This window comes from Physcomitrium patens, chromosome 1 (genome assembly GCF_059467195.1).
Source record: "Physcomitrium patens ecotype Gransden chromosome 1, ASM5946719v1, whole genome shotgun sequence".
In the NCBI taxonomy this organism is placed as follows: Eukaryota; Viridiplantae; Streptophyta; class Bryopsida; order Funariales; family Funariaceae; genus Physcomitrium; species Physcomitrium patens.
In genome coordinates, this window is record NC_143410.1 from 7,039,176 (window position 1) to 7,111,264 (window position 72,089).

Sequence of the window (72,089 nt, forward strand, 5' to 3'; positions counted from 1 at the left end):
CTTTAAGCTAGACATTTTTTGTACCATATTGGGCAATGGCTGTCGTGCAAAGAATCGGCAGCAGGGGTCTCGTACGTTGTGGGTGCATTGGGTGATCAGAGAAGAAGAGCTCCATAATTGGTTTTTCCTTATTGTAAAGCTCGAGTGATTCCAGCCTGGTTAGCGGTCCATTCCCTATCAACGAGGCATGAAGTGGATTCAATTAAAGGTTGAATGAGCGCATAGCATTGGCAGCGGTAGTATTGGCATTAAGGCAGTGTGGTGGCATGTGATGATTGCAGCACCATCATCGATTCGGTGGCTCTGGTGTGGTGTTTGGCGGTATCAAGCTGCATTGATTGTAGTGGTCGAGGCAGAGTTGATGATGATGGAAGACAGCTCAAGGTGGAGGCTTCCCGAATTCACCCTCAATTCCAGAAATTCAATGGAATCAAGTTAAGAGGTAGGAATCAATTAGGTTAAGATGCAATTAAATTAATATTTGGGCTGAATTATTTTGGATGATTTGTTAACTTGGATGAACTTAGATAGATATGGATGATAATTTATAAATGAATGTTGCTTAAAATTAGATGAATTCTTATTTATGGATGAGAAGTTATTTACGGATGAAAACTCATTCATAGATGGAAAATTCTCTAGAATGAATTTTGAGTTTTTTGGATGATAATTCATACAAGATTTTTTAAAAATAAAAAATAAAAAAATAAATCTATGGACTTAAATTAAATCATAGAAAAAATAGTCTTTCAATTGTGAATTTTTGTGAATGAATTGAGTGCATTATATTGGTATTGTTGTGAATTGTTTAAGTTGTGATATTGGTGTTTATGGTTGGTTGAGTGTGAATTTAATTGGCTAAATAGTTGAATTTGTTATAAAAAATTAGGAGGGAATTCTTTACAACCAACTCATATCTTAATTAAAAGTGGTAAGTTAGAATAAGTCATCACTAAGAGAGATTTATCTTAGTTCATGCTTAGAGGACTTCTTGGATACTTAATCAAAAGTAATGAGGAATTATTAAAAACTTAAAATACTTAAAATTATTGTGAACTATGATAGACTTCCAATAAGTAGGAGTTAATTTTACTTCCATATAGATGTGATATAGAGTTAATTTTACTTCCAAAATAGATGTGATATAAAGCAATCATATATGGGATCTATTTGATTTATCAATTGACTATAATCTAATCTCAATAAATTAGGTTTATATAAATAAAAAGAAACTTGATGATAGTATATTATGCAAGAAAGTTAGGTTGGTAGTACAAGAATTTGAACAAATAAAAGAAATTAATTTTGAAGAGACTTTTGCTTCAACACCACAATGAAAAATGATCTAAGAATTGATAATGATTGCAACATACAATGTATAAAAACTTAATTATATAGATGTATGGTTTGTTTTTTTAAAATAAAATAAAAAGAAAAATAAAAATTTATATACTAAAACTAAGAAGATAAGTTTAAATTAGTCAAGAATAAAAAGTGTGTTGTCTAAAGAAGGCCAAGTATGGCTTCAAGCAAGTTTTGCAACAATGGTATAAAAAAATTGATATATATCTTTTAAGTCAAGGTTTTTTTTTAAAAAAAAAAGCTAATAATAATCTATATCTATTGATTTATGATGAAAAAATTTTGATTTTTTTTATATTGATATTCTATTATTTTTAAGCAATTGTAAAGAGAAAGACTCTAGATCAAGACTCAATTAAAACAAAAATTTAAAATGAGTGATATGAAAGAACAAGGAATAATTATGTATCCCGAAGCCAAATTAATTTACTTACTAAGGGGTAGAATCTTTCTTATGCAAAGAAAATACATCTTTAAAATATTGTGGCAGTTTGGCCTATTAGAAGTTGTGTTTAGTACTACTTCAATAATTAAAGGACTTTGACTTCATAAAGACATCTCAAATGTGGCTCCTAGAACAATATTGAATTATAGATCTATTTTTGGTAAATTAAAGCATATCAATCAAATATAATATAATATAGAATATTTTATAAGAATCTTCAATCAATTTTTATTTGCCCTATAAAGATTATATTAGAAAGTAGCTAGAAGAATTTTATAATATTTTAAATATATATATTATTATTATATTTTATATAAAAAAAATATTCTTAATAGAACATATCAATATTAATCATACATCATATTTGGATGGAAAAAAAATTAGTTAAGAGATATATTTGTCTATCATGCTTAAATACTATTATGTAGAAATCAAAAAAATATAGATATATGGCTATACCACAAATATATATATTTATTTCAATAATTTCCTATATAATTAAATAGAAGTAAATAAAAATAGATTAATTTCATAATATCTTCTAAAAAAGCTTCTTAAAAGCTTTATATACATTGTTTTGACTTTACATGTATTTGTAGTTAATTAATAGGCTAAAAACTTAATCAACAAGTTAGAAACATGATACATGTATTAATAGCTTGTGGAATAAGTTAACTATGTGGCATACATATAGATAACTTATCTTATAAGTTAAGTCATATGTCTAAAAAAGTCAATATATATTGGAGGTCCTATAGAATATTGCCACATAGCTCTTAGTTAGAAAGTGTATATGGATGCAAGAGTGAAGCCTTCTTTACTTTTTTTAATACCTTTCTAGTCCTTAGTCTTGTTTCAAGCCTTTTTAGTCTCTTTATCTTTCGTAATAGCCATTCTAATTCAATATATTACCACCTTTGACTGATTTTTCAGTCTTTTTGAGTCACACAAGAGTATATTGAGATTTTTTTCTTTGAGATTCATATCGTTGAGAGTTTGACAAGAGTACTAATTAACTGTTCTTTTTTATTTTAGAAGTGAATGAATTACCTTACTACTATTGTTGTGTTTTGAAGATTATCGATTACCTACTTTTAAATAAATTGTGTAGTTTTTTAACATTGATTTTTTTCTTAAAGAGAGAAAATTATCATTCTTTGTAGAAATTTTCATTTGATATTAGAGGTTGTAGATTATCCTCTCCTAATTTGACTTATGGATTTGTGAAGTTGTTTGAAATAGAAAGAAAAATCATGGATGTTATACTTGATAGAAATAAAAATAGATTTATAACTATTGTAAATCTTCACAAACTTAATAACACTTTTAGAATGGAAATTTCACATATCACAAGCATCAACCATAGAAACACAAATCCTACACCTATGGAAGAAGTTTAGTATTTATGTCAAAAAATTATATAGTTGAAAGAAGCAAGTAGATCAACTTGACAACCAAATCTATAAAATTTTATTTCTACATGTATGATAGGGATAAAGATTAGTATACCTAAGAAGTTTTATGGAATAAGATCAAAATTTTGAATATGACTCTTTTATGATTTATATTCATTTTTAGAGGTATTTACAACTACATTTGTAGAAAGTAATCAAGAAAGAGTAGTAGCAATTAAGCTCTTATCTTTATGACAAAGATCATGATCAGCTACTGTATATGCTACTGAATTCTAAAATCTTGCTTATAATTTGGACTAAAATGAAAAAGCTCTTATTAATCAATTTTGATATGAATTGAAGGATAATGTCAAAGATTTGTTATTAACAATGCCAAAAGCAAAATCTTTGACAATTTATTGCTGAAGTGTAAATTATCAAATCGACTCACTAATTATTTTAGGATAAAAAGATAAATTTAAAGTACTTTGAACCACAATATATGGTGAATAGTATAAAAATCTTTAGACAAATAAAAAACTAGTATGTTTGTTGTAGAATTATAGTCTTAGTAAGTCTTAGAGGCAATTATTTTAGTTGATTTAATATTTTTTATTTATTATTGGGTATTAAGAGATATTTATTAAAATCAATATTTATATTAGACTTCTATTTATACATATTATTTATAAAAAAAATATAAATATTAATTAATAGGTAAAAGAAGTATGAGAAAGAACCTCATGTCTTTTTAGTTATTTATATAAAAAATATAATTTATAGTGGATTTAAATTAATTTTATTAGTATAAAGAATTATAAAGGAAAGAAATTATAACTTCAAGTTTATTCTAATATTATGAAAATATTATAAGATTTTTTGAAATTTATTTAGAATTAATTTAGAATTTTTTAGGAATTTTTAAAGAAATTTCGAAGATTTTAGTGAAAATGAATTTTTACCACTTTGGAAGCTATTATGAAGAAATGGAGTAAGATTTGAAGGCTACACAAGGTTTTTATGCTAATTGAGTATTTTTAAATACCATAGAATAGTCAAAAATATAATATTATTGATTTTATTAGTAGAAAATAAGAAGACCAGTAGCTAATATAGTCCTTGTAAAAAAAGAGAAGCACAAGTTCTACGTAGGTCGTAGCACCTTGAAGGTAGTTAGGAGGATAAGATTAAGGCCTTTTGGCCTTTTTTAGACACCTATATACACTACTTGTAAGCCTTAGTGAGGCTCAAACTCTTGATTTCTTAAGCAAGTTATCTTTGAGATAAAAATTATTTACTTAAGTTCTCATTTATTTACTTATTATTTACAAACCTTCATAACTTATTCACTGTAACTCAAATTTACATGTTTCTTATACCATTAAAAAGTTTTTAAAAAAATAAAATTAAAAAATAGTTTTTAATTTTAATTTTAATTTTTTATTATATAAAAACTTAATAAATAGACTATGATTAGTTTGTAGTGCACAATTGCTTGATTATATTTAATTCTCTTATTTTATATTTTGCCTTTTTAATCCTTATTCTTATTACTTTTACTTTATACCACCAATTATAAGCAACTCTTAAATAAGGCCATCTTGTAATTGAATTGAGGAGTAAATTTTACACTCACACAGAAGCTATTGCATACAATAATTGATTATTTGAAAGGCATTAAGAATAAAGTCTTAACTAGAGAGAAATAAGTCAAGTAATGATAACAACTTCCAAGTTTTCAAAAACTTATTCATCAAGGTTGGAACCATTGTAAATTAATCTTGTACATTTTAAATTTTTTACAAGGTAAAAAAAGAATCAATGTCATCAAAGAGGATTTTTGCTTATATTGTGGAAAAATTAAACATACTACTCAATATTATTTAAAGAAGAAATGTAAATACAAAATGAAGAGCATAATTGGCAAAGAAAATAATATGTTGAGAAACAAGTTTCTTCAGCTACAATAGGGACTGTGCAATTAGAATCATGTACAATACCTAATAAAGGTCCTATTTTCTTCCAAATTTCCACCTTCTTTTATAATAGATGTGTATTTAGGACCTAAAAATCACAAAGTCTTTGCATTATTAGAATCAATAGTCTCAATCTATCTTATAAACAAAACATTTGTCAAAAAATAAGAAATATGTTAGGTCAAGAAAATTAAATTCGTACATATAGAAGTCAAAGATGGTTGTTTGTTGTTTTTTGGAGATATTACTTATAAGGTTGTTCTTTTAGATGTAGCAATTAAAGATCATCACAGCATAATAATATTTAATATAATAAGATCTCCATCTAATTTGGTTATTTTAAAATTATTGTGATTAAAAATATATAATCTTCAAATAGATTAGATTTCTTTCAACCTTAATTACTTTAGTAGTTTAATTCAAAATATTCTTAATTATATAAAAATATATAAGTTTAATATGTCCAAATCCTTACTAGTAGATGCAAAAAAATTATGCATGCCACAAAAGAAAGGCCATCTTTTGCTATATATGCTATGCCTATTTTTTATCATAGAAAGATATTAAGTGGTATTCTTAGCCAATATTAAGATTTCTATGATAGTTTTAGAAAAAAAATATAAATATTCTTTTAAAGCATTGATCTTATGATTATTCAATTGATTTGTAAGAGAGAGCTCAACTACTATTCAAATCGATCTATAGCTTATTATAGAATGAATTGGTTGTACTAAAAGAATACATTAATCAAAACTTTGCTAAAAACTTCATATGCTAGAACTTTGCTAAAAACTAGAAGTAAGAAAAGAATTGACAAGAAAGAAGAAGGCTTCATTCTTCCCTCTATATATACTATCTAACTATGAGCTTCATGGCAATGTTCTATTGGACCTCTAATATATGTTGATTTTGTAAGACACATGCTTTAGCTTACAAGGCAAGTTTTCTATGTGAGGGCCACATAATTAGCTTGTTCTTCAAGCTACAAACATGAGTGGTACATGGCCAACTTCTTGACCACGTTTCTAACCTAAAAAGTCAATCAAAGATACCTATAAAGTCAAAGCAACGTCTATAAAGCTTCTAAAAAGCTTCTATAGAAAATATTATGGAATTACTTTACTTTTACATACTATTATCTAAATCATATAAATAATTATTGGTTTACATGTGTATGTATGTAACATTAATCTCCTTTCTAGAAACGAGTTCCACAAGGAGCAAGTAGTCTTGATATTACTTATCATAAGGATGAATAGTTTTGATATTACAGTAAAAAAACCATACCTTATTACTTACATTGAATTGTGGTTGTTCCTTTTGATAAGCATCTACGTTGATCTTTTATTGTTCTTGAGCTTCTTTTAATTGTACCTTCATTGTTGCATGTAGCTCTGACAAATGATTTGTCAAACCTTGTACCATAGGATTATCAACTTTTAAAAAGTCAAAAGTAACAAGTCGTAGATGGTAACCATAAATGGCAAAAAAAGGTGTTTATTATATAAAAGAATGCATCATATCATTATAAGTAAATTCTACCAATGGCAAGAGAGTTCTTTAATCATCTTATTGATAATTGATGGTACATCTTAATTATTGCTCTAAAACTTTGTTTACATGCTCAATTTATCCATCAATTTAAAGATAAAAGGCCAAAAAAAGTTTTATATCTACCTTTAAAATCTTAAAAAGAGTTCTTCAAAATCTTGATACAAATTGAGTTCCCTTATCCGATATAATATTTTTTGGCAATTTGTGATATTGATAGATATTGTCAAGGAAAAGCTTGGAAGTTTCTTCATGTATGATAGATTTTGTACATGATACAAATTGTGCCATTTTGATAAAATGATCTACTATCACAAATATAGAATCACATGATCCTAAGACTAGAAGTTCCATAATAAAATCCATAGAAATAGAAGACCATGGTTGTTTTAGAATAGATAATAGTTGAAGAAGTCCATAAGGTCGATGCCAAGGAGTTTTTGACCTTGAATAAATATCACACGATTGAACAAAGTCTTTTACAGCCTTTCACATATGCGGCCACCAAAAATCTCTAGATATTAGCTCCAAAGTCTTATTTTATACAAAATGTCTTCTTGTTGAAAAGTCATGACATGCTTGAAGAACATGTAAATGTGCTTCTCCTTCTTGCACACATAAGCGTCTTTTGAAATAAAGTAGGTTGTTTTTGAATTCAAACTTAGAAGTATCATGAGAATTAAAAGAAGTATTCTTGATATCATGAACAAGAAAATCTTGAATTTGTTTCAGAAAAATTAAATCAACAATCAATGTTGATTTCATTGCTCGAAGATGAAATTATTTTAGCTTCAATAAAATTATCCTTAGATGATTAAAAGCTGTATTTTCTTCTTTAGGTACAAGATAAGAATGTCTCAAAAGGGCATCGCACAAATATTATTGTTTTTTTAGCCAATAAGTGATATTGAACTCAAATCTTGACAAAGACATGCTCCAACGAGTTTGGCAACAATTCAAAATACAAGCTGACATAAAATATTCAAGATTCTTGTAATCCATATACATGATGACTAGACTTGAAGTACTTTTTACATAATAATACCATTTTTAGAAAGAATCTATAATTACAAGAAGTTCTTTGTTATGGATCTCATAATTAATTTTAATTGCTAAAAATTTCTTGGAATGAAAAGCTACTAAATGAAGTTTATTATCTATTCCCATTTGTAATAATAAAGTACCTAAAGCAAAGTTCGATGCATCTATTTCCATAAAAAAATACCTTAGAGAAGTCAACGTGATAGAAGATTGGTACAAAAATAAAAGTTGTTTTTAATGCTTCAAAGGCTGCTTCCGCTTCTTTTTCTATTGAAGTTTATCCTTACAAGTCAAACATGTAAGTGGAATTGTAATTTGAGATAAGTCTTTAATAAAGATTGAATAATAATTAATAAATTCTAAAAAATAATAGACATCTTGGATTGTTTTTGAAATCTTTCAATCCATAATGGTTTGAACTTTCTTAGGATCTATCATAAGTCCATCATTTGAAATGATATAACCTAAGAAGTCATCTTGAGTAGTATAGAATACACACTTTTCTATCTTGGCATAGAATCTTGCATCTCTTAATTTTTGTAAGACATGACAAACAAAAAGTTCATATACTTTTGTATTCTTAAAATAGATTAATATATCATCTAGATAACAAACAATAAAATCGTCCAAAAACTCTCTAAAAAAATCATTCAAAAGATGTTGAAAAGCTACTGGTACATTTGTAAGTCCAAAATATATGACATTATATTCAAAATATCCATATCTGGTTTAAAATGCAGTCTTCCATTCATTTCTTTTTTTATTGCGTACCAATTTGTATGCTCCTCATAGATCTATTTTATATAGATCTTAGCTTGATTCAACTAATTAAGAAGTCTAGATATTAAAGGTAGTGGATACTTATTCTTGATAGTAATCTTGTTGAGTCCTCAATAATCAATATACATCCACAATGATCCATATTTTTTCTTCACAAATTTAATTGGAACTCTTGCTAGAAATTTGGAATAATGTATGAAGTTCTTGACTAGATTCAATTCAATATATTTCTTGAGTTTGGCCAACTCATTTTGTAATAAATTATAGATTGATCCAAATGGCGATTGTATTCTTTCTTGAAGGTCAATTGAACAGTCATAGGAATGATATTCTGGAAGAGTACCTACATTTTTTTTTTCAAATATATCTTAAAAATCCTAATATTGGCTTGGAATACTACTTGAAGTCTTTGCACCATTAGAAACGGGTGTGGCATAAATGACATAAGGTGATCCTTCTTTTACAACATGCAAGAAAACTCTTGCACCTACAAATATAAGTTTAATTATAATAGACTTATAATTTTTTACTTGATTAACTATATACTTAGTTATACTTTTTAAAAAGTCAAGAGTACAAGAAATCCAATCTACTCAAAGATTATATTTTTCTAACTATGATAAACCTAAAATAATTAGATTAAAGAGAGATCTAATAATATTAAATACTACAAAGCTATTATGACCATAAATTGTTACTTCTATGGGAAGGATTTTGTGAATAATATCTCTAGAAGATAATAATCAACCATCTATGACTTCTACGTGAATAGATTTAATTTTCATTACTAAAGATATGTTAAGTCTTTTAGTTAATTCTTCATCTAAGAAACATGTTCAGGCTCTTGAATCTAACAAGGCAAAGGCTTTGTAATGTATAGGTCCTAAAATAATGTTTAATATAAAATAAGGAGAGGATTTTGAGGAGAAAATATGACCTTCATTAGGTATTGTATAAGGTTCCAATCGCATGGTCTCTATTGTACCAAGACAAACTTATTTTCTGATATATTATCTTCTTTAATATTTATACTCTTCATTTTATAATTACGTCGCTTCTTTGGCCAATGTTGAGCAGTGTGTTTAGAATTGTTGTTGTCTTTGCAAATTCCAACAATTAGCGGTTAAGTGCTTGCCTCCACAAAATGTACATTTACCCAACACTTGTGAAGGTGACGGGCATTCCGTTACCAAATGACCGTGGCCCTGACAATTACTGCACCATACATTGGTCCTAGTATTGGTTGGCTTTTGCCTCTTCTCCTTATCTTTGGCCATATTAACGGCCATTTCCTCCATTTTCTTCGTCAAGTTCAATAACAAGGCTTCATTGGAATCTTTTGAAGCTGATATTATTTGTTTTTCCGCCAAAGTTGACTCGTGTGTTTGATATGGAAAATATGGGGCATACGCTGTTGTTACTTGCGGTGGTAAAGCTTGCAATGGGGTAACATTAACTGGCCCCTGAGTATTGGCACTTGTCTGGGCAACTGTTTCGATCATCTGTGGATAACTACCCACTGATCCGTTCAAAGCCGGATATTGATAATTGCTTTGAACTGGTATCATCGTGGCACACGCAGTTAAAAACTGATCATAATGGCATTCCTCCCAAACCTTGGCTCTATCAAGGGATGCAGATATCGTAACTGGTTGAGCTTCTTTTACAAACATTTTTAGCTCTGGTGGGTGCAAACCATTTATTAATATAGATAATATAAATGCCTCCGGCATTTGGTGGTTCGGCCACTTACTAAGTATATCAGCCACTCGGCCATAGAACGATTCCACCGCCTCTCCTAGGATCATTTTGCTGTTCATTAACCTTCCTCGAAGACGGTCTTCAAAACCAATTGGTCAAAAACGGGTCAAAAATGCATTCTTCAATGCTTCCCAGTTCGAAAATTGACCAACTGGTTGATGGTTATACCATTCAAACGCCGTATCCTTTAAGGTTGCTGGCAACCATCGTAACCAAATATCCTCGGTTCTCCCATTATTGGCGACACATGCTGTCAAAAACTGCGACAAATGTTGATCTGGATCCGCACCCGGAAAACCCCTAAAGGTAGGTAATGGAGCCACGCTAGTTGTGCGATCACTCACAGTACCCATTTGTACTGCTATGGGAACCGCTGGACCTCCCGTCGTCATTGAATTTGACAATGTGACACTTAATCGTTTGTTAATATAGTCTGCGTCTCTCCTAAATATATTTTCCGAACTTTCCACCCTGCTCAATTTGCTATTATTATCCTTGAACAAGTTTATTGGTTGAATAGGAGGTGAGAATGACGGATTTTGAAACACACTGAATTGGCCCTTATTGACCAATAATTTATGCCACTCTATGGAACCAGTTTTGACGGAATCGGCAGTTTCCGCTATTGGAAACGTACCCAATGGAGTACCCAACTCTTCTGTGATTCCCCCACTCTCAGTTAACGGTCTCAGAAGAAACCCTGGCCTATTGATCAAATTTTCAGCAAGTGCTCTTGGCAATTTCTCTAACGGTATATACTTCTGAAATATTAGATGTCGATTAGCTTCTGGGTATGCTCGGATATGACGACAGGCATGCAACCATGGCTTAATCCAGCTTTGTCTATGATTCCTTTTTAACTTTCTTTGTTGCTCGTTTCGCAACAAATTTCTTGCTTGCGATCTCTCTATTCTTTCTCTTGACTGCCGTATTTTCTTTACTGTTAAGTTCTCATTCTTAATAACCATACTCTTTCATTATATTCTTCTGCGACTGCTACCTATTTCCCATCTACTTCAACCGGCAGTTAAAACCTAACACTCCATGCTATTATCAATTTCTCCGGCAGCGGCGCCAAAATGTGATTGTCGTTTTACTTACTCTAACTTATCTAATCAGAGTAAACCTGTATAGGGGAATTCGAACACAGGGAAAGAATATCGCATGAGCTTACACGTTAGGGTCACACAATTAACTGTATTCCGCACTACTTAAAACATCCAGGAAACACTACAATGCTTTCCACTTCCTAATAATACTCCACCATCACTGATAACAAACAACATGTAATCCCGCACTATCCTAAATGACAGGACATAATCATACTATAATCCAAATTCTGGAGTTCTTCACCATTAACTGCCTTCACATTATAGTGTTTCACACAAACACAGACTCATTCTCTCTGCTGAACTACATTCAGATTTCAGCATTCAATCTCTCTTCTTCTCATTCAATAACATATAATTCCATTCACACTTTCATTCCATGATTCACTTCACAATATTCAGAAACTCTCAATACTCTTATTTCAAAGAACATAACAACAAAAGAAAAGAGGTAGCACCAAGCTTACCCCGGCTCACACTATCACAGTAATGGCCCCTACTTCCTCTCTCCCATCCTCCTTATGCTACCACGAGATACCAACTGCTACATCTCTAATGAAAACTGCTTTTCCTAACTATTCATCCATTTTACCTACTGAACTACCTTTTCAACAGTCATCTATCCCTGTTTACACTATAAACTAAGTATCTACAATTCAACAAATAACTACTTATTCTACATAGCCCCACTCCCATCTGTGCAGCGTCCTCGCAAACATAGAACCGATACATAACTAAAAAAAAAAAAACTTCTCCAAAATTTCTATTTATTTGATATGTCCAATTGATCAATTACTACATTATCCATTATTGGTTCCATCGATTCTGGCTGTAGTGGTACGTCTTCATCCTCTTCCAATATTTCAAGCGACTCCTTTCTCAACTGGGCTGAAAGATCTTCATTGTATTCTCCCAATTCACGGATCTGAGCTTCCAGTTTCAGGATCTGGGCATCGCGAAGTTCCAACTGATGTTGCTGCGGACTCATCCCTTCTGGGACATCTTTAATCGACACTTGAGATTGGCTCCTCACAGTTAACTCTTCCGTCAGTTTTGACACCTCATTTTATAAAACTTCAATTTCAGACCTCATTTTCCCCGTTTCACATCTCAATTGGTCACACAATAACGCTTTCTCTGTCGCCAATAACTCTGTCTTGTCCACTTCCGCTTGCAACTGGCATTTGAACTTCTCCCGTTCCAAATCCCATGACTTCCTATTCTGAATCAATTCGTCCCGTTGTCCTTCCACAATCCGTGAAATCTGTTCTTTTTCCTTTGTCCAAGCCTCATATTGGAGAACCAATTTCCGCTCCAGGACCAACTTGACTTCTTCAATTTCTTGAATCCTCAGTTCTTGCTCCCTGATTTTTTTATTTTGATCCGATATCCTTTTTTTACTGTCCTCCCAATCCCGTTTACTTCTGTCTTCGACATCCAATGCTCGTACCATACAATGTATTTGTGAAATGTGCTTCAATACGGCATTTTTAAGAGATACTCCTTCAGGGAATCGACCCTCTGGAAACGCCAACTGGTTGATATCTATCAATAATGGGACTTGATTCTCCTCTTCCACCGCAAGACCACTTGGAACCCGTCTCGCTTCGATAACCGGAGCTACCCCTTGAACCACTGTACGACTTGATTCTCCAATTTCGTGTATTACATCCGCTACATTGTGATTCTGTGCCAACAAATTTCGTTCTCTCTGCAAAGGTGCTGACACTGGTATAGGGTTTTCCTCTTCTGACGGTGGTTGACGCAATGTGTGCGCGATGACAACATACACATAATTTGAACAAAGCAAGGATGTGAACTTCCCCAATTTGAACTTGGCTCCTATCTCCGCATGAATACGAGTAGCTACGTAAGCCGCCCAGTTGAACACCATCCCCTCAAACGCCCCTACTGCTGCATACAATAATCGTTTTGACACATATGTGGGGTGTCGGTACAATCCTAACCGCCTCAGCACGAACCGCAACCATTCCACATATTCTGGTGTAATCGCCTCCTGAGTCCGCCATCCTTGGCTCCTTTCAAAGGATGACATTCCTCCCTTGAAATATCTACCTGGGCTGAAATCGCCTGACTCATCAGTCCCAACTGCCATCTCTCCAATGGGAAGAAACAACACCTTTTCCAGGATTGTTTCATCAATCCCAATAATTCGCCCTTGAACGACACTCGATCCATCCTCGGGGTCGTAATTCTCAATGTATTCCTCCACTAATGACACATTGATTGATGGTAAACGCTCTGAATGGTGCAAAAACTGGAACAGCTTCGCAGTCCGAAAATCCCTTATTTTTCTCTGCGTCCAACAGATTTCTAACTTCATCGGCTCCATATTGGTAACGATTATCACAGCCGGTGGTTTTGCTGTGCGTTTAGCTCTCACATTCCGGCCACTTTCATCTCTGTCTACAGCTCTCTTGGTACTTTCAATCGCCATGACTCAAACGCTTACAGGTCCTAACCGTCAATGCCACTCTCCAGTCTGCCCGAAACACTAAAATGAGACACAAGTAAGCAACAACATAATATAACACCACAGAATAACCCTTAGTAGGAGCCCCACTCCTATTCTATTACCTAGTGATGAGAGCGACAACATGGTACCCATACTGTCCATTTCTCACTTCCTTCGCATCTGACACAATAGTGATTACTACATATCCTTGCAGCCGCCTCTACGTCTTATACCATAGTTAGGTCCCTCCTGAGTCCATTCGAAGTCCCCTCCCCTCAAATGAAATAAAACCCGTCCCGGGTTTTAGGTATTATATAACCGTAAACGATTTCCATTAATGCGGGTACTGAAACGATGGCCCGTGAAATCCTCCAATTGAACAGACCCATTGGAAAATCCTTCAATTACGCGATATGGCCCATGCCAGCGAACTTGAAATTTTCCCGGAAAATGGTTGAATCGGCTGTCATACAGCAATACCAAATCATTGGGCATAAAACACTTCGGCCGCAGTTTACTATCATAGTAACTCTTCCTCCGTTTTTGAGTGGCTTCCATGTGGAATAGAGCGACAGCCCGTATTTCATCCAATTCCTCCAATTTTATCAACCGAGAGTGTAATGACTCAGTGTCACTGAGGCGTTCGTCTAAGGCAATTCGTAAACTGGGAACCTCCAATTCGATAGGTAAAATTGCCTCTTGACCGTAAACTAATTGGAACGGAGTAGAGTGGGTAGTTACCTTATAGGCGGTACGATAAGCCCACAAAGCTGCAAAGAGTTTGGTCTCCCAATCAGTACCGGCCCCTGAAATTGTCTTAGTCAAGACTTTGCACAAAATGCCGTTGGTCTTTTCCGTTTGCCCATTGGCACGAGGATGGTAGGGAGTGGTCTTACGATGCTTGATCTCATATGTGGTCGTCAAGGCGGCGATGGTAGCATTGATGAAATGGGTGCCTCGATCGCTGACCAATTCCTTGGGACACCCAAAGCGAGTGATAATATTCTCATACAGAAAAGTTGCCACCGTACTGGCATTATCGGTGCGGGTAGCAATCGCCTCTGCCCATTTGGTGACATAATCGGTGGCGACTAAGATATACCGCTTTTGACCAGGTTTTGACGCTGGTGCAATGGGACCAACAAAATCAATACCCCATTTTTCAAACGGAACCTGGGCCAAGATTGAGACTAACGGCATGGCGGAAGTACCCGTAGGTCGACCAATTCGTTGACAAGGATCACAACGGCGAACGAACTGGTGGGCATCAGAAAACATTGTGGGCCACCAATATCCGGCCATTAAAGCCTTGCGGGCAGTGCTGTCTCCCGCGAAATGACCACCACAACTATCCAAATGACAACCTGTAAGTATCGACTGTACTTCACTGGGAAAGATACAGCGCCGTAAAAGACCATCGCGTCCTTGTTTATACAAAGCATCACGAATCATCGTGTATGGGGCACTCTTCAGAATAAGGCGCTTCTTAAGCTTGTCCGTGAAAGTCGGCGGAAAAGTATGGAAGGTCAGAAACTGAATAATTTCGCTATACTCGGGGGATATCACATCCACCACAAATAATGCGGCGTCGAGAAGATCATCGGGAACAGGCTCGTTGCCGAGAATATTAGACAACCGGGATAAATGATCTGCGTTCGCATGTTGCTTCCCAGGTCTGACAACCACCGTAAAATTGAACTCCTGGAGGAGTAAGACCCAGCGAGCAATGCGCCCACTCAATTGAGGCTTATTAATCAGATATTTGAGGGCATCATGATCCACATAAAATACAAACGGATACCCAAGCAAATAGTGCCGAAATTTTTTAACCGAGTATATCATACCCAACGCCTCTCGTTCAGTAGTAGTATAGTTGCGTTCGGCAGCCACCAATTGTCGACTGGCATAATATATTGGATGATCGAATCCCTTATCATCCTTCTGGCTTAACACCGAGCCAATAGCAGCATTGGATGCATCAACATACACATGAAATGGCTTTGTCCAACAAGGAGCCACCAATATTGGTGCAGAGACCAATTTTGACTTTAAGACCTCGAAGGCTACGGTACACTCCTTGGTCCAGAGGGGACTAGTACCATCGGACGGAGGTTTCTTCAGTAAGTTCGTTAAAGGTTGACAAATAACCGCAAACGAACTTATAAATCGTCGATAATAACTGACATGACCAACGAACCCTCGAACACCGGAGACTGTCTCCGGTCTGGGCAAGTTCATGATATGCTGCACTTTGTCAGGATCTGTAGCAATACCACGACTGGAAACAATATGGCCCAATAATTTTCCGGACGGAACACCAAATTGGCACTTCTCCGAATTCAACGATATTCCAAATTTGGCACACTGAGCCAAACATTTGGCTAAACAATGAAGATGATCTTGTTTGGTACTGAATGTACAAAAGTCATCTAAAAAGATCTCCATAAACAGTCGGAGATAATCTTGAAAAGCCTGAGTCATCACGCGTTGGAACGTGGCTGGGGCGTTACATAACCCGAAAGGCATCACGCGATAAGCAAATGTGCCCCAATCCGTAGTAAAGGTTGTCTTGAGCTGGTCTTCTTTTGCAATTTAAACTTGATTATAACCGGAGAAACCATCGAGAAACGAATAGCATTCGTGACCGGCGACGGCGTCCAATATACTATCCGTGAATGGTAACGGAAAGTAATCTTTCTTGGTGGCTGCATTAAGTTTTCGGAAATCTTGACAAATTCGGATTTTTCCGTTCTTTTTCGGCACCATCACAATTGGAGAAACCCACTCACTATTCGGTACCGGGTAAATGAAACCCACCGCAAGAAGCTTTTCCAATTCTTCCTTCACCATAAGGGAATATTTAGGATTAAGGCGATGTTGCCTCTGGCGTACCGGTTTAGCGTTTTCTTCCAATATGATACGATGTTCACAGACATCAGCGAGGATACCTTGTAGATCATTATAAGTCCAAGCAAAAGCGGATTTATGATGTAAGAAAAAGTCTGTCCAACAGGTCAACTCTTGTTCCTTAATACCTTCGTAGACCTTAATTAGCCGAGGTTCGGCCGTGGTCGCTAAGTTAATAGTTTGACATACAGGGTCAGCAACAATACTCTGTTTCAATTCCTGCAGTGATTTAAAGTTACTCGGTATGTCCGACATATGCGAAGTAACGAATCCCGTCTCAAGGGCACTAACATGGTGCACATCGTACCCAGGTTTCCAGTCAATACTTACATAAGCAGAGTTTTCCGAATCCTTCGGGTATATCAAGTACTCCCCCGGACCTCCACATTGGTACACCACCTCAGGGTGCTGTGCTGCCTCCACATTGGCCTCCGTACTCGGTACTTCTGTGTCATCATCGGAGCTAAGCCCTTCGTCCGACGTCAATTCAGATACTGGCAACTGAGACTCCCCGTGATAGCGTACTGGGTACATTTGTAACACCATTTTATCTACGCCCTTACCAATTGTCAAAGTACCTCGACCCCAATCGTTCTTGGCCTTCGCTTGATACAGCCAGGGTCGTCCCAATAAAATAGGGTACGATAAAGTCGAACGTTGTAAGCGAAAGACAATGTAGTCAATTTCATAGGCAATACCTGCAATTATAGTTTGAACACTCCGTACAATACCCATTGGCTTAACTCGGCTATGATCTGCCATCCGTAATACCAATGTCGTGGGGACTAATTGTTCCAGACCTAAAGCATCCATTGTATCAGCGTTCATTAAATTGACGCTGGAACCTCCATCTACCTGGACGCCAGAGATCCGAACACCATCAATCGAAACATCAATGGTTGGTGCACCTGGATCAGGGTTCAAACTAACTTCACAAACTTCCATATTACGATGCCGATGTCTTGTTAGGGATGAATTCAAGGTGGAACGACACTCTGGTGCGACTGCTAGAAGTTGCTTCATAGAGATTGAAGGCCGAATAGCGTCCAAATCCTTTAAAATGTCATAGGGTTCCATATTTAGGGTAATTCCCAATGCCCTCTTCCGTTTCATGGGTTTGAGCTTAACTCCGTGAGGTAATTTATTCTGCCGCCCTGGACTTGGAATTGGAACAGCAGATTGAGCTTCCTTGGGACTTCCTTTCCCAAGGGGATCTTTCAACGGGTATGATGCTTCTTGGAACTGCGGTGGAAACAGACCGGTTCGAGACGGAACTGAAGACTCCGTAATTGGGACCTCATTGGGCTTCGCAACCAAATCAGGGCTCAAGACTTTCCCAGTTTCCGGGCCTGAATGGGATTTGTCCGTAATTGGGTGTGATTGGCCCTTCGCTTTAGGATCTTCCAAATGTTTAATTGGGCCTTTCCCTTTTTGCTGGCTCCTAGTAAGAACGGTATGGACACATTCCACCCGATTTACTGGAGAGTCTTGAGGTCCTCGATTTATTCCCTCCATTTTTCCTGGACTCTGGATCTGCTGATCCCGATTATTGAAATTGAATGGAGCATTACATTGCTGATACGTATGCCCTGACTGCTTGCAATTCCCACAAACTGGGGCATAATCGTTACTGGCTCTTGGATTGGGACATTCATTGGCATAATGACCAATCTGTCTACAACGGAAACAACGCAATGGCCTTTTTGCACCCCCATCAGGCATATTGGGTGTCTCCACCGGTATATACCTACTAGGTTTGTTCCATGTAGGTTGAGAAAACGATCCTGGTTGTCCCGGTTGTACTTGGTTCAATGGCATCGATGGAGCATATGGCTGATACCCATGCTGCTCCTTACCATAGTTCCGAGGATTTGATACAAACCCCTCACTATAAGTGGAATTCTGAAAATGATTGACTGCTCGATTTTGTCGGTTAGATCGATTTCCATGCCATCCAAACGTATTTCCTGTTTGAACTTGATTGACATCCCATTGAGTTGGTGGAATCATGGTCGGATTACTGAATTGTTGTTGTCTTTGCAAATTCCAACAATTAGCGGTTAAGTGCTTGCCTCCACAAAATGTACATTTACCCAACACTTGTGAAGGTGACGGGCATTCCGTTACCAAATGACCGTGGCCCTGACAATTACTGCACCATACATTGGTCCTAGTATTGGTTGGCTTTTGCCTCTTCTCCTTATCTTTGGCCATATTAACGGCCATTTCCTCCATTTTCTTCGTCAAGTTCAATAACAAGGCTTCATTGGAATCTTTTGAAGCTGATATTATTTGTTTTTCCGCCAAAGTTGACTCGTGTGTTTGATATGGAAAATATGGGGCATACGCTGTTGTTACTTGCGGTGGTAAAGCTTGCAATGGGGTAACATTAACTGGCCCCTGAGTATTGGCACTTGTCTGGGCAACTGTTTCGATCATCTGTGGATAACTACCCACTGATCCGTTCAAAGCCGGATATTGATAATTGCTTTGAACTGGTATCATCGTGGCACACGCAGTTAAAAACTGATCATAATGGCATTCCTCCCAAACCTTGGCTCTATCAAGGGATGCAGATATCGTAACTGGTTGAGCTTCTTTTACAAACATTTTTAGCTCTGGTGGGTGCAAACCATTTATTAATATAGATAATATAAATGCCTCCGGCATTTGGTGGTTCGGCCACTTACTAAGTATATCAGCCACTCGGCCATAGAACGATTCCACCGCCTCTCCTAGGATCATTTTGCTGTTCATTAACCTTCCTCGAAGACGGTCTTCAAAACCAATTGGTCAAAAACGGGTCAAAAATGCATTCTTCAATGCTTCCCAGTTCGAAAATTGACCAACTGGTTGACGGTTATACCATTCAAACGCCGTATCCTTTAAGGTTGCTGGCAACCATCGTAACCAAATATCCTCGGTTCTCCCATTATTGGCGACACATGCTGTCAAAAACTGCGACAAATGTTGATCTGGATCCGCACCCGGAAAACCCCTAAAGGTAGGTAATGGAGCCACGCTAGTTGTGCGATCACTCACAGTACCCATTTGTACTGCTATGGGAACCGCTGGACCTCCCGTCGTCATTGAATTTGACAATGTGACACTTAATCGTTTGTTAATATAGTCTGCGTCTCTCCTAAATATATTTTCCGAACTTTCCACCCTGCTCAATTTGCTATTATTATCCTTGAACAAGTTTATTGGTTGAATAGGAGGTGAGAATGACGGATTTTGAAACACACTGAATTGGCCCTTATTGACCAATAATTTATGCCACTCTATGGAACCAGTTTTGACGGAATCGGCAGTTTCCGCTATTGGAAACGTACCCAATGGAGTACCCAACTCTTCTGTGATTCCCCCACTCTCAGTTAACGGTCTCAGAAGAAACCCTGGCCTATTGATCAAATTTTCAGCAAGTGCTCTTGGCAATTTCTCTAACGGTATATACTTCTGAAATATTAGATGTCGATTAGCTTCTGGGTATGCTCGGATATGACGACAGGCATGCAACCATGGCTTAATCCAGCTTTGTCTATGATTCCTTTTTAACTTTCTTTGTTGCTCGTTTCGCAACAAATTTCTTGCTTGCGATCTCTCTATTCTTTCTCTTGACTGCCGTATTTTCTTTACTGTTAAGTTCTCATTCTTAATAACCATACTCTTTCATTATATTCTTCTGCGACTGCTACCTATTTCCCATCTACTTCAACCGGCAGTTAAAACCTAACACTCCATGCTATTATCAATTTCTCCGGCAGCGGCGCCAAAATGTGATTGTCGTTTTACTTACTCTAACTTATCTAATCAGAGTAAACCTGTATAGGGGAATTCGAACACAGGGAAAGAATATCGCATGAGCTTACACGTTAGGGTCACACAATTAACTGTATTCCGCACTACTTAAAACATCCAGGAAACACTACAATGCTTTCCACTTCCTAATAATACTCCACCATCACTGATAACAAACAACATGTAATCCCGCACTATCCTAAATGACAGGACATAATCATACTATAATCCAAATTCTGGAGTTCTTCACCATTAACTGCCTTCACATTATAGTGTTTCACACAAACACAGACTCATTCTCTCTGCTGAACTACATTCAGATTTCAGCATTCAATCTCTCTTCTTCTCATTCAATAACATATAATTCCATTCACACTTTCATTCCATGATTCACTTCACAATATTCAGAAACTCTCAATACTCTTATTTCAAAGAACATAACAACAAAAGAAAAGAGGTAGCACCAAGCTTACCCCGGCTCACACTATCACAGTAATGGCCCCTACTTCCTCTCTCCCATCCTCCTTATGCTACCACGAGATACCAACTGCTACATCTCTAATGAAAACTGCTTTTCCTAACTATTCATCCATTTTACCTACTGAACTACCTTTTCAACAGTCATCTATCCCTGTTTACACTATAAACTAAGTATCTACAATTCAACAAATAACTACTTATTCTACAATTGTCTACAATATAAGTACAATCCTTCTTGATAGCAATGAATCTTTTCTTGCTTAGTAAGAAGTTTGAAATGTACCATATGAATTTGTATATCTTCTACTTTTGAATATATTGAGGAGGCGTTGGTATTACCATTGAATTATAATAATATTGAAGCCTACTTGTATGACTCTCAAATCAAAATTTGAAAAGTCGATTGTCACACTTTACAACAAAGTCAATTGTTTGACTCAATGTTTGAGGATCAGGTAAGTTGAGCATCAATTTTTCTACCTCATATTATAATCCATAAAAAAATTGGCTAATCAATGCACCATCATTCTACTTAATATCAATTGCAAGTTATCAAAATTATGAAGCATATAATGTTACAGATTGAATACCTTATTATAAAATATGGATTTTGTTGGTTGCAACACAAGTTGCATCATGTTTTCTATACATGGATTGAAACTCCATTAAAAAAGCCTCCAAATTATCCAACATTGGATTTTGTTCTTCAAGAAAAGATGAAAACCATGATAATACTAAATTTAAAAGAAGTGTGTCAATGAATCTATCTTATGATCTTCGAGTTGGATAACTTTAGAGTTGAATTTCAATTACAAGTTATACTTAATTGATAAATCCTCAAAACTTGGATCTTATGCCATCAAAATTTTTAAGTAAGGCAACTCTTAGTTCTCTAATACCTGAAAGATGTTCCATTGTAGGAAAAGAGACATGATTGGGTACACATATTGAAGCAGATCCAATCATATCTATGTCTTCACTTCTTGCCATTCTTTGTGGTGGTAAACTCAGTTGATGTATCGCAAGCGTTAACTCCCTCAATTGCTCTTGCATTTGTGTCATTGCACTCTTTTTTTTTAAGAAATTCTGCCATGATAATACTTAAAAAATAAATATCTAATATTGCTCAAAATAAGTAGAAGAGGGGACTTGAGAAGAAAAAAGATATTAAAAATAATATTAGTTTAGAAGAGGGTAATTTGTAACTTCTAATACGCTTATATCTTATCAAGAAAAAAGAGATAATCTACTTTTAATTAAGAAAAGACAAAGCTCTAATATTGTAAGTATATTCTTGTCAATCTGTCAAGGACATGAACTAAAAGAAGATACATAAATTTGAAAAATCGATGTCAAAAGAAAAGTGGCAAAATAAAAATAAAGTAATTTATATATTAAAAAGAAATTGGAATGGCTATTGCAAAATGACATGAAAATTAAAGATTCTTAAATCTAAACTAGAAGCAAGAAAGGAATTGATAAGAGTGAAGAAAGCTTTATTCTTGCTTCTATATATACTATCTAACTAAGAGTTATGTGGCGATGTTCTATAGGACCTCTTATATGTGTTGACTTTGCAAAATACATACCTTAGCTTATAAGGCAAGTTTTCTATGTGTGGGCCATATAGTTAGCTTGTTCTTCAAGCTACAAATATAAGTGATACATGGCCAACTTATTGATTACATTTCTAATCTAAAATGTCAATTAAAGACACTTATAAAATCAAAGTAGCGTCTATTAAGCTTCTAGAAAGCTTGTACAGAAGATATTATAGAATTGACCTACTTTTACCTACTATTATCTAAATAATATAAGTAATTATTAGTTTACATATGTATGTCTGTGACTAGATTTCTATAGATGTACGTAGACTATCTAGAATTTAACAAGATCATCATCAAAAATAGATATTTCCTATCTTTGATTTCAAAACTTATTGACCAACTCAATCAAGAAAAGTTTTTTAGAAAAATAGATCTACGAGGAGCATACAATCTTATTCACATCAAAGAAAGAGATGAATAGAAGACTGCTTTTTGAACTAGATATGGACATTTTGAATATAATACCATATCTTTTGGCGTCACAAATGTATCAATTGCTTTTAAACATCACATGAATGATGTCTATTGTGAATTTCTAGATGATTTTGTTGTCTGTTATTTAGATGAAATTTTAATCTATTCTAAGAACATTGAAGAATATAAACTTTATATCCATTGAATATTACAAAAACTTAAAGATATAAGATTATAAACTAAGATAGAAAAGTATACATTCTATATTACTTAAATTGACTTCCTAAGATATATCATTTCCAAAAAAGGTTAAATGATGGATCTAAAGAAAGTCCAAACTATCATATACAAAAAAATTCCAAAAAAAATAAGAAATGTGCAATATTTTTTGAGATTTTCTAATTATTACAAGATCTTCATCAAAAAAAATTCTCAAGATATAGTTCTTTTTACACATCTAATATGTAAAGATAAACTTGAGTAGAATTAAGAAATTGAAGCAACTTTTGAAGCCTTAAAAATAATATTTATTTTTATATTAATTTTATATTACATAAATTTTTTCAAAGTATTTTTCATAGAAACAAGGATATCAAACTTTTTAATAAGTGCCTTCATGAAAATAGACACATTAGACTTTGCTTTAAGTGTCTTTATGAAAACAAACACATCAAACTTTGCTACAGGTGTCATTTTATTGCAAATAAAAGCAGATTAGAAGCTTTAATTGGTAGCTTTTACATTCCAAGAAATTTTCAAGAGTTAAGATTAACTATGACATTCATAACAAAGAACTTCTTATAATTATAGATTTAATTCAAAAATGGCATCATTATCTAGAATATGATTTTATTTTAGTCACTATTATCATAATGTAATATAACTAATGAATGAAAAAAATAAAATAAAATAAAATATAATTATATTATAGAAGATCTTATTTTGAAATATTATAACAAATTATTTTAGAAATATAGATAATAATCAAAAGGATAGTGGAACTAAAAAGTGCTAATATTATTTTTTTACAAAATATGCTTCTACTTACTTTTTGAGACCATAAATAATGCAAAAAAAATAGATTGAAAAATTAAATAATATAGATATGTCTAGAAAGAAGGTAAGAGTAGATTTTAATTAAATTTACATCAAGAAGCAAAGAATTGATACTTAAAGAGGATTAATTATCAATTAGAATCAAAATTAGACCTTAAGGCACAAAACCACATATCTATAGTGATTCCAAAGTTTTTTGATAGATCAAAGAATAGAATTTGAAAGAAAACTTAAAAATAAAATTTTAGACATTATTTTTATATCATTTGGATTAATATTGAGATTTTGGAGGATTTTTAAAGTTAATGATGTTCTTAATAGAATTAGGATTTGAGAAATAAAAATATATTTATAAATTTAAGGATTTCTCAAATATTATAGTATACATATAAGTAAAATTTGGGCAATGTCTTGTTATACTAGTTGTAAAAAAATATGCAAATTTTGATGTCAATTGAACAATTAAATTGATGTATATAAAGGTTTTTATGGATTGAAGTCTCAAAAATTGGAGTTCAAGGATTAGTGAATTTTTTTAAGATTTTGAGTAATTTTTCATTTGAATTGAAGTGATTTTTTTTTTTTTTTTTTTTTTGTATAGATATTAGATTTGATTTTCAAAGTTAATATGAAATTTGAAGGAAATTCAATGATTCGAAAAGAAAATATTGGCACTAAAAGTTTAGAATTTAGGTTGGAGTAGAAGACCGTTCAATACTTGATTGGATTATCTTGTATTTCTCTCAATTGATAAGTGCAGCTGATTTTATCTTTAATGTGCTTATTTCTAATTGAAACATTAAGAAGTGTGTAAATTTTGAGTGGATATAAATAATTTTATCATTAGTTGTTGAGAATTCATTTTGCTATAGGATTTTTTAAGAGATTGTTTAAGATCTAAAGTTTGATTAGAAGTTGATTTAGAACTTGTTTAGGATTTGTTACAATGTTGTTTAAGATCTCGAGTTTAATTAAAAGTTGATTTAGAACTTATCTAGGATTTATTTAGGATTTAACATTTCATTAAGGTTTTATTAAAATTTGATCTAAGATTCAATTAAGATTCAATTAAGATTTTAATTAGAGTTATATTAAAATTTTATTTTTAGTATTTTTTTAGGATATTTTATATTTCTTTTGTGACTTCTTTTAAATTTATTTTAATAAGTTAAAGTTTGATTTGATTATTAGAAATTACTTGAAGTTTATTTAAGGCTCTATTAGACTTCAAAGAATATTTGTTGCATTATTACTTACCTTCCTTAACTAAGTGCCTAGTGCATTTCTAAGCAAGAATATATATAATATGATACTTTATATATAGATCACAATAACCTCAAGTACTTCATGTTGACACGTGTTTTAAATTGTTGCCAAGATTATTGGAGCATGTCTTTATCAAGATTTGATTTCAACATTATTTATTAACTCAAAAAACAACAAGGTTTATTTGATGCCCTTTTTAGACATTTAATCTTGTACCAAAAGAAAAAAACGTAGCTTTTGATCAATAAAAAATGATTCTCTTGAAGCCAAAGCATTTTCATCTTCAAGCAATAAAACCAACATTGATTGTTTATTCAACTTTTGACAAGTAAATTCAATCAAATATGACCTCTAATCCTCTTGTTCATGATATCAAGAATAATTCTTCTAACTCTCATGATGCTTCTAAGTTTGAATTCAAAAATAATCTATTCTATTTTGAGGGATAATTATATATTTTTGAAGAGAAAGTATGATTATGTGTTCTTTGAACTTGTCATGACTTTTTAACAAGCAGACATTTTGGATTCAATAAGACTTTAGAGCTAATATCAAAAGATTTTTGGTAGCCTCAAATGTAAAAGATAATTAAAAACTTTGTACAATCATATGATATTTGTTCAAGATCAAAAATTCTTCATCATCAACCTTATAGATTTCTTCAGCCATTTTTTATTCCAAAATAATTATGATTTTTAATTTGTATAGATTTTATTACAAATCTTTCAATCTCACGTTTCTATGATTCTATGTTTATGATAGTAGATTATCTTATTAAGATGGCATATTTTATATTATATATAAAATCTATCACAAGTGAAGAAATGGTTGAGCTTTTTTTTGATAATATCTATTACTATTATGAATTATTCAAAGATATTTTATTAAATAGGAAATTCAATTTGAATCAAGATTTTGAAAAATCCTTTTTAAGATTTTAAAGGTAGATATAAAGCTCTTTTAGCTTTTCATCCTCAAATTGATGGAAAAATAAAATAGATGAATTAAGTTTTAGAGAGTTATTTGAGGTGTATCATCAACTACTATCGAGATGATTGGACAACTCTTTTTTTATTGGTAGAGTTTGTATACAATAATTCAATATATTCTATTACTCAACAAATATTTTTTTTGTCAATTATAGTTATTACATATGACTTAATACTTTTGACTTTTCAAAAATTAATAACCTTGCAACAAAAGATTTATAAAATTATTTGTCAAAGCTATATGCAAAAATGAAAGTATAATTAAAAGAAACTCAAAAATAACAAGAATTCAATAAAGATGCCTATCGCAAAGAAAAACCACATTTCAATGTAGGTGACAAGATATGGTTACTTCATCATAATATCAAGACTACTTGTTCTTATAACAAATTGGACTACTATAAGCTTGGATCTTTTCTTATTTGTAAATAAATCAATTATATTGCTTATTGATTATATCTACTAGAGTCTATGAAGATCCATCTTGTATTTCACATATATCTTCTAGAGCCATATAAGATAGTGAATATCTTGAGAAAAAGACAAATGCTACCTCTTCTTCCTATAGAAGTAGATAATAATGAAGAGTTTGAAGTGTAAGAAGTCTTAAATTGAAGGAAGTGCTAAAAAAGATTAAAATATCTTGTTTATTGGGGTGGATATGATATTAGTGAATATGCATGGAAGTAAGCAAAGAATCTTATAAATACAGCAAAGAAGGTTGGGGCTTTTTATTGACAACATCCATCAAAATCAAAATGAAGAATAGCAATTTTTTATTATAATAGAAATAAAATACAAAAAAAATAGCATTTTATCTTCTAACCTTGTTTCTAGCTTTTGTGTAATAGTGGCACTAAGAAAATGGAGAACCAATAATTAGCAGATTCAACTCAAGAGCTATTATTTGTTGAATTACCAAATAAGACATTGTAATTCTCACAATCTTCAAGACTGCATAATTGACATGAAGTTCTTCAAAAATGACATGTCATTTTTTGAATAGATAGCAAGATATAATGTATTTGGTATCACGACCTTATGAGAGACTCTCAATGATTGGTGATTTTATTAGAGGTAGAAATGACTCCTAATAATATTCCAAATATTTTATTTGAAGAGAGTTATAAAGCTCCCAATAACAATCTAATAACACGGTGGTCTTCTTGCCTTGGTATGAAACACTATGGATGGTTGAAAGAACTTATCAACCATCTTCAAAGACAACAAAGATCAAGGTAAGTGGCAAATACAATATATTATATTTTAGATTTTTTTAACAAATGATAATCTCTATTTGTAGAACTTATCTTTAAAAAAAAGATGATGTCATAAATATACATATTTATTCCAATAATTACACTAATTACTTTGACATAATTTTTTTATGGTTGTATAACTTTTTTAAGTTCAATTTTAACATTACTGAACCATTTTGTTGTAGTATGGATATATGGTAAATTTGTAGAGAAAACAGTTCTCAACTTTTGGTCTCCACTTACTCATCCAGTGAGTCATTCTCCAAGCTAAGTGCTTGCTAAACATGAGGAATGAAGAAGGTTCAATTAGTTTCTTCTTCTTCTTCTTCTTCTTCTTCATCAACCCAATATAGCAACAAAAACCCACTTTCCCAAAATGATATTTTTTGCTAATAAGATAGAAATAAGACTAGTTGAAGAGGAGGTAGTAGTGTGTATTAATTAGAATGACTTGACCTGATAATTCCCCCCTTTGATAATTCTCACCGATTACTCCACATCACATTTTGGACATAAAACTGTCTTCAATTGCCTTACTACATATTCAAGAAATCCTTGCCTGTTGTTTCTTGCATTGGAGGTGGCAACTAAACAACAAACAAATTTTAAAAGGCTTCACTTGGTCTGAAAAAAGACAAAAAGGCCTTCACCTCTTTAATAAAAGCACAAACAAAACAAAGTGAACTTATGTGTTTATGATCACACTGCAAATAGTCTAGGAAGTAGAAGAGCCTTTTAGTGTTTCAGCACATCCAGTAATTCAAGCTGGCGTAATTCTTACAACGTAGAGGCCACCTTTCATGATCTAATAATAGGAGGAAAAAAGGAAGAGAAAATTCCATCTGAACCTCATTGGTTTCAAGGAGATATCCCTATCGATTCTTTGGTGGACAACAACAAACTCATACTTTCATTCCTTCCCCATAAGCCGTGGCTTCCCAGGTTGTTATTGTTTGGAATTTACTCTCATAATATTCCTTGGGTCCATGAAAATAAACAAGCCCCCAAAAATACAACCAGCTTCATCATAATAACATTAACAACAATGTATCTAAATGGGGTAATTAAATCACCATGTGTTTAATCAAGGTGGTAGTTATTAATGATATTATCCGGGATGACTTGATTCCGTTTTAAAACTTTATTCATGAACACTTCAATTATTTGGGAATGAACAAAATCTCATGCCAACTATTTTCAGCATGAGACAAAAACCCACATAGGGGAAGGTTTTCTGCAAAAGAAAAAACTGAAAAAAACTGAATTTTTAAATCGGTTCGTTCATGCACATGGGGGATATTGTGTCTTCTATAAGCTTTGGCTAGACTCCAAACCTCACTAAATATGTGAAAAGTACTAAACATGAATCGACACAAACTTAGCACATAACTGTGAAGATGAAGATGCTTTGCAAAAGACTGCCACAAGAATAACCAAAGAGACTCGATAAAAAAACCACTGAATAGTCAAGACACTAGGAATATAAAAAAGTGAGGAAACGGAGAATCTCTAGAGCCAGATTCTCTCCCTTTCCCGAAGACGTTCTCACTTCCTGGAAATAGAATCAACAGTATTAGAGTCCACCCTTATAACCAATAATAGAATCACGACAAGGAATGGAAGCCTGCTAAATCGGCTCCGAGGTGGGATAATGAAAAAACCCTACGGAATTAGAGCCTTCATTCAGGGGCACATTTATGCCGGCCCTGGGGCTGATCCTCAAGAAAGCTTCGACGATGAACAGACGCACCGAAACCTCGAAAGTGGCAGCCGTGGATGCTTAATTTTCTCTCTTTCTCACACTCGCATGAAGAACTATGTTTGTTGTTGTTGTTTGTTTCCTTCTAATTCTTCTACTTCATTTTCTCGGTGGGCCCTTAAAATTGTAAGGCTGGAGTTGGGGATGCTAATTCCAGTTCAACCTGATTCCTTTATAAAGAGGTGGAGAGGAGTAGGGAGGAGGCTTTGTCTATTCTATACTCCAGGGTTCGATGCTATCTTCTTTGCTTTTTGATGCCTTCCCTACTCTGACCTACTCCTACTTCGCCGTCTAGGATTAGGAGGGCAGTTGGGGGCCTGAGAGTTGAGATGCCCAATCTGACACTATACTGTGCAACACTATATCCACTATTAAATCGCACTATTTTGTATAGCATTGTGTAATATTGTAACATATTATACAGTTGTATTATGTGCCATAGGAATGCATGTGGGTGATGACCTAGTGAATTTGACAGTAACTCAAACAGGCCTAAGGGGCTAATTCTGAAGCCAGGTGATGCATAGCCAGGGAGGAGAACATTAGTGTTTTATTTATTTTGTGTTTTTCTCTCCCAATATGTTGCATGTTTGTTTGTCATTCAAAAGCAAGAGCTTTTCTGGGTGCTTCTGGAGCTGCCTTCAACCATTTTTATTTTTATTTTTATTCTTTTTGTCAATTGCAGCTGCTGGCAAAAGAGAACAGCATCTGCTGCTGCTGAAATTTCAGAGTATTTTGTAGAGATAGTAATGTGTTTGAGAACTCTAGTATGCAGTATGTATATTTCAAAATCATTTTTGAATTTAAAAGCATAGGATTTTTTTCAAAATTTTGGAGATTTATTCCCAAATTCTTGGTTTGCATGTAGAGTACTGGTCAGCTTATTGTTGTCTAAGGCATGTGAAAAAAACATATGAATATATATATATATATATATATATACATACACACACAAATGAATATTATTCAAACTGAATTTGCAGTCAGGGTTCTTAATCCATGGGGATCCTTTCCTGCTGTTTGATGAGGAGTGTTGGAATCACATATACAAAACTGGGAAGGATTAGAATCCAGTCCCAGATCCTTGAGCCCAAAGGAACTTGGTTTTTAACAGGTCCTTTTGGAGGTAGGAACATGGATGGTCTGCCACCCAAGTTTCAATGCATTCCATGGTTGTGGGAAAGAATAAATTGGGGCCCTGTACCTCAAATCAGCCACCAAGCACAGTGATGAGTCCTAATAAATAAATAAAAAAAAACACATAAATAAACTTGAACATATAAAATTTTGAATAAATGGATTTGCTGAGTCTGCTGTGGTCCCATGGGGTTTAAATGTAACTAAATTCCATTGCTACTGCTCCCCCAGACAGGTGGGAGAGCTAGTGTCCTTTAGTGTCTGGCAGAGTGTACTATCAATAAAATACACACTAGAAAAGCAGCCCTCCCATCCACTGAATGATCTGAACATATGCATCAATTTTATTGGTTTGAAAGCTGAGGTTAGAGGATATCCTGTGTGGACAATCGAATTGAATTCTTCTTCTCCTCCTCCTTCTGCTACTACTTTAAGAAACCTACAAAGGGAACAGTAATTTTGCATAGTTCCAAGTGTAAATGCACACAACCAGATTGCCATTCTCACCCCTAGTCAAGAGCTGCTCCCTGTTGCTGCTGCCTCCATGTCACTAAAGACTATATATAGTTCAACAAAGGGGGAAAAGCATCCTGCAACTGGGAGGCAGCATCTGGATGTTTCACATTGAGGCTGCAATACAGCAGTATGTTGACATCCTCAATTTATTTTTTACTTCATTTTTATCACTCTGATGGCTGCTGGAATTTTTGTAAAAACCCATGTCTGTGCAGTGAAACATCTCTTATGAATTCTTCATCTCCCTCAATGCTGAATTGTTCACTGTAGAGGAAGCTGGTTGTTCTTAACCTGGGCATGTCCCATGTACTGGCTTCCTGAGCTCCACCATCACTGTCACTAAAGTTGAATCTCCAAAACACTCAAAGCAATTATGGCTTGAAAACCCACATGTCAAAGTTTGCAGACGAAGAGTTATCCAACAGTGTCTGTACATGGACAAATCAAGGATGGTTCACTGTGTTGTGTCATCAACTGCATCAAATCTAGAGGTAAGATCCAATTTATGGATGTATGGTACATACTTATTTTATAATATTTGGGTGCAATGGCTTCCTTGCTGGTATCAAATTAATTGATTCTGTGACCTGGCTATTTTGGACATGATAGTGTTAGCTCAGGCTTATGCTGGTAAGTGGCACATTGTGGAACAAGGACTGCAATATAAAGACCCACCCAGGACATAAATGCTTCCTTTGGTACAGTATTTCTTTGCAACATTGTCAATTGTACGAGTACCTCAAAGACAATGAGCCAATGCTTTCTCATATATTCATTTGAGTACAAAACATTACATTGTTCTGTGTAACCAAAATACTTCCAAAAACATGATAAATGAACTTGCTGCGTTTACTCAGTGTTGAATGTTTGATTTTCAAAGAGAAAGAGAGTAAGAGATGTGTTCCTTCACTCGTTCTTATAATGCCTAAAAAGTTTCCTAATCACCGATTCTATCCTAGATTCACAGCAATGGTATGACTGATTGCATATTTATCTTAACTTCTTAATGTACCATCCTTCCCTATTGCGGCATTTGCCGAAGATTGTTAACATCCAAGGCATTGATGGATAGCAAAAAAACTTTGAACATATTATGGAAGATAAAAAACATATCACAGTAAGAACAAAATATACATATGTGTATGTGTAAATAAACAAATAAAGGGGGCTTGCTTATGTCACAAACTCTCTCACTAGTGTCCCAAAATTACTTTGAAATCAATCCACAAGACAAAAAAATGTTTATACTATTTTATCCATCTTCATTGTTTTTGCAATTATCTTTTGCAACTATGTGAATTCAGCATCCATCTTTGCATTTCATGGCTCCAAGCCATGATATGCATCTCTCCACATGACACTTTGATGACTCCTAATAAAAAATAAATGCTGATTGCAACATTTGTGTGAATATGGATATTTCATGTACTTTTTGTCACGATGTGAAACGCGATATTCCAGCGTCAGATGGGGGGAAGACCGACATCAGACGGAATTCATCCACCGAGGATGAACAATGGCAGTGGTTCCATTCCAGCAATTCCGAAAGAATTGTGAACGGATGGATGCAGGGGTGCACGGGTAGGGAGGCACTACCTGATGGATGGTTGGCTCGGGAACCAGGGCCAGCCAGGTCTGGGGGCGGGCTCGTGCAGGGCGGACCCCGACAAGGCTATTTTATTTATTTATTTTATTTGTTTATTCTGGCGCATCCCCAATAAGTTAAACAACGAGACTCCGTGTCCTTCCTTCCTTCCTTGCTCAACTACAATCCGTCGGTCGTCACCCGGCATCCTAATCTTGGATAGCCGTCTGGTAGGCCGCGCAGTTCCACCTAAATCAGTCGTCCCCATTCACCAACTTAACATTTCGATATTTTGCGGAAAATCGCGGTCAGGGCTTGTTTCGGAGCGGACACGCTGCCGAGACCAACACGCAGACGAAGAAGGAGAAGGAGAAGGAATAGCAGCAGCCAGCCAGGGGACGAGCGTTTTCTTACCACCTCCTCAGTCGCCCGCTTGGATGTTCGTACTGTCCTTCCAATCGCGGCATATTGGCTTGTCCGTACTTTGTTCGAATCAGTCGTCATTCTGTGTGGAGTGCATGGAGGGGAGTAGCGGATCCTGTTGTTCCTTTCGTGTCAGGGTTTTATTGACGGACTGAAGGAGCTGTGTTGACAGAGTGAGTGCGTGTGTGTGGGAGAGTGGGAGGGAGGGAGAGAGAGAGAGAGGTGAGGGAGCTAGTATAGAAGAGTATTTTCATTTGATAAGATAAATGAGAATCTAGCCATTACTACGGACTGACAAGCACTCTGCGGCTCTGAGAAACTGGACGTGAGGCCTGGGAGCTGCTGCGTTGACGCCGCAAGGGTGTGATGATGTAAGTGCCAGTGCTTTTTTATTTTTATTTTGTTTGTTTTGGTTGCTGCGTTCGTAGCGTTTAGTTGAAGGATTGTAGTTGCGGTTGTGGCAGGGGGCGCTTGATGAGTGGGCCATGGGAGGTGGCTTCATGAGAGAGGAGGAGAGATTCAGGTGGGATTAGATTGTGATTTTCGGCACGAAATAGGACGGAACCACGCTTTAGCATCTGTGAAAGCTTTTTTGCTTCACCATGGATTATTTTGTGTAGGTAGGTTGGAGTCCCGGTATAGGAAAATTCGGAGAGTTTGTGTTTAGACACGACGATGGATATATTGTGATTCTAAGTGTTTACGAAAGTAGATTTTGGAATCTCTAGTTCGAGGCTCGAGGGTTGCACTGCGCGGGGTTGAGGAATTTCGTTGGTCACCGCGACCATGGTGCAATGGAGGTGTTGTCTGTGTAGAATTGTCTGTTCTTGCGTCGACAACACTGTCCAGGTCCCGAACCGTATTGAAAGAATCTTCTGCCGTAGCGATGCCGGTGTACGTGAATGAGCGTTAGTTTCAGCTCTGCCATTGACAGTTGAGAATGGGGTAGGTTGTGGCGCGAGGGCAGATCATTATGCTTGTGTACTCGAAGACAAGAATGAATCAGTGACCGTCTAACAGTGAAAGAATTTCTCTGGAATCTGTTGTGTATTTCGAGGTTTGATTATTGTAGTGTAATGGAATCTTTGAGGTATTGATTAGTCTCTACAATTAAAATACTAGGTTGCTGGAGAAATCGGCGTGTGGGGGATATTAGTGTGGTTCCTTGGGTCCGCAGATTCCAAAAAGTCTATGAACCGACTCTGTATACTCGACTACTCCGTTCTTGGTGTCTGATATTTTCTTCACTCGAAACTGCGGGTAAAAAGCATTTGGCTTCTGTACTGGAAGAGGGTGAACCTCTGATGCCCAAGAGCGGATTAAGTGGCTACTACATTGAAAACAAGGGTTCGGGGACACGACATGTTCAATGTTTAAAGAATTTTTCTTACGAAAAAAGTTTACATCATGGTAAAATCATTTCAATATTCTGAGGCATTATCCGGACGGACTTTTCGGTGCGGACCCCTGTAGTAGTATCAAAGAGGTGATGCAAGACAGCCGTGGAAAGTTACATCGAACATTCAGGCCTCGGAGGGCACACATAATTGAAGGAAAGGGCTCAAACTTGTCTCGGAAACGGAGAAAGCCACTCACACGCAGTCGAGGTTCTACCTCAGTGACCATGCATGGCAAAAGGGGCCGGCGCGGGAAAGACCAGATTATTATTGTGTGAGAGGCGCACTTTTCCTTGAAGTTAAAACTGAACATCGGATCAGTTGTTTTACCCATCCATGGGTATAGCTCCCGAGTCGAGCGGCTATTCGCAACCTCCAGACATGGTGGATTTTCAGCAAAGGTCCATGTGGCCTGCTACAACGCAAGCTTTGATGAAGACAGATAAGCGGAGGGATCTGCTGCAACCTACGATAGATCTGGAGCAGCTTCTTGAAAGAGATAACACATTTGCTGATGAGCAGAGGTTTGAGGATTTAATGAGATCCAGCAAAACAGCAATACGCCATAGAGATTCACTTGTGAGGATGTGGAAAAACCACCAAGTCAATGCGGTCGGATTGCTGAGGGAGCAACTGGATGCTTTACAGCAGAGAAGGTTTGAATCTGAAAGAAAAAAGAAGGAGATTATTGACGAACATGCTGCAGAATGTAATTTCAGCTGTTCAGATGGCGACGATGTAATGCTGGACCCCGTTAGCATTGGCGAGGGTTTTATGTGCAATTCTGACGCAGGGAGTTCCTGGAGTTCTATTCCTGATAGTGCTAGCTCGATGTCAGAATACGAGGGAGAGAACTCCTCGGATTACTGGCGAGAGAAGGCCAAAACTCTGGATACTCTTTTATCCGAAAGCCTTAAACGGGAGGAGTTGCTAACTACGAAATTACAGGATGCTGTAGCAGAATTCCCTTCTGGATTGATGGGCGAACTCCAGCAGCAGTTTGAGCGATTTGACAACTTTCTGCGGTTCACTGTGAGGAAAGCACCTGTAGTATTTGGCCACCAGGTAGTAGGAGTATACTTGATCTGTCTCTTAATCTCTGGTAGACGCCTTCTTCTCCGACCTTCTAACGATTTTGAAGGTGTTTTGCTCGCTGTATATTGTCCCCTATTTTCAGAAATTACCTTGGTTGATTGGATTTTTGGTCTTTTCTTCTCTGACTTGGTTTCCTCACATGAGATAGTTTTCTTCTGGCACACAGGACACCGAGTTGCGTTATCGGTTCATTCATAATGCTTTTCCAACACTCACCGAAGAGGTTAGTAACTAATCATGTCATGCTCCTTCACATTCAAACCCTTGAGATTGAGCTCTGCTAATGCGAAAATAGCATGTACGGATCATATGTTTGGCAATTGCAGCTCTTGTCGCGAACTTTTCTCTGTTCCCTAAAAATTACTTGTAGCTATTGGCGGTATATCTGTCGTGCTCCGAGTGATAGAATGGACCTTTGAAAAATTTGAGGCAAAACTGTCAGCGTCCGTACTGTTTTTTTTGTGTGTTTTTTTTTTTCATTACCATCCTCCGCGATGATGTGGCTGGGATCCATATGTTCGGGTAATCGATACGAAAAGAGTTTACAATGCTTAGATTGTTTGTAGTATTGACTGACGAGATCTATGATTGATTCATTTTGAAAGTGGTATCTCATAGTTAGGATTTGTTGGATACTTCTTAACGATGATGAATTGTAAGGATATTTTAGTATTCTTTTTGCGATTCTGAAGTTCTAGACGAGTCGGATGCTTTTCCATCTAGCTCATAGTACGTGATTTTATTTGCACTTTTCACAATTGTCTCACTGTAGTATTCAAATTTGATTTAATACTCGCCCATTGTACGTGAATTTGTGATTTGGATTACCACTGATGACAAAACAGAAAGCTCAGTATACGTGCTGGGCTTTTAATGCCATTTGGATTAGGGTGTCCTGCACCGCTTGTTGGTACCGCATCATAACGTAGTTTAAGCAATTTAAGTTAAAGAAATCTATCGTTCAGAGATGTTTTTCTTCCATCAATGAAACTCAAGGTGTCTGAGTTACTCCTGTTGGTTTTGAAATTTTCCCATGCCTGTTTTCCTACTCTGTGTATTTCTCCAAGCCGAAGGAGGATGTCTATACTTTCAAAAAGTTTGACAAATTGTTTCATCTGGCAGGAAGTTATAGGAAAGACGGACGAAGAGATTTATCAGGGGATGGGGGTTTCAGAGCTCATGGAATTCAAACGTGAAGTTATTCGAACCAAAGTTCCTGACAAGCAAGAGATAAAGTTCAACACAAACATGTTTGGCTGCAAGACGTTCATGATTGCTGTGGAGCCTGTACTAGACATGAACGATGTCTGTGTCGGTGTGAACTATGTTGCCATGGATGTGACTTTGCAGGTATAGTATTCTGTATTCTTTCTTAAGTTGCGTGTTGAGAACCCTTGATTGAAGAAATGTGCACGAGCTTGTAACTGCATGATTTCAGATAGACTTCAGGCTGATACATGTCACATTTTAGGTGGCCAAGAGGGAGAAGCTCGCTAAGATTCAAGCCGAAGATGCAGTCCAAGCTGCAATGGAGTCTGAACTTAACAAAACCATCTTCATAACAGGTACGGAAGAGGCCGAAACACGTTAAATTTGTCACACCTCGTTCCTGTTGCATTTGGGAGCTATTATCCATCATCCTTTTAACTTATCCTATTTGTCGGAATTTCACGTGTGTTCAAATGAGCCTCATTCATTTCTTTGTCTCTGTCGGGGGTGTTCTTCCTCGTTGGTATTAATAATTATCCGTTTTACTTGGTCATAGAGGAGTCAATGAGAGCCAAGCAAATGCTGGCAACGATGGCGCATGAGATTCGGTCTCCGTTGTCGGGAGTGATAAGCACGGCTTCAGTTTTGGCTCGAACTTCATTGAACCAAGAACAAAAGCGTTACGTTGAGTTTATGACTTCTTCAGGCAATGTTGTGTTGAAGCTCATTAATGACATTCTTGACCTTTCTAAGGTTGAAGCGGGTATATTTTCAAGTCTTTCCAGTGCTAGTGCATTCACATATAAAACTTGCCACAATGTTGTATGTGAGAATGGATTTTTATGCAATTCGTAATGTGAAATTAGGCTCGTACTTTTGAAACCTTGGTGAGCATTTGATTAGCTCAGAGCTACATTTATTTCTTCCTCGGATTGTTTTGAACAGTGTTCAGAAATAGGAATAACTTGAGGAATATTTTTAAGGATCTAACTGCTTCTTGTGCGCCACATTTCTTTGCAGGAGCAATGACATTTGAAGAGAAGAAGTTCCGACCAAGAGAAGTAGTGAAACATGTGCTGCAGATGGCATCCGCTTCTGTAGCTGCCGACAAAAAGACCATTCATCTTGAAACGGACGTATCCGAAGATGTTCCTCTTGAGGTGAGTACTTATTTTTAACTTCTTTCAGTTTATATTTCAAGCCATCATACGTTGGGATCACGAAAAGCTTTACCTGAATTTCGCTTTGTTGAAATTTGCATCATTATTGCTATGGATTATTTTCGTAAAAACTTTGTACGTAAAGTTTCGATGTTTTTACAGGTCGTCGGCGATGTACTCAGAATTCGTCAAGTGCTTACCAATTTAGTCAGGTACCAGATACTTCAAATTCATAGATGAATCTATCTAATGCAGTTTTTCTGGCCGTAGTTTTATTTATTTCTTGAAGTTGACGCCGTTTGTTTTCCAACGCTCAGCTCCAATTACATATGTTTTTGTCATTAGATGCTCTGGAATGGGTTTGACTTGGTATTTGGTTTTGTTATTTTGTGACTTCCTACAATTGAAACTCTTGATTTGACGATAACTACCGATTCTTGCAGCAACGCGGTCAAGTTTACTCATGAAGGCAAGGTTTCTATTGTTGTGCGTGTTGTCGGGCCGCCGTCTCACACCGCTCGGGACCATACGAAGTCCAAACGTAAATTTGAATTTGATTGTTGTGAAACTTCACAACGATCAATTGAGCTTTCGGCATTTCCTAATTCTATGCCTGTATCCTCTTCTTCAGAAGCTCTCAATATATTTCAAAGGAAGGGGCTGATTACACCCATGTCAATTCCTGTTAGCGACAGTGCTACTCATTTTTCAGAAGCAGACCAAAGATCACTCTTACGGAACGAAAGTGAATTCTCTTCTGATTCAATAGCGTGCCAGTGCTGTGGCACCCGAAACACTGGAACTGTCAAGCTTTCAAGTAAGTGTCAGAGAAGTGAGATGGCTGGTGTTGTGCTCAGTTCTTTGAAGAAGCAGCGGACGGGAGAACAGATTTGTTCGATACCTTCATCGAATGGAAGTGCTGGTGGTCAGGAAGCTCTAGTAAAGGATGAGGACACGAAGGATATGATGTGGATAGAATTTTACATTGTAGATACTGGGATCGGTATTTCAGGTGCTTTCGTCTTTGAAATTTCCATAACTGCACCTTTTTCTGTGTTTCATATGATACCTGTAAACTAGGTTTTTCGGATTCGCGTCACACGTCTTAATGGCTTATGTTGAATTTTTTATGATGTGGTTGTTAGTGGTTCGATGCAAGGATATCATAGGTACTCTTAGTATTGTTATGCAATTTTTGTAAGGGTGAAAGTCACGCTACTGACCACCTCGTTTCATTCGTTGCAGAGGGAGCAATTCCAACGCTGTTCAAGAGATACGCCCAAGCAAGCAGCACGCATGCTCGGAAGTATGGAGGCACTGGTCTTGGGTTACACATTTGCAAACAGTTGGTATGAAATGGTTTTTTATTATCTTGTGGTTAAATACTATTTGAATGCTAATGTGGATCTTCTTCCTGAAAATTTCTTTGACAAGGCACTCACCAGGTTCTTACTTTTTGAAGGCTGAGTTGATGGGGGGAAGAATTAGTGTCCTCAGCAAAGAGAAGGAGGGATCTACGTTTTCTTTCAAGTTGCCACTTCGAACTGTTCAGCACTTGCCCGGTAGTCCTATTTCTAATGACGATCCTGAGTGCGTGACGGAGAAGGACCATAAAGAAAATATGTGCACGGATGCGCCTGAAATTTCGCGGTTAAGCTCTTCAAAACCTGCACGTAAAAGCTTACTAAATCCCTCAACCAGAGGTCGCGGTTATCGTCGATCTAAACAGTCTCTTAAACCTCCATTTAATACCCCGAGCCCTACGAATTTTGATCAACTGAAGTATTTTACTGGGTTTCGTTCCCAGAAGCAAGAGCCACATCCAACAACAGCACCTACTTCAGCTATTGTCACCAAGCCTGTACTATCTGAGGAAATTGGACATTGTCTTAAATCTAATAGTTCCAGGCTTCTCGACAGTCAGGGACCGCCTTTACATTCTTGTTTCAAGTCAATAGAAGGCTTTGATATAGAGGACCCTGCGAAATCAGATCGCCGTTCTAATACTTCTTCGACCAAAAATATTCAAGGAGGATCTGTACGTTACAAAACGCGATCTTCACCAGTGATTTCGAACGTAGTAAATAACTCTAGGCGGTTTAAAATTTTGGTGGCTGAGGATGATCCAGTGAATGTGAAAGTCGCCATTCAAATGATGGTTGCTTTAGGACATGAATTGAAGGTGGTGAACAACGGAGCAGATGCAGTACAGGCAGTGAAACAAGAATCGTACGATGTCGTGCTCATGGTTAGCAAGCGCTATCATACATTTTCGACTCATCAAATCAGTTTTTTTCTAGAGGGCGGTATCCTTTTAAAAATCTTAGTCACTGTGACTAAGCCTTGATCTTTTTCAACCTAATCACGAAGTATGAACGTACGTTGAAGAATCTTTTTTAGTTGAAATTGGTAGCGAGGTCTCTGTATATACTTGTATGCTTGCATCCTGTGTTTTTTTAAATTGAACCGAAGATGTGTTATCAATACAGGATGTTCACATGCCAGTTATGGATGGTCTTGAGGCAACTCGACACATAAGGATGTACGAAGAATCTTGTTCTTCCGCTCTAATCAATGATACTGTGCGAACTCATCAAGGAGCAACAGCTGCAAGTGGTATGAGCCTCCAGAGTATCAGAAGAATACCAATCATTGCGGTATGATCACTGTAGCGCAACTGCTTAAGTACTCCTTTGTGAACTTCCTAGCATGTAGATTTCTACTGATCTTAATATCATCGCCACTATTGTCGCTGATTTTCTTTCGAATTGCTTGGCAGATGACAGCAGATGCATTGACAGACAATATTCAGGAATGTGCCAAGAATGGAATGGACAACTTCATTGCTAAGCCCGTAAATATAGAGAAGCTTGAGGAGCTGCTTGACGAGTACGTGCCTAGTATGGACCAAGAGATTTAACGGCGCGGGGCGAGCAAGCGTCCTAGGGCTTCAGGCGCTGCTCGCCCGTCTTTGTAAGGATGAGACAGGAAAGAGACAGAGAACTTGCGAGCATTTCAGGTGGAGCTCTACACTTGGTTGGTCAATAGCTATGATCTCCTCGTATTAATGACTCTTAATCCAGCACAGATGATGCTCTTAGTTCTCTTAATGTATTTTCGACAACTTTTTCTCTCATTCTGTGGATAGTAGGACATGACAGATAGTGTCGTGAGCCAGGAGGTGGTGGCTTGGCCCAGTTCCCACTTCATCTGACGAGCCGTTGAGGCACCCATTTATTCTCCCTGGCGAGGTTGAGACAAACTCGCATTAGAGTAAGACCCTCGAATCATGTGGGTCTCGTAAGATTGTGTGTTACACGAGCTTCTACACAATTTCAGCTCAAGCGTAGACTACTAGGTAGTGGAAGAAGAGATGCTGAATTTTCGGCTCCAGCAAGTGGTGGAACATTTTGCACCGCTTCACTGGCTCTTTTGTACATCAGTTTCCAGCTACAATGTGTCAGCCATTTGGCAAAAACTCCAATGGTGTGTGATAGCTATGTACCATAAGCTTAACTTCCACTTTTTCTCAGAAAACGCGATCAGATTTATGGATCCTGTTCCAACATTTGGGTACTTTCAGCAGCTTATTCGTCGTGATTTTTGAAGAGTGATGAGATTTGTATTTGCGTTAGAATAACGGATTCTTCTATTTCCCATTTCATCTTCCATTCCAAAGTGCTGTAGCCTTCTTCCTCTTCACATTAGCTATCCAGTGAGTAGCTGGTAGATTGATGAAACCTGTGATTACCATGATTGTATCTTGCAGTAGTAAATACAAGTTTTCTGAAGAAAGTGATGCATGGTTGCATTGGAATGGCGAGGGTCCGGAAGAGAATTTGTAACTCTTTATTGCTCTTTTCCATTTATTGCTTTGAAATTGAGAATTGCAATTATTTCTCTTAACAAATTTTAACACTTGAAATTTGCTACTAACTAAAATAAATCCTTCACAAATTTTGAGGATGTTGTCTACTACTTATTCAACAATACATTTTTTTAGGAAAATGTTAAAATGACTTAAGGTTTTACTAAATCGAACCATCCATGGTCACAAAGCATACAGCATGTCAACTTCATCTATTCCTTTGGATTGATTCAAAAATGGTTTTTTGAAATTGGGATTAGTTCAAATGGTTATTGGATTGGTAACAATAATTGTTTATCAACAACTATATTTAATGGTGTCTTTCATTTATTTTATATTATCAGTAATATATATATATATATATATATATATAAAGCTAGTTTGATGTTTACTTTGCATTATTCTATTGTAATATGTTTGATATAATATGTTTGATATTGATGTAAATGAGGTCTATTTTTATGTTATTTAGATTTTGTATTAGATATTGTGTTGCATATGTCTCCTCTACTTGAGGGAATTTTTTGTTATTTTGAAGACATGAAAGAAAATATAAATGAGTTTGCCTATACTTAAGGTTATATCATTTGTAAGCATTGGTTTTACAAAGATTATATTGATTTTAAATGTAATAAAGGACAAGTTTATATTGAGCAAACTAATCTCATTTGTCAACAAAATATTGCAAGCAGATTCATTGGATGTCTATTTGCATTGCATGCATAGTGTATCTAAGATACTACATAATGACATTTAACAATACAAAATAGAGAACAAAACCATAGTCCTTCATCATCTCTTATAAGACATTCAATTGCATGTCTCCAACTAGTAGAGAAGGAGATGATACCTTGAATACTTGTAACATGAGTACTCCTAAAAAATATTGTGATTGCACTATTTGAAAAAAACCCTAAAAGTCGAGTTATTGTATGTATTATTTATAACAAATATGAAAGACTACATCAAATTGCTCTTAATGGTTGTGCTTCTATTATCTCACTTATAAAAATCCTATGTAGTAATGCATATCAATTTACTTATCAATGTCATAAGAAAAATAATGTAACATCTTTTTTTGCACATATAAAATATTTTAAATTAGCAAAGAAATATACATCTTCTATTGTTATGGATTGTACTTATAAGACAAATCAATTTTAAATTCTTATGTTGTATGTAGTAGAAATAAGCAGCTTAAATATCTTTTTAATTATTACTATTTTTTTTATTGGGCCTTAAATCAACTTGTCAAATTATATAAAAATATCCAATCCATCTATATTAGAGTTTGATAAAGATTTGGCATTAATAAATGCTATTGAAAATATTTTTCCTATTTCTAATATTTTATTTTGAATATAGCATATTCAAAAAAAGATTTTATCAAACTATAAGAAGTATTTTGCCATAAAGATAGAAGCAAGTTAATTTATATTTATGGTAGATTGAATCAATGTGATAAATGCTTCTACTAAGGTGCTTTACAATGAAGAGTGGACAATCATGTTTACCATGTATACTCCTACTAATGTCCATATAATTCTTAAGTATTTAAAAAATATATAGATATCATAAATAAATAATTTATTAAAGCTTAGACAATAATAACCTTTATTTTGGAAGTGTAATCATATCTTGAGTTGAAGATCAACATTCAACTTTCAAATCATGTTTAAAAGTTTCTACCAAAGATTTATAAGAAGTATAAATTTGTCTATCTTAATTTTTTGGAAATACAAAAAGAGAGATTAATGTACAAGAAAGTTCAGAAAAGATGTGTATATGTTATCAACGTATTATTCTTCTTTTCTTTTATATATAAATATTGAGAAACAAGTATCTATGTGTATACTTAACCTTATCTTTGAAAAATTTAAATGTGCCAAAGAGATATTTGATGTTAACTCTTGCACAAGTATATTAACAAAGACATTAAAAATACCTTGTAAGTTCACAATTCAAACTATACAATAATTTAGAAGTATATCTTCAATAGATTTTTTTTATGATTAGTATTGTTTTTTGAATATTGCTGGTCTAATACCTCTTTTACCATTGAAGAATGTATTTGCAACTTCCAAAGACCTTCAAATTATCTTTAATGTTATTTGTCAAACTTTTGAATTATTGCTCTCTCACCAATAAGAAAGAATGCATGTTCAATTGATAGAGCTTGCATCAAAAACCGTGAGGTTACAAAATCCAACAATTAAACATCCAAAGGACCAATCATATGGATTAGTTAACTATACAAGCCACAACAAGTTTTTTATACAATGTACAACTTTACAGATCAAAATTGTTGAAGTGGCAGCAAATGTTTGATATTGTAAAAGCTGCCAAGGTTGGAGATACAATATACATACTTATTCTATCCAAAATATCATAGCCTCACAAGTATCTACTAGTACATTGCAATTATATTGAAACAAATAATAAATATATGCAGTTGCTTATTTAAATAATATATTAGATTATATGCAAGTTGTAAGAAATTAATCTATTTAATGATGCAAAGAAGAATTTATGATCATAATTGTTCAAAATGTATAAATTACTAATCTTGCATAAATTGACATATATTTAGCTTATTAAGAAAATCTAAAGTAACATGCAAAAATATATTCAAACTTTAAATAGAATGTAATACTATAAAAATAATATGTTGGAAATATAAACCACACTCTTTATTTGTATGGCTTCACATAATCTTCTAGTGGTATTGGTTCTATTATTTTCTTATTATTGCTACTTCTAGCCCAATCAACCTTTTAATTAAGAATCTGTACATAAAAACTTAAAAAATTCATTGAGCAAGTCTAATAGCCAATATATCAAAACTAAAATCAAGACAGGTATTATCAATAGCCATAAGTTTGTACACTATGGCTATTGATGCAATTTGATTACATCACAAATATCAACAACCAAAGAGCACAAAAAAATTCAAATTGAATTATAAAAACATACTAAGGAACAACATTGAATATAGTTCTTATAACTTTAAGAAAAAAAATGGAAATTTAATGTATTACACTCACTATACTTAGTCAACCCATTTAAAGTATTTTTAAAAAACAATCAAGTAAAAATAAATCATGTAAAAAAAAAAAAAAAAATAAAAAAAAATCATACAATCAGTTTGTTTTCTTACTTCACATATTAAATACAAATATAAAAGATTTATCTAAGCTTATACATTATAAAATATGCTTTCTATCCATTTAATCTATTTATAGAACTTATAAAAATTATTATACAATAGGATTCACTAAATATTGAATGGTTCATTTTGCAAGGATGAAAATCATAAAAGTCATTGATAGTTGTTTGGCTTACTTTAAGGCCTATTGCACTTGATTTAGACATGGTCTTTAGTGGAGTATGCATAGTATTTTTTTATTTATTTATTTATTTATTGTTGTAAGCTTTTGCCATCATTATAGCTACACTTTTGCTTTTATTAACTTTAGCCTATAATGGTCCCTCCAAAACATCCAAAAGAGAGTCGTCATTAACCATGAAGTGCCATACTTGGATCTATATCAAGTTTCAACTTAGGTACGGCACCAGTACTAGTACTAATAAATCATCCAAATACTCTTTGCTAAAGAACAATCAACTCATCAACATTCATCCAATATTTTTCCAAGTTGAATCCAACATATGTAATTGCATATTTACATCTTTTCAAAAAAACTTATAAAAAATAATAAAAATAAAAATCTAATTTAAATATATGCTAATTTCAATCAAGGGCAATATGAGAAAAATATATAAGAACTTGGAGCTTCTATGAAATCCCTTTAGAAGATTAGAAGTCGAAATATAATATATTTAATTTTTTTCTATGATTTATTAAATAAAGCATGCCATTATTGTATAATAATATAATTATATATTAAAATAAGAAAAAAAGTTATATTAAAGATAAGTTTGAATAATAATAATTTTGTAAATTATCTTAGAAATATGGATAATAGACAAGGAGGTAGTAAAAATTAATAGATGCTAATGATATCTTCTTAAAAAAGAGACTTCAACTTACATTGTAAAAATATAAGTGAGCCAAATCAAAATAAATGACATAAATAATTAATATAGGCATTTTTAATAAAGAATTAAGAATAGGTTTTAACAAAAATTACTTCAAAATAAAAGAATTGATTATTGGAGACAATCAATTGTGAACCAAGGTCAAAATCAGATCCCGAGACACAAAACCACGCACTTATGGTGACTTTGAGATTTTTTGGTTGAAAAAAGAGCAAGATTTGAAAGCATACTTGTGAGAGGATTTTTACAATTCCAAGCTTCTTACATTCATTAAAGAATGGAATTTGAAAGCAAACTTGTGAGAAGATTTTTAAAATTTTATTTTATGCAAATTGAAGGAATATTAAGATTTTAAGGACTTTTCAAAGTAAGAGATATATTTAGTAAGTTTAAATTATAAGAAATAAAAAGAAATTAACATATTTAAAAATATTATGAGTGTTATAGTATATTAATGAGTGAAATTTTGTTACTCTATAATTATATTTGTTCTAAATGTGGTTAAAAAACTAGATAGTAATTGAATGATTAGATTGACAATTATGAAAGATTTTGTGGATTATAGTCTTAGATAATTGAAATTTAGGATCAATGATGGTTTTTGCAATCTTTCAACATCTGCCAATTCAATTCAAGCACAAATTGGTGAGAGCAATTAAGACTTAGAAATCTATACACCAATCAAATTTTGAAGCAATTTAATAGTTTAACAAGAAGAAAATATTGTTCGAAGATCAACATTCAAATTGGAGAAGGAAGGTGGTCAATATTGGAGAGGTATGGAATCTTTTCTTTAAATTGGTGAGTTTAATTTTCCTCAAAATTTTTATACTTCTTAATTACTTATTGATTGATATTTTAAAACAACTTTAGAAAGTGCTTAAGATTTATTTAGGAATTCCTTTAGATTGTTTAGGATTTATTTGAGATTTAGGTTTGGTTAGAATTTTATTAAAATTTCATTAGGATTTTATTAAATTTTAATTAAGATTTGGTTTAGTATTTGGTTAGGATTTCATTAGATTTTAGTCTAAGATTTAATTAAAATTTGATTAAAAAAAAATTAGAGTTTTTTAAGGATTGTTAGAATTTCATTGGAATTTTCTTAGGACTATGTTAAGATTTAATTAGAATTTATCTAAGATTTATTTAGGATTTATTTAGTAATTTTATTTTTAATATTTTTTTGAAGATTATTATTATTTATTTGAAGGTATTATTTTTTTAACTCTTTAGAATTTCTTTATTATTTTCTTTTGAGATTAATTTATGATTTTTTATATTTCTTTTGTAATTTCTTTTAAATTTCTTTTATATTGGTTAAAATTTCATTAGGATTGTTAAGGATTACTTAGAATTTAATTGAGATACTATTATACTTGATAGGAACTTCTTGTTATCTATTTATCTTCTACAGTTAGGTGCTTGATGCATTCTAAGTGAAAATTCATGTTATACGGCACTACTATATTTTCTTTTTCTCTCTCTTTTTTCTCCATCTTTTCTTAACTCAATCAATCAACAATACCATCAAACTAAAATTAAACAAAGATTTTGAAAGTTCTAAGTATAAATTCATCATCTTAATTATTGAATGATCTTATAATTCTAAAAATGGTAATGACTTATCATATTTCCACCACCACCTAATCCATCACCATCCCTCCAACTACTACAATTGAGTTGGTTCTTATATACTTTGTCTTGAAGATAATTAATGTTACAATCTCTCAATGCACCATAACTTGCTATGAAAAGTTCTTCTATGTCAAAAGTAAATAACAATCAACATTATTCAATACTAATTGGCATAGCTTTAATCAAAGATATCCCAATTATTTTCATTCAATTACTAAGGCCACATGCCACTATATTCTAATCCACAAAATTGATATTGAATTGTCTATAAAAAAAAATAAAAAATAAAAAATAAAAACTATAACAAGTGAATATCATTATAACAACATGGACAAGGAACTCAAGGAGCTATTCAAATAATGTAGAAGCATGCAATAGATTTTCCAAGATTTAGAAGTATGTTTCAACAAATTTAAGGCTATCATATACATTGCTAAACAAAAAGTGTATAAAAGCCGTCCATTGCATTCTATAAAAACAAAAGAATGCATATTTTCATTAAACAATTGATCATTGCTTTTACACAATTAGTCAAAAAAGAAGATACTTGGAACTGAATACCTTAGAACTTAGGCTCTATACTTGTAAAGATGTAATTTAATTGCAACTGATGAAGCTTCTTAATAGGCATGTGTGGCATTTAACATGTATAAAGTCACTTATACTAAACCACCTCCCTAGCCAACACAAACTTTACAAATAACCTATGCATTATGGGAATGAATCTACATAGCATTGAATTATGCCAATAAGAAGGTAAGAGCATGATATGAGAAATAGAGGGCGACACAAAAAACAGATGGGAGAAGTAGCAAGAAGACTGAATATAGATTTGTCTTTGGTTCCTTTTTAAATAAAAAAATTAGGATTTTTTGTGAGAGACAAGAGATTATCCAAATTGCTATGATTGTAGCACTAATGAAGATTAGTATAGTGATAAATATGGTTGATTTTTATTAATTATGGATCTAGTAGTAATTAAATAATCTAAAGGTCATTTTTTTTCTCATGATGGTTAAGATAGATAGCTTGATTTAATAAAATCTTATGTCATTTTAACATTTTTTATTTTATTTTATTATTTCTTCTACTTTAAAGAAATATATGTGGATCAATTCATTCAAAAGAATTTGGATCATACTTATCATATATTGATTTTTTTTTATTATTATTATTATTATTATTATTATTATTATTTTGTAATGCTCTTAATTTATTAATTTAAAGATGGATGTAATTTTTTTTAATAATCTTCTAATTTAAACATGATTATTAATTAATTTTTTAATAAAAACTTCATTAAAAAAAACTCATATTTTATTATTTTCATTATAATCTAAAGCTTTGGATTTATCATTATATTAGTGTTTTGATGATAGATATTAAATTACTACTAAATGTTCTTTGTTAAAAGATAAGAATTTGTTTAGAAATAAGAATCTTATTTTTTAAAAATAAAAATAATAAACTATTAAATAATAATCATAAATATATTTTATTATTTTAAATATGTATAAGATATTGATTTGTTTAATGACAAGAGAATTTTTTTTTGTCCTAATGATATAAAAAATATAAAGAATTTTAGGACTATCAAAAGAAAGTTTATAATTTAGATTTTAAAAAGTACTTTAATTATTACATAAATATTAGACTTATCATTTATCACATAGAAAAAAATTAGTAGAAATATATTATAGTTATATATGCAATTTTTCCAAAATTTGTTATTACTTGTTTGACTTTAGCAATCAAATTTATTATATATATATAGGTTTTGGAGAAATTTTGGTTCTAAGAAATTATAGTGATTAATTCAAATAACCTTCTTGAAAATACCTTCTTTAATAAAGATTACTTTACCTATGGATGCAAGCATATACTCACTTTCCAAAAATGTCTTGGCATCATGTAAATCTCTATTTAGAATTGCTACTTAATATATGTTTGTAATTTTATCATCAACAACCTCTTCTACCATTTCAAAATCTTTCATTTATATACACTCCACAATCCTAAACCAAAATAATAAGAAATGTATCAAAGCAAAGATGCACAACAAAATAATGTAGTAGACTCATCATAGAAATAAGTAGTGTAGAGCCAAACAACAAATGACATACAAAATTCACTTTAAAAAAATTAGAATTTTAATGAAGTAGAAATGATTCCTTTTTTACCTTGGTGACCTTTTACTATAAATTCTCTTTTTCTAAATATATATAAAACAAACAAACAAAAGGCAACTTTAGACAGAAGGTTTAGGTAGAACCTAAAAGTTTTAGCTTCACCCTTCTAATACTCCCCAAAAAATATGCCCCATCTTCCTCCTATCCCACTAAAAACAATTGAATTTTCTCATAATTCCAACCTTGAAACTCTCTCGTTATCTTCTCAACTTTCTGCTCAACGGTTCCTCATCCATTACGTCAATGTCTCCCTGATGACACAACTCCAACAAGTGGCATATAGAATACAAAGAAGACAACATCAAAGACGAAGGTGGCTTTAACAAAAATGGGCGGGTGGAGAGAGAGTGAGTATGTGGGACACGGTGCTCTGAGCACACTGACAGTAACTGTTCGATCCGGTACTTTGCTGCGACCTTATCCTGCAGTGTACCCATCAAGCTGACACCCAAGTTGGTGAAGATCCCCATGAGGCATTGCAACTGGGTGATGAGCATCAAGCATGACGGATGGCTTGTAAAGAAGGAAAAGGAAAAAAAGTAAAAAAAAGGCATCAGATCTCCGAGTGCAGCCAGCATTCACAAGTAGGATTCATGTGAAGAACGGAAGATGGAATTGTGACGCAACCGAGTCGCGTGGTGGAGGATTGAGATTGAATTTGAGGAGAAAGAGAGTCGTGGCGAAAATGGGTAAAAATTTCCGTGGCCGTAAAATCAGTTGTGGCGCTTGCCTTGCAATAAGCTGGTTATCGTAAAATGGCAATTACCTTGATATGTTCACTAGGTTCGTGTCAGTGAGATGCCTTGCAGAAGGCGATTTCCCGTTTATTTACAACTCTACATGTTACTGAAGCACTGTGGCATTCAATCTCCTAACCTAGAGATGCTTAACTGCTTCGTGCATGATCTATATTACATCTTGAGCCTCAGACTGTGGCGTCTTATTGCACATCTAGCGCTATATATTACACTACGGTACACCATCGGAAGAAGTGAAGAAGGAATAGCTACTATTTTGCATCTCCAGTGTCAAATGTGATGCTGACCTGACCTAATCGGCAGAGACGCAGATCTCCAATGCTCACACTTCACATCCTAAAACGCACTTGCAGTGTACCCTGCTCTCAATTCCCATTGCAATTCCACATCTGGGATCTAAGGGCATGCTTTGTGGGCACTAAAGCGCCGATTTCCTCCTCAATGCGAAGGTTGACCTTACTGAGGAAAGTGCGCATCGTAATCGGCGATGTAGGCTTAGGGATTTCGCCGGGTAACACTCAACGCAATCGTGACGTTCGCTAGATAGCTTGGTTGATATCAGGTGCAAATCCCACAAAATCCTTTGCATGGTCGGGCATTTATGTCTACCAGGGAAGTATCAGTTTTCTTCCAGAATAAAATTTCCACTTTAACAGCACCTGCTCACGAAATCCTCAGGCATGTGGTGGTGGTGGACGGGGTGAAGAAGAAGGCCCGCCCTCGTCAACACCATCTTCTCCAGTTTGGGGCGACACCACACTCTTCCCTCGGCTCAACAAACGTCGGAAGCTCGCTGAAGCACGCGCCATCGGCGACAAAACATTCGACGAATTGCTGACAGCCGCTGGACCAGACCTCGGAATGTCGATAGTAACCTGAAACGGCGCACGAATACTGGACGCCGCCCTCGCTTCTGCACTCCCTCCTGCACCTGCACTGCTCATCTGCGCATGATTCCCCCAGAATAACACATTGGACGGGATTCCGGACGGTGTCTCGTAATCTTTTATGTTTTGCTGCTGATCAACCGCAACGGCCGTTTCCGACGTACCACTTCGGCGATGATTCTCCCCGCCCTGATCCTCCGCAGTGCGGGGCAAACTATTGCCTCTTGGGGAACTATTCAACGCCGGCAACTGTCCCCGGCTCCGTTGGCTCCTCCTGGAAGCTCGCATGGCCGCCATGAACGGCGCTCCTACGTCACCCATAACGGGCGCTTCCATCTGAGGAGGCTCGCTTATCTGCATCACGGTGGCGGCCTCGGTCTTCTTCTCAGTTTCATCAGCTCCCACACTCGTGCGACACAACGGGCATGTCGAGTGCGAGTGCAACCACATGTCAATACAATCCAAGTGGAAACTATGGTCACACTTCGGCAACGTGCGGCCTTTCTCACCCAACTCAAATTCTTCCAAACAAACCGCGCACTCGAACCCACGCTTTGCCCTCTCACCGTCGAATTCGAAAGTGGGCAGAGCTTCAATAACAGCCCGCTCAAGCCCCACTGCCTGCGTCACCGGAGTAGCGTTCACAGGGACAGTGTAACGGCGTCTTCGCCATGATAACGTACGCAAGGTGCCATCGCTTGCGACGATGGCACCTTGATTGCGCCAGAACCACTTGGCGTAGATGTGGAGGCAGAGGATGAAGAGGACGACAGCGAAGAGAACCGCGACAGCCACGACCATAATCTTGCTGTTGACGACATAATTGTTACTGCCCGGTGGCGGCCCGTAGTAATTGTATGGAGCAAGATTTCCATCTCTTCCTTGACAGCTTCCTGATCCACACCCGCTCATGATGCGATCTGCTCAATTTCCAACACGCAATCCAAGCGCAAATCGAATGTAGCAACTAAAATCTTTTGTCTTTCTTTTAGATCGCCTCGTTAAAGTTGCTTGTGCACCAGACCTTCCAAATTCTTAAACAAGAGATGGCTTCCACTACGCAGTGATTCCCTCGGCCTCGTCTCCCCCACCAAGTTCTACGACAAACAACTGCCGGAGTCTCGACGGATTCCACCCGAGCGAACACCTGCGCAAACCTTTAGAAGAATGACTAGATTCCGATCATTGCAATCCCAACGATGATGAGGGAGGGGCAACGATGACATAAGAGGCTGACCTAGAACCTCCCAACGATCTTTTAGATCGCCCGACGGAACAACTCACCGCGAGCGCACCCTCCACCACGCCTTCCTCAAAAGGCCTCTAGAACCATCCCACCTCCTCTCCCTCTCCCTCGCCGAAACTCTCCACAGAGGTAACTTTCCCGACTCTCACAAAGCAATCGACCCTTCTATTATCTCGCATTCATCTTTCAATCCCTCCTTGTACCGACATTCTCACCGCAATCTAACCACTGCCAGACTACTCACTTGCCCTCTTCACGCCAGAAAATTACAAAAAACAAAACGGAGAAAGATCATCTACCCTCTGTGCCTCGTGTCCCGAGAAATCCTACGCTCACGAATTCAAAAAGCATACGCTACCAGGTGAGCAAATGGGAGCATCGACGAGGCTTCTATGTAGCTCCAGACAGGTGTCGCTGGTTAGATGAAGCGGCTTCGCAGCGGCTTCGACCCGGATCAGAGTGAGAGCGGACTGATGATTGGTGGCAGGAGGCGCGGGTCCGTGCGAAGGCATTGACCAGGCCGCCGAGGAGGAAGATGGGCTGGGAGTGGGGCTCTCTCGCGGTCAGTCAGTCAGTCAGTCAGGAATCCGCCAGGACATTACGCGCAGGCCTCGCGAGAAGAGCGTGGACCGCAAGTCTGCAACCGACGACTGTCGCAGATGCGCGGCGCCCTTCGTCGCAGCAGCGGCAGGATCTCACCACCACCACCAACTGCGCGGCGGCCTTTAGATTACTGTTAAGGACGATGCTCTTCACACACGGATTCTGTCCCATCCCCTTGTTGCCGACTGCAATGTGCAGCCCCAAGTACGAGATTCGAGGTGCGATTCCCCGGTGCATAATCGGACTTTGTAGGCAAAATCCTGAGGTTCGTCGGGAGCCCTGTTGCCGTTTCTCATCTAGGGTTAAATTTCTCGTACACTGTTTGGCATCGTACTGTAATCTCCTTGTGCATGTGTCTGTAAGTCTTGACTTATTTGCTCACTGCTCATTAAGATTGAGACTTGTAGAAACAATAATTCAATCAGCTTTAGAAATCACATTCTTGGTATGATTCTGCATGTTTTTTTGTGAATAAAGAGATAAACTAGTGCATTTTTAAAAATGTATGTATGGTCTATACATGTACAGCTATTCAGTTAAATGTTTGTTTATTTATTTATTTATTTCTAATACTGCAAACAAACAACTTATGGGTGATGCTCTTTGATCAGGAAAATGTATTGGTAATAGACAGGTCCCATATGCTAACATCATTGTGGTGAAAGTAAATGATAGGCATAACAACATCAATAATAACAATGGGCTCATTTTTGTGTGCACTGCTGTTTAGTTCATATGGTCCAAGGCAGAGAGTCCATAAGTTTGTGTGCAGTATCTGACTATTACTTTCTACCTCATGTGCCTGTGACTTACTTCTTGACCCAATAAATCCAACCTTAATAATTTGTTTTTCACACTTAATTCTTTGCACTAGCCATCGCAGTACTACAACTATGGACACAGACTATCAGTTTTTATGGAATAGGAATGGGGTGATATCAATAAAGGAAACCCATGCATTGACTGGTGACACAACTGAGAGGCAAAAAGCATGTGTCCAGCTCTGCAAAGACACACAGCTTGCCTGTTTGCTTGCTCACTCTCTTTTTGTAATATTGGTAGGTGGATGTATATAGTCCTGTCCTGCTGCATATTTGACCAAAGGTTGCATGTGTCTTCACAGGGTGTTGTGAAAGAACATTTGGGCCTGTGACCCTTTTGGTCTGCCCCAGATCAGGGTGATCACAGAGTGGAAAATTTGTTCTACATCTACTACTTATTATTATTATTTTGATTTTTTGATGCCTAAGCCTTCCCCATCACATAGAAACATATGTATGCCAGAATCTCTCTCTCTCTCTCTCTCTCTCTCTCTCTCTATATATATATATATATAAATATTTTTATGGTAAATGATTGTCAGAGACTTGACCCTTTGATTTCTACCATCTAGACAATAGCAATAAGTTGAGACAATAACAATATTCTTCATGAAGAGTGCCCAACTAATTTACTTTAACTTTTAGGGCATCACCCACAGTAAATGATATTAAATACGGCTAGAGAAGGGAAGGTAGAAGTAGAAGCAGACAGACAGCCACTCTCTCCAATTCTCTCTCATCAGCATCATCACATGATGAATTGAATTGAATGGGAATGGCAAGACCAAACATCCTAATCATCCCCTGACTTTCCTATTCCTTTCCTTCACCCTTTTCATCTGCCTTCATCAGTGTGCAAGAAATCCCGTGATCCCATCTCCCTTTTCATGTAAGCCAGAGCATGCAGAATCATAATGGGATAAAACAAGTAAAATAAAATAAAAGAAAAGAAAAAAGAAAAGATGTACCAAGGAAAACAAAAGAGAAATATGAAGAATAAACACAAGAGGCAAGGTGGGCATTCCCTCGTTCATTCCACGTTCATTCATCACTTGGGGCATTGTAGCTCATCAACAGTTTTTAATGTCTTCAGTGGGTAGGTCTAACTTGAAAATAAATATATATTTGCATATATATATATATATATATATATCTGTATATATACATCTGAAAGTCAATGCTGCGTGCAATTTTACACACATTTGGCATAAAGACAGAGGAAAAGGAAGAGAAAGGGCTCGTTGCCAAGTTGGAACATTGTCCAGTTGGGCATAAAATACACTTTAAAATATCTAAATCTATAATAAACAAATATATAAGTACGAGGGAGATTTTGGCCCCACTCAGTTGTTGTCCCTACAGCTCAAGTGGGAGGTGGGTTCCAGCTATAATTTCATCCATCCATTTCACATCTATCCAACGAGGATGTTTTTCTGATCCCTTGGTTTGTTCTGGAGGAGATCTGGTGCTGCTGCCCGTTTGTATGGGCAGCCGGGTGCAGTCAAGAGATGTAGGGCGGGCAGCATGTGGAGTTGACTCAGAGTTACAGGAAATGGGACCACACCACCTTTTGCCTTTTTGTCCCTCTCTTTCCTCTCCTTTTCCTTTTTTCTTATTACTTTTCCAACCCGGGGTCTTAAATAGGATCGCGTCGGCAGTATTGGTGGGTGGGACTTGGGCGACTGACTGCCCTTTTGACCAGAATTGTGTGTGGAAATTAATGTGACCTGTATTCTGCTGACTGGGTTCCCGCCGCCTCCTTATTTTCCACGTCATCACCTCTGATTCACAGCATGCACATGAACTCCAGATCCATGGGGTTTCTGCCCAGACTATACACCTCTTGATGTCAGCAATACCAGATTCATATAAATTCTTCCACATACAAAATAGTATAAAATAACTTATATATATATATATATATATATATTAAGATCGCTCAACTAGACAAGTGCGAGGAGACAAGTGGTGGCTCTCCTTCACCGCATGCTCTCTACTTTGTTTTCATCAAAAAAAATTCACGTTATTAGAGTTCACAGGCCCTTAACAGAACTGATAACTTGCTGTTTTGGGATGTTAATGTGTTGTTTCGATATGTTTCGTGTGCCGCCTCCCAGACATAAAGCATTCTTCTGCATTCTTCTTCTCAAGTGATGAGTGAATAGGAGAGCATGTGGACCAGGGAAAGATTCATGGCTTGATGATCCTGAATGCTGGTGCCGCTGGGAGTGGGGAATGCAAGGGATTCATCACAATGATCTCGGTGGTTCAATGAGCTCTTGCAGTTGGATCTTTTCTTACTTCTCTTATTATTATTACGAGTGAATTTTACAAGCAACGCTTGATGATCTTGAATGGTGGTGCCGCTAGGAGTGGGTGCAGCTCCAGCTCTTGCTACGGTGTTGGAAGCTAATCTAGTGCACACCTTAGGAGGTAAGCTGCCGTAGGCAGAAGCCACACATGAGGAGGTAAAACTTAAATCGAGCAAGTTTCTAAGTTTTTTTTACATTAATTTGTTTTGTGGGTATTGATTTTGTTCGTCTTCCGTTATAGTTCCTGTGCAGCTCCAGCTCTTGCCGCAGTGTCTAATGTACACCTCAAGAGGTAAGCCACCGTAGGCAAAAGCCACCCCTGAGGAAGTAAAACACAATTACACATGAGGAGGTAAAACACAAGTCAAGCAAGTTTCTAAGTTTTTTTTTTCTTACATTAGTTTGTTTGATGGTTACTGATTTTGTTCGTGCCTTCCGTTGTAGGTTTTGTCAGATGATGAAAAGAGGCCATTGTATATGATCAGTATCATTTTACAAACAATTAAGTTGTTGACCAGGATATTTTGGGCCGTCTTATTCCAGAGCAAGCAAATGAATTCATTTGCAATATTTTTATGACAATCAAAGTTAATTTACTCCAACCACATCAAATTTATTTTATAAATTCATTTTATTATAAAAAAATGAGATTTTTTATATTCAACTTCATATGTATAAATATATACATATATCTATTTAAATATAAAATTAAATAATGATATATTTTCCAATAAATATTATTTAATAAATAAAGAATTAAAATATTTATTATTTTATTTATTCATTTTAATTCATTTTAATTTGTAAATCCTCCAATAATTCTTCTCGTGAATGATGCCTACTTGCAAACTGTTTAATCTAGAAATGCCATGTGGATCATTTGGAGGCATTGACTTCACTTATGCATAGCTCTATATCTACAATGCATCATTTGCACAAGATAGAAGAATGCGACATAATTATGGTTTATTGAGCCAAATTATGTAGAAAATTGGAGAAGTTTTGAGAGAGAATAATCCATTTTTTGGATTTTATAGACATGCACATGAAATACTATCTCAGGTGCAGAATGAAGGAGTAGTGGAAGTAGATCTTGTTATTTCTTTGTACTTTATGAATGAGAGTAATAGATGTTGATATAATCTTCTAACTAATTTTAAAGAAATTGCTATCATATTGTTTAGAGATGGATCGAAGCATAATGCACTTTGTGATATTATTATTTGCCTACATAGTAATGGATTATTAAGAAGGATCCATGAGGCTCATCCAGCTTATTTGTCTCTTCATTCTTTTTTTTTTTTTTTTTTTTTTTTTTTGTATAGGATCCTTGATCTAAAGGTACAAAGTGTAGTAATGGATATTATTGAAGAAAGAGAAGGTGCTAACTGAGAGGATTAGAGAGGCAACATCCTTAGACAAATGGATTATTTTTCTTATTGATTTGTTTTAAGGTCTATTGAGTATTCCACAATTTTGTATAGAGAAAACCTATTACAAGAATTTATGGTTGACGGATAGGCAACAACTGAGCAATCATATTTGCAATATCTATGTTATAATCAAAGAAATCTACGTGCTGATTTATACCAAGAATTAATAGATGCAATTATAACTCACCAAAATATTGGACATGAACAAAGATAATATGAATTAAATAATTTAGAACTTAAGATCTTATTTTCATCATCACATATTAAAAATATAAGACATATAATAGAAATACTTTAAGATTCTATGGCAATTATAAGGTTTTATCAATATTTTGATATTTTTATAACAATGATAGCAAATCCAAGATGGTCCAAAATCTAGAATGAACTGCTTCAAGGACAACAAGCAAGCGACTGACTAGATTTAGTTGTATGTATATTTAAGTTCAAGAGATGTGCAATTATAGAAGATATAAAGAAAGAAGTTGTCTTTAGTCATGTTGTTGCATATATTTATACAATTGAGTTTCAAAAGAGAGGTCTATTTTATATGCATATCTTAATTTTTTTTAAATAGAAAAAGTAAGATTAGATGCATTGGAGATGTGGATTATATGGTTTTTTCAAAATTTCTAGATAAAGACAATAGCCGAGAGTTATTTGAAGTTATTATATAATCTAGGTACATAGTCTATATCAAATACAAAATCCTCAAACGCCTTGCATGGAAGATGATTGTTGTACAAAGAGTATCCAAAGGCATTTGTGGAAGAAACAACAATGGATGCCAATGGATATCCTCAATATCAACAAAGAAATAATAGAAGAATGTTTGAAGTTTGAAGAATGGTTGTTGATAACATGAATGTTGTTCTATTTTATTCAAAACTATTTCAAAAGTATAATTATCATATTAATGTTGAGGTTTGTGTATCTATTTGTGCTATTAAGTATTTCCACAAATACATCTATGAGGGCCATAATTGCATTATAATACAATTTAAAAACCAACAAAATGAGACCAAATAATATTTGGATGCAAGATACATTAGAGCTCTGGAGGCTACTAGGAAACTATTTGGTATGTGGATCTATGAAAAAATACCAAATGTTGTTGGTTTAGCCATTCATCTACGAAAAATACATCAAGTGGTATATGATCCAAATGACAAGGCAGCTGCAATTTTAGAACGTGCTGAAAGAGAAAAGAGAACATTAACTTCATTTTTTGAGAAATGTGCAGCAATTGCAGTGACAAGACAATATACATACTAGCAATTTCTACAACATTTTATTTGGCATAAAATTAGAAAGATGTGGATGTTAAAAAAATTATGAAAGATATGAATCTTGAAGAAAGACAATCCTCAATATACTCTTATGTCACTGAAGAGAATTAAAAAGTCATTCAAAAGATGATATAATATCAAACTAGAATGACTATTGCTCAAAACAAGAAAACTAAAAAGTCTTGGAATAAGACTAAGGACTAGAAAGGCATTGATAAGAGTGAAAAAGGCTTCACTCTTGTCTCCATATATACTCTTGATTAGAAGCTATGTGGTGATGTTCTATAAGACTTCCAAAACGTGTTGATTTTGTTAGCCAAATATCTTAACTTACAAGGCAACTTATTTATATATGTGCCACATAGTTAGCTTATTCCACAAGCTATTACATGGAGTTAACTTGTTCCACAAGCTACCAACATGGAATTAACTTGTTGCCTAAGTTTCTATCCTATAAATACATCTAAAGTCAAAATCAAATCTATGAAGTTTTTAAGAAGCTTTTCTAGAAGACTTTATGAAATTAATCTATATTTTTCTACTCTATCTAATTATATATAAATAACTATTGAGATAAATATATATATATATATATATATATATATATCCGTGATAATACCCTCTCTTTTAGGAACAAATTCCATGAGAAGTGGTTATCATCTTTCATGGATCATTGTAGTTCTTCATCTTGCTTTTGATGGATGTCGTTAATAAAAGGCCTCAACCTTTTTTGTTGTATTTATAAGATTCTTTGTTGGTTTCCATAAGCATTCGCTAATATTATATCCACGCCAATAAACAAGATATTTCAACCTATTTTGACCTCGCCTTGAATCTAAGACTTCTTCTATCTCAAATTCTTGATTATTATTCACTTCTATAAGAGGAGGTGGCATTTGTCTTCTTGTCAAGATATTCATTGTCTCACACAGCTCATGAAGGGACATGTGCAATATAAGGTGGATCTTTATAGACTCCGATAGATATAATCGATAAACAACAAGATTGATTTGTTCACAAATAAGAAGAAGTTTTAGCCTACGATAGTCCAACTTATCACAAAAACAAGTAGTCTTGATATTACAACAAAGTAACAATACCTTATCATTTATGTTGAATTGTAGTTGTTCCTTAAGATAGGCATCCGAGTTGATCTTTTGCCGTTCTTGAGCTTCTTTTAATTGTGTCTTTATTGTTGTATGTAGCTTTGACAATCGATTTGTTAAATCTTTTGCCATAGGATTATCAACTTTTAAAAAGTCAAAAGTATCAAGACATAGATGATAACCATAATTGACAAAGAAAGGTGTTTGTTGAATAGAAGAATATACTGAATTATTGTATGCAAACTCTACCAATGACAAAAGAGTTGTTCAATCATATTGATAATAATTGATGATACACCTCAATACTACTCCAAAATTTGATTCATTTGTTCTGTTTGTCCATCAATTTGAGGATGAAAAGCCAAAGAGAGCTTTATATCTATCTTTAGAATCTTAAATAGGATTTTCTAAAATCTTGATATAAATTGAGTCCTCCTATCCAATATAATATCCTTCGGCAATCCATGATAGCGATAGATATTGTCAATGAAAAGCTTGGTTGTTTCTTCACTTGAAATAAATTTTGTACATAGTACAAAATATGCCATTTGGTGAAGTAATCTACGATTATAAATATGAAATTATATGAACTTGAGATTGGAAGATTTGTGATAAAATCTATAGAAATGAAAGACCAAAATTGTTTTAGAATTGGTAATAATTGAAGAAGTCCATAAGGACGATGATAAAGAATTTTTGATCTTGAACAAATGTCACATGATTGGACAAAGTCTTCTATTACTTTTTACATTTGTGGCCACTAAAAATCTCTAAATATAAGCTCTAAAGCCTTGTTGTATCCAAAATGTCATACTACTGGAAAATCATGATGTGCTTGAAGAACACATAAACATGCTTCTTCTTTTGGCACATATAGGCGTCCTTCAAAATAGAAAAGGTTATTCTTAAACTCAAACTTTGAAATATCATGAAACTTAGAAAAAAGGTTCTTGATATTATGAATAAGTGGATCAAAGGGCATACTTAATTAGATTTTCTTGATAAAGTTTGAATCAACAGTTAATGTTGATTTTATTGCTCAAAGATGAAAATACTTGAGCTTCAAGAAAATCATTCTTTGTTGATCAAAAGATGAATTTCTTTCTTTTGGTGCAAGATAAGAGCATCTAAAAATGGCATGTGATAGACGTTATTATTTTTTAAATCAATAACTGAACTTAAAATTGAATCTTGATAAAGACATGCTTCAACATGCTTGATGACAATTCAAAACACGTACTAATATGAAATACTCGAGATTCTTACAATTTGTATATATGGTAACTGGACTTGAAGCGCCTTTTAGATAATGATACCATTCTTGAAATGAATCCACAATTGTAAGAAGCTCTTTGTGATGGATCTCAAAATTAATTTTGGCTATTGAAAAGTTTCTGGAATAAAAAGCTATTGAGTGGAGTATGTCATTTATTCCCATTTATGATAATCCAACATCTATAGCAAAGTCTAATGCATCTATTTCCATAAAAAATACCATGGAGAAGTCGACGCAATATAAGATTAGTACAAAAGTAAAATCTTTCTTTAAAGTATCAAATGATGCTTTTACTTCTTTATTCCACTCAAATTTGTCTTTAGAAGTCAAACGTGTAAGTAGTGCTCCAACTTAAGAAAATTTCTTTATAAAGATTCAGTAGTTGTTCTTGGAATCCATCGTAAGGCCTTCGTTAGAGATGATGTATCCTAAAAAGTCAACTTGAATAGTGTGGAATATATTTTTTTCCAACTTGGCATATAATCTTACATCTCTAAGTTTTTGTAACACGTGATGAACATCAAGTTCATATTCTTCTGTGTTCTTAGAGTAGATTAGAATTTCATCTAAATAGAAAATGACAAAATCATCCAAAAGCTCATAAAAAACATCATTCATAAGATATTGAAGAGCAGCCAATGCATTTGTGAGTCCAAAAGGATGGCATTATATTCAAAATGTCCATTTCTAGTTTGAAAAGCAGTCTTCTATTTATCTCATTCTTAAATACAAACTAAGTTGTTGTCAAAGACAAGAACTCGATGAAAAAACAATTCAGACAAGTAAGCCTTCACTCAAAGAAAAGTAAAAAAATATGAATAATAAGTATGTATATTGAAAAGAGAAACTAGATTGGCTATTGCCAAAAGACAAGAAAACTAGAGACCCTTGAAACTAGACTAGAAGCAAGAAAGGAGTTGACAAGAGTGAAGAAGCCTTCACTCTTATCTCTATATATACTATCTAACTAGGGGCTACGTGGCGACGTTCTATAGGACCTCCAATATGTGTTGACTTTGTAGGACACATGCCTTGACTTACAAGGCAAGTTTTTCTACGTGTGGGCCACATAGTTAGCTTGATCTTCAAGCTAACAACATGTGTGGCACATGGCCAACTTGTTGACCACGTTTCTAATCCAAAAAGTCAATTAAAGACACCTATGAAGTCAAAGCAGCATCTAGGAAGTTTCTAGGAAGCTTCTATATTAAATATTATAGAATTAACTTAATTTTATCTACTTTTACTTACTTCTACCTATTTCTATATGTAATTATTAGCTTACATGATTATGGCCGTGACATTACCCTCCCTTCTAGAGACGAGTTCCACGAGGAGCGGTCATCATATGTTGAGGAAATCTATGATGCGACGAATTGTATTCGCCACATATTCTGATCTCTGTTCTCTTCGAAGATGATTGATAGGGCCTCTCAACCATCGGTAGTGACCCATACCAGGGCGGAAAGACCACCCAGTTATTTGATCATTGTTGAGGCCTTCGTAACTTCCTTCGAATAGAATATTTGGAACACCATCAGGAGTTGTTCCTACCTCTAGCAAAATCACCAAACATCGAGAGTCCCTTCTCAAATCGTGATACCAAACGCGTTGTATCTCACCATCTATTCGAGAAAGAACATGTCGTTCTTGAAGATCTTCATCTCGATTGCGTCGTCTTGAAGGTTGTGACAATCGTAATGTCTCGTCCGACAGGTCAGCAAACGAAGGTTCTTGAGTTGAATCCGCTGGTTGTTGGCTCTCCATCTAATTAGCGTCACAAATGTAAAGAAGTTACAAACAAGGATAGGAAATTGAATGTTATCTTGCCTCAATCTTGTCTCTTTTATAAGAGAGGTTTTCATCTTGGTTTTGATGGATGTCGTTGATGAAAAACTTTGACTTTAACTGATGCATTTGCTAGATTCCTGGATGGCTCCTATGTGCATTCACTAATATCATATCCGCGCCAATGAATAAGATATTCTAGCTTATTTCGACACCGCCTTGAGTCTAATATCTCTTCCACCTCAAATTCTTCATTATTATCTACTTCTATAGGAGGCGGTGGCATTTGTCTTCTTCCTTGTATATCCACTGTCTTATATGGTTCAAGAAGAGATACGTGGAATACAAGATGGATCTTCATTAACTCCGGTAGATGTAACCGATATGCAACTGGGTTGATCTGTTCAGAAACAGAAAAGGGGCCAAGCCTACGATAGTCCAACTTGTCACAAGGTCGAGTAGTCTTGATATTGCGACGAAGTAGCCATACCTTATCACCCACGTTGAGTTGTGGTTGCTCCTTACGATATAGATCTGCGTTTTTCTTTTGTCGTTCTTGAGCTTCCTTCAATTACGTCTTCATTATTGCATGTAACTCTGACAACCGATTTGCCATATCTTCTGCTGCAGGATTATCAACTTTTGAAAAATCAAAAATATCAAGTTGTGGATGATAGCCATAATTGGCAAAGAAAGGTGTTTGTTGTGTGGAAGAATGTACCGTATTATTATAAGCAAACTCTGTCAATGGCAGAAGGGTTGTCCAATTATCTTGTTGGTAGTTGATAGTACACCTTAAATATTGCTCAAAGACTTGGTTTACGCGCTCTGTTTGTTGATAAGTATGAGGATGGAAAGCCGAAGATAGCTTTATGTCCACTTTCAAAATCTTGAAAAGGGTCCTCCAAAATCTTGACACAAATTGAGTTCCCCTATCTGATATGATATCTTTAGGTAATCCATGATAGCGATAGATATTATCAATGAAAAGCTTAGCTGTTTCTTCACCTGTGATAGATTTTGTACATGGCACAAAATGTGCCATCTTGGTGAAACGATCTTCTATCACAAATATAGAATCATAAGATCTTGAGCTTGGAAGATCTGTGATGAAATCCATAGAAACAGAAGACCATGGTTGTTCTGGTATAGGTAATGGCTGAAGAAGTCCGTAAGGTCGATGACGAGGAATTTTTGATCTTGAACAAATATCACATGATTGTACAAAGTCTTTGACTGACTTCCACATTTGTGGCCACCAAAAATCTCTTGATATGAGTTTCAAAGTCTTATTATATCCAAAGTACCCTGTTGCTGGAAAGTCATGACGTGCTTGAAGAACACGTAAACGTGCTTCTCCTTCTGGAACACATAGGCGTCCTTCAAAATATAATAGATTATTCTTGAACTCGAACTTAGAAGGATCATGAGACTTGGAAGAATTATTCTCGATATCATAAACAAGAGGGTCTGAGGACATACTGGACTGGATTTACTTCAGAAAAGTTGAATCAATAGTCAATGTTGATTTCATTGCTCGGAGATGAAATTGCTCCGGTTTCAAGAGGACCATTCTTTATTGCTCAAAAGCTGCATCTCCTTCTTTTGGTGTAAAATAAAAACGTCTAGATAGGGCATCGGATAAACCTTGTTGTTTTCCTGGCCGATAAGTGATAATGAACTCGAATCTTGACAAAGACATACTCCAACGAGCTTGACGACGATTCAATACGCGTGCTGACATGAAATACTAGAGGTTCTTGTGATCTGTATACACAGTGACTAGACTAGAAGCGCCTTCTAGATAATGATGCCATTCTTGAAAGGAATCCATGATCGCAAGAAGTTCTTTATCGTGGATCTCATAATTGATCTCGGCTGCTGAGAATTTTCTTGAATGAAAAGCTATCGGATGAAGTTTGTCATCTGTTCCCATTTGTGATAATACTACACCCAAGGCAAAATCTGATGCATTTGTTTCCATAAAAAATGCCTTGAAAAAGTCAACACGATATAAGACTGGTGCAGAGACAAACGATGTCTTTAAGGCTTCAAATGCTGCTTCCGCTTCTGGATTCCATTGGAATTTATCTTTACTAGTCAAGCGTGTAAGTGGAGCTGCAACTCGTGAGAAATCTTTGATGAAGATCCGATAGTAATTGGCAAATTCCAAGAAACATTGGACATCTCTTACCGTCCTTGGAATCTTCCAATCCATGATTGTTTGGACTTTCTTAGAATCCATCATGAGACCATCATTTGAAATGATGTATCATAAAAAGTCAACTTGAGTAGTGTGAAATACATACTTTTCCATCTTGGCATACAATCCTGCATCTCTAAGTTTTTGTAATACTTGACGAACATATATTTCATGTTCTTCGACGTTCTTAGAATAGATCAGGATATCGTCTAGATAACAGACGATAAAATTGTCTAAGAATTCATGAAATACATCATTCATGAGATGTTGAAAAGCAGCTGGTGCATTCGTGAGTCCAAAGGGCATGACATTATATTCGAAATGTCCATACCTGGTTCGAAATGCAGTCTTCCATTCATCTCCTTCTTTGATCCAGACTAGATTATATGCTCCTCTTAGATCTATTTTTGTATAGATCTTAGCTTGATTCAACTGGTCAAGGAATCCTGATATCAAAGGTAATGGATACCTGTTCTTGATTGTGATCTTGTTGAGTCCTCGATAATCAACACACATTCGTAAAGATCCATCTTTTTTCTTTACGAATAGAATTGGAGCTCCTGCTGGAGATTTTGAATGGCGTATGAAATTCTTCGCTAAATTCTCGTCAATATATGTCTTGAGTTCAGCCATCTCATTTTGCGATAAACTGTAAATTGGTCCAAATGGTGGCTGAGTTCCTTCCTTGAGGTCGATTGAACAATCATATGGACGATGCTCAGGAATAATATCTGCATTCTTTTTCTCAAAAACGTCTTGATACTCCTGATATTGACTTGGAATGCCACTTCAAGTCTTTACGTTTTCAGAAATAGGTGCAGCATAAATAGCAAAAGTTGATCCTTCTTTTGCTGCGTGTATAAATGCTTTTGCACCTATCAGTACGGGTTTTACTATACTAGACTTATAATTTTTTACTTGGTTAGTAGAACTATTAATAACGCTTTGGAAAAAGTCAAGTTTACGTGAATTCCAATCTATTCGAGGATTATATTTTTCTAGCCAGGATAAACCTAAAATAACTGGATTGGACGGGGATTTAATTATGTTAAAAGCTATGTAGCTATCATGACCGTCTATTGTTACTTTTATAGGATGAGTTTGATGAGTGACATCTCCAGAAGACAAGGGACGACCATCTATGACTTCTACATGTATTGGTTTAGGTTTCTGTACAAAGGGTATTTTACGACTTTTAATAAATTGTTCATCTAAAAAACATGCTGAGGCTCCCGAATTTAATAAAGCAGAGGCTTTGTAATTCTTAGGTCCTAAATATAAGTCTATTATAAAATAAGGAGAGGGTTCTGAAGAGAGGATAGGACCTTCATTAGGAATTGTACAAGGTTCCAGCTGCACTGTCCCTATTGTAGCTGGACGAATCCGTTTTTTGACATCTTGTCTTCTTTGACCGGCATACCCCTCATTTTATAGTTGCGTCGTTTCTTTGTACAATGTTCAGCAGTGTGCTTAGGTTCTCCGCAATATAAACATAATCCTTCTTGACGAGGACAAATCTTTTTTTGCTCAGTTAGGGGTTTAAAACGTACCGCGTGAATTTACATGTCTTCTACTTCTGAATGTACGTTTGGCAAAGATGTTGATGTTGCCATTGAGAAATAACGTTGAGGTTCCCGTGAATGATTCTCGGATCGAAATTCAAAAAGTCGATTATCACATTTTACCGCAAAATCGATTGCTTGACTCAAAGTTTGAGGATCAGGTAAGTTGAGCATCAATTTCTTTACTTCGTATTGCAATCCATAAAGAAATTGACTGATGAGTGCAGCAACATCCCACTTGATGTCAATTGCAAGTTGTCAAAATTATAAAGCATACACTGTTACTGAGCGATTTTCTTATTGCAGAATTCGGATCTTATTTGTTGCAACACGATTTGCATCGTGTTCACCATACATAGATCGAAACTCCACCAAAAAAACTTCCAAATTGTCCAATATTGGATTTCGTTGTTCAAGAAAAGACAAAAACCATGATAATGCAGAATCAGAAAGTAGAGTGCCAATAAACCTGACTTGTGATCCTGGAGTTGGATAGCTTTGCGATCAAAGTTCAATTGCCAATTGTACTTGATTGATGAACCCTCGAAACTTAGATCTCGTACCATCAAATTTCTCGGGTAAGGCAATTTTTGGTTCTCTAGTGCTTATAGGGTGTTGTACAATTGGAGAAGGAACGTGATTTGTTGTAGATGTTGAAGCAACTCCGATCATCTCTATATCCCCACTTTTTGCTATTCTTGTTCTTTCATGTGTTGGTGAATTGAGTTGATGCATTGCAAGCATTAACTCCCTCATTTGCTCTTGCATTTGTGCCATTGCACTCTTCATTTCAACAAGCTCTGCTATAATGACACTAAGAAGAAAAAACTTGTTTGATACTGCTCAAGACAAAAGAAAAGAAAGACTTGATAACAAAGAAGATACTAAGAACAATATCAGTTTAGAAGTGGATAATCCGCAAACTTCTAATACGCTTATGCCTTGTCAAGAAAAAGGGGTAATCCACTCTTACTCAAGAAAAACAAAGCTCTGATATTGTAAGTACACTCTTGTCAATCTGTCAAGGACAAGAACTCAATGAAAAAATAGTTCAGACAAGTAAGCCTTCACTCAAAGAAAAGTAACAAAATATGAATAATAAGTATGTATATTGAAAAGAGAAACTAGAATGGCTATTGCCAAAAGACAAGAAAACTAGAGACCCTTGAAACTAGACTAGAAGCAAGAAAGGAGTTGACAAGAGTGAAGAAGCCTTCACTCTTGTCTCTATATATACTATCTAACTAGGGGCTACGTGGTGACGTTCTATAGGACCTCCAATATGTGTTGACTTTGTAGGACACATGCCTTGACTTACAAGGCAAGTTTTTCTACGTATGGGCCACATAGTTAGCTTGATCTTCAAGCTAACAACATGTGTGGCACATGGCCAACTTGTTGACCACGTTTCTAATCCAAAAAGTCAATTAAAGACACCTATGAAGTCAAAGCAGCGTCTGGGAAGTTTCTAGGAAGCTTCTATATTAAATATTATAGAATTGACTTATTTTTATCTACTTTTACTTACTTCTACCTATTTCTATATGTAATTATTAGCTTACATGATTATGGCCGTGACAGTTATACACTCCTTGTAAATTTGATTTGATATAAATTTTTGCTTGATTGAATTAGTCAGAAAGTCCTAAAATCAAAGACAAAGGATACATATTTTTGATGGTGATCTTATTGAGTCCTCCATAATCTATTATCGTGGACATTTGCATGTAATCCAGTAATTAAATATATAAATAGGTAGAAGTATGTAAAAGAAGATAAAAATAAGTTAATTCTATAGTATTTGGTATAGAAGCTTCTTAGAAGCTTAATAGATGCTGCTTTGACTTTATATGTGTCTTTAATTGACTTTTTGGGAATAGAAACGTGGTCAACAAGTTGGCCATGTGCCAAACATGTTGTTAGCTTAAAGACCAAGCTAACTATGTGGCCTACATGTAGAAAAACTTGCCTTGTAAGTCAAAGCATGTGTCCTACAAAGTCAACATATATTGGAGGTCTTATAGAATGTTGCCACATAGCCCATAGTAAGATAGTATATATAGAGACAAGAGTGAAGCCTTCTTCACTCTTGTCAACTCCTTTCTTACTTCCAATATAGCTTCAAGGGTCTCTAGTTTTCTTGGCTTTTGGCAATAGCCATTCCAGTTTCTTTTTTAATATACATATCAAGTTATTTCTATTTTGTCATCTTTCTTTGAGAGAAGTCTTACTTGTTTATTTGTCTTTATCATATTCTTGTCCTTGACAGATTGACAAGAGTACACTTATAATATCAGAGCTTTATCTAATCTTGATTAAGAATGGATTACCCTTTTTTCTTCATAAGACATAAGCATATTAGAAAATATAGATTATCCTCTTCTAAATTGATATTATCCTTAGTATTTTCTTTGTTCTCAAGTCCTTTCTTCTATTTGTCTTGAGCAATATTAGACATCTTTTTTTTTTAAGTGTTATTATGACAAAACTTGCTGAAATGAAGAGTGCAATGGCACAAATGTAAGAGCAATTGAGGGAGTTAATACTTGTGATGCATCAATTCAATTTACCACCACAAAGAACAACAAGATTGACAGGAAGTGAAGATATAGAAATGATTGGAGCTGCTTCAATATTTGCACCAAATCATGTCTCTTTTCCTATGATAGAACGCCCTTCTACTGTTAGAAAACCAAGAATTTCCCTATCCGAGAAGTATCATGGCACCAGATCAAAGTTTAGACGATTTATCAATCAAGTACAATTTGTGATTGAACTTCAACCCCAAAGCTATCTAACTTTAGAATCGCAAGTTAGATTCATTGGTACGCTTCTTTCAGGTTCAGTATTATCATGGTTTTCATCTTTTCTTGAACGATGAGATTCAATATTAGATAATTTAGAGGCTTTTTTGGTGGAGTTTTGATCCATGTATGGAGAACATGATGTAATTTATATTGCAACCAATAAGACCAATATTTTACGATAAGGCAATCAATTAGTAACGTTGTATGCTTCACAATTTTGACAACTTACAACTCATATCAAGTGGGATGATGTTGCACTTATTAGCCAATTTTTCTACAGATTATAATATGAGGTAAAAAAATTAATGCTCAACTTAGCTGATCCTCTAACATTGAATCAAGCAATTGACTTTGTTGTGAAGTGCGACAATCACTTTTTTAAATTTCGATTTGAGAACTGTACAAGTAAACCTAAACGTTACTATAACTGAATAGCAACACCAACATCTCTTCAACACATACATTTGAAAGTAGAGGATATGCAAATTGATGTAGTACGTTTCAAACCTCTTACTGAGTAAGAAAAGACTCATCGTTGTTAAAAAGGATTGTACTTATATTATGGAGAATCTAAGCACACTTCTCAACATTGTCCAAAGAAGCGACGCAACCATAAAATGAGGAGTACGGCGATCAAAGAAGATAGCATGTTAAAAAACAAATTTGTTCAGCTACAATAGAGAACGTGCGGCATGAACCTTGTACAACTCCTAGTGAAGGTCCTATCTTCTTCTCAGAACCCTCTCCATGTCTTACGATAAATATTATTCTAGGACCTAAACATCTCAAAGCCTCTGCCTTGCTAGATTCAAGAGCCTCAACATGTTTCTTAGATGGAAAACTTGCTAAAAGACATAGCATATTTTTAGTAAAGAAAACTAAAATTGTTTATGTAGAAGTCATAGATGGTCGTCCGTTGTCTTCAAGAGATGTTACTTATAAAATCCTTCATATAGAAGTAAGAATTAATGGTCATAGTAGCTTTGTAATATTTAATATTATTAGATCTCTTTTTAATCTAGTCATTTTAGGTTTATCATGGCTAGAAAAATATAATCCTAAAATAGATTGGACTTCTTGTAGTCTTGACTTTTCTGAAAGTATAACTAAGAGTATAGTTAATCAAGTAAAAAGTCATAAGTCTACAATAATTAAACCTATATTTGTAGATGCAAGTGCTTTTTTGCATGCTGCAAAAAAAAGATCACCTTGTGTCATTTATGCCACACTTGTTTCTAATAGTGGAAAGACTTCAAGTGGCATTCCAAGCCAATATCAAGATTTTCAAGATGTATTTGAGAAAAAAAATGTGGATACTCTTTCAGAACATCATTCCTATGATTGCTCAATTGACCTTCAAGAAAGTACAACTACCATTTGGATCAATCTGTAATTTATCTCAAAATGAATTGGCTGAATTCAAGGAGTATATTGAAGAAAATTTGGCCAAGAACTTCATATGTCATTCCAAATCTCCAACAAGAGCTCCAATTTTATTTGTGAAGAAAAAAGATGGATCATTACGGATGTGTGTTGATTATCGAGGACTCAATAAAATCACTATCAAAAATAGGTATCTGCTACCTTTGATATCTGGACTTCTTGATGAATTGAATCAAGCTAAGATCTATACAAAAATAGATCTACGAGGAGCATATAATTTGGTACGCATCAATGAAAGAGATGAATAGAAGAGTACGTTTCAAACAAGGTATGGATATTTCGAATACAACGTCATGTCTTTTGGACTTACAAATACACTAGTAGCATTCCAATATCTAATGAATGATGTCTTTTGGGAGTTTTTAGATGATTTTGTTGTCTGTTATCTAGACGACATCTTAATCTATTCTAAGAACTCAGAAGAACATAAACTTTATGTTTGCCAAGTATTACAAAAACTAAGAGATGTAAGACTCTATATCAAGATAGAAAAGTGTGTATTTCACACTACTCAAGTTGACTTCTTAGGATACATCATTTCAAATGATGGACTTATAATGGATCCAAAGAAAGTTCAAACTATTAAAGATTGGAAGATCCAAAAAACGGTAAGAGATGTCTAATGTTTTTTGGAATTTGCCAACTAATATCGAATCTTTATCAAAGACTTCTCTCAAGTTACAACTCCACTTACTCGTTTGACTTGTAAAGACAATCTTCAATGAAATGAAGAAGTAAAAGTAGCATTTGAAGCTTCGAAGACAGCCTTTGTTTTTGCACCAATCTTCTATCGTGTCAATTTTTTTAAGCTATTTTTTATAGATATAGATGCATCAAACTTTGCTT

The 72,089-nt window shown here is 35.0% G+C and overlaps 2 protein-coding genes and 2 long non-coding RNA genes across 8 annotated transcripts in view; 3 read left to right on the forward strand and 1 right to left on the reverse strand.

The window, feature by feature from the left end:
* The window catches only part of LOC149989847 (uncharacterized), a 938-nt gene extending 339 nt beyond the window's left edge, over positions 1-599 (forward strand). The window contains exons 1-2 of the long non-coding RNA XR_016506501.1: positions 1-158; positions 282-599. The exon at positions 1-158 is cut by the window's left edge and continues 339 nt beyond it. This is a non-coding gene — a long non-coding RNA (uncharacterized LOC149989847). The remainder of the gene's footprint in view (positions 159-281) is intronic.
* Positions 600-32,962: 32,363 nt separating this feature from the next.
* LOC112284566 (histidine kinase 5) lies at positions 32,963-41,510 on the forward strand. 5 transcript variants are annotated; one of them, XM_024524466.3, is made up of 14 exons: positions 33,311-33,465; positions 33,559-33,617; positions 34,217-35,556; positions 35,753-35,809; positions 36,709-36,936; positions 37,058-37,151; positions 37,352-37,558; positions 37,816-37,955; positions 38,118-38,167; positions 38,399-38,967; positions 39,201-39,304; positions 39,418-40,203; positions 40,445-40,612; positions 40,735-41,510. In XM_024524466.3, exons 3-14 carry the CDS (start codon positions 34,828-34,830, stop codon positions 40,873-40,875), a joined length of 3,273 nt encoding a protein of 1,090 aa, XP_024380234.1. In that variant the 5' UTR covers positions 33,311-33,465; positions 33,559-33,617; positions 34,217-34,827; the 3' UTR covers positions 40,876-41,510. The 5 variants fall into 5 exon arrangements, with proteins under 5 accessions (XP_090104942.1, XP_090104943.1, XP_090104938.1 ...); XM_090248816.1 differs by having other exon boundaries at positions 32,963-33,465; positions 33,544-35,556; XM_090248812.1 differs by having other exon boundaries at positions 33,156-33,465; positions 33,559-35,556.
* Positions 41,511-50,454: 8,944 nt separating this feature from the next.
* On the reverse strand, positions 50,455-53,693 carry LOC112287196 (uncharacterized). The gene has a single exon (XM_024529962.3). The coding sequence runs from the start codon at positions 52,264-52,266 to the stop codon at positions 51,142-51,144; it is 1,125 nt and encodes a 374-aa protein (XP_024385730.1). The 5' UTR covers positions 52,267-53,693; the 3' UTR covers positions 50,455-51,141.
* Positions 53,694-56,068: 2,375 nt separating this feature from the next.
* Positions 56,069-56,856, forward strand: LOC149989848 (uncharacterized). Its single transcript, XR_016506503.1, has 2 exons — positions 56,069-56,457; positions 56,578-56,856. It is a non-coding gene; the product is annotated as an uncharacterized LOC149989848 (long non-coding RNA).
* Positions 56,857-72,089: the final 15,233 nt, after the last annotated feature.

Excerpts from the sequence above, each read along its gene's own strand:
- LOC112287196 (XM_024529962.3), bottom strand. The coding sequence starts at position 52,266 with ATGAGCGGGTGTGGATCAGGAAGCTGTCAAGGAAGAGATGGAAATCTT.
- LOC112284566 (XM_090248816.1), top strand. The coding sequence starts at position 34,828 with ATGGGTATAGCTCCCGAGTCGAGCGGCTATTCGCAACCTCCAGACATG. Across the intron at positions 35,810-36,708 it reads TTCCAACACTCACCGAAGAG|GAAGTTATAGGAAAGACGGA; the intron begins GTTAGTAACTAA and ends TTCATCTGGCAG. Across the intron at positions 39,305-39,417 it reads TACACATTTGCAAACAGTTG|GCTGAGTTGATGGGGGGAAG; the intron begins GTATGAAATGGT and ends TACTTTTTGAAG.